The sequence below is a fragment of the Panicum virgatum genome, chromosome 5N, assembly GCF_016808335.1.
Source record: "Panicum virgatum strain AP13 chromosome 5N, P.virgatum_v5, whole genome shotgun sequence".
Lineage (NCBI taxonomy): Eukaryota > Viridiplantae > Streptophyta > Magnoliopsida > Poales > Poaceae > Panicum > Panicum virgatum.
Window position 1 is genome coordinate 42763398 of NC_053149.1, and position 69338 is coordinate 42832735.

Here is a 69338-nt window from a genome sequence, read left to right on the forward strand (position 1 = left end):
CCTTATAGGCATACAGTATTAAAATGCAATATGAAATTGTATTTTAAAAGTGATAGGTGATGTTCATGTTATACTTGCCTTCCTCAAACTGCTCCTGCTGCTCAAACTGCTCAGAAGGTGGTGGCTGCTCCGGGTACTGGTACTAGGGCTCCTCTGGTAGCTCAACGTCTACTCACGAACACATGGACTAGAAACAAGACAACAATATAAACATACATGCAAATAAGAGCAAACACTAAGAAACAGTACAACAATACATAAAAACAGCAAACAAAACTATGCTAAAACTATTCTACGCGTTACAATGATTGCGTGGACATAAAGAACACCTAAAACAGAGCTAGAACGCGAAAATTAGGCCTAAAACAAGATCCAGGGACTAAACTGTGAGAAAACTGAAAGTTCTAGGGGTTCTGTGCAAAAACCGAGGGCCTAAACATAATTAAAGGGTAGATCTAGGGTCTAACGCGCAAAAACACCAAGGCTGGACTGCGGAACCAAAAACTGGAAAGCTCAAGGGGGGTCCGTGCAAGATTCTGGGCCGATCTGTGAATATTTTTGAACACACCTGGACCGCGGGTTGTTTCAGGGAAAACCAGGGGCTCTTTAGCAAATATGCCAGAGCGAACCGGTATCTTTGGGTGTAGGCTGTTGGATCTTGATCTAGTGGCTCAGATCAGATTGGATCTGGATCTATTCTGATCCGTTGACCACGGATCGGACGGCTCTGGTCAGGCTGGTCGCGCGGGACGGCGACGCCGGTCGACGGCGACCCTTCTCCGCGGCGGCACGTGGGGAAAACTTGCCGGACTTGGCCAAGACCACCGCTCCAGGGTCAATTCGACCCGAGCTTGGGTCAGGGAGGTTCGTCACACCATGCGTGAACCACCTAGGGCATCAGCTGGGCTTGGCGGGGCTCTGGGCGGCGAGAGCGGTGGCGGCGGCGGGTCTGCACGGCAGAGATCGCTCGCGTGCTGTTATGGGCTCGGCTCTGGGTGCAAAGGAGTGCGGGTGTGTGCTATGGGCACGTGCAAGCCAAAATCGGGCTCGTGCGGGACTATGCGGGGCTCACCACGGCGAGCTCGTGGTGCGGCGGCGGCGCTGCACCAGCGTGCCGGCGTTCAGGGACCTAGGGCGCGCGTCAGGGCCTACAAGCTAGCACAGAAGGTAGAGTAAAATGTTCTGGTGCTCCCCGGGGTTTGGTTTGGGTCGGAGATGCCGCGTAGCGTGGTCGTCGGCGAGGTCCGGCGGCGGCGCTGGGCAGAGCTCGAGGAAGGGGCTGCTGCGGTGGTCCTCCGGGTCTGCTAATCCGTCGAGGAAGTCCGAGCGGGGCCTGTGGAGGTGTGCAGGGGGTTAGGGCGGCCTGAACAGCACCGGTGGCGAGGAATTGCGGTGAAATCGAGCTCACCTGCGCGGCGATTCCTGGCGCAATTCCGGCGCGGTCGTGGCGGAGCGAGGTGGATCTCGGGTGGCGGCTGCAGTGAGGCGACGTGGGGTGCAGTGGGGTGCGAGCGCCAATTTAAGAAGGGGCCGAGGATCTTGGGCACACGTGCCAGGCGGAGCTGTGGCGGGGATTGAGGGATCGACTCCGCGCGCGGTGAAAGCGGATCAGGCAACGGCCTGGCGTGATACGGATCGGGGTGAAGTTTCTAGAAGGGCTACGCAGGCTGACAGGTGGGTCATGGGGCGGAGGTTGGTCCGCGGCATAGAGGAGGGCGAGCGGGGCTCGGGCTGGGCGGAGCAGAGGCGCGGGCGTCACGGCGGGGAAGAAGGACCTGACCAGCGTGGCCGTGGCGTCAGCGGGTGCGTCGCGTGCAGCGCAGGAGAGCGGGGAGAGCTGGGCCGCGTGCGGGGCGCGAGGCGAGAGAGCTGACGCGGGCTGGAGAGAAAAGCGCTGGGTCGGGCCGAACGTGGGAGAGGGAGGGAGTGGGTGAGCCTGGGCCGTGCTGGCCGTGCGGGTTGCTGGGCCCGCGCAGAAGGAAAGGAAGTGGGCCGCCGGGTTGGTGCTGGACTGGGCCGCGTGCGCGGGATTGGTCTGGATTTTTTTTGGGTTGGGTCTTCCTTTTCTATTTCTTTTGCTTTTCTATTTCTAATACAAACCAAACTAAACCTATTTTTTAAAATTTGAATTTGAATTCAAACCACACTTAAACAAATAAAATAATGCACCAGTATGAATGCAACAACAAGTTTAACCTAAAAAAATTAATTACTTGTGAGAGAAAATTAATTTAAATGGAAGTCTAAGCATATAAAACCTTTGACGGAGCTGCTTAAGAAGGAAAAGAAGTTTGTTTGGACAAAGTCCTATGAAAGGAGCTCCCAAGAATTGAAGAGAAGGTTGACGACTGCCCCAGTGCTGACCCTACCGGATATCCATCGGGACTTCGTCGTCTATTGTGATGCATCCAGACAAGGTTTAGGGTGTGTCCTTATGCAAGATGGAAAGTGGTTGCATATGCTTCCCGCCAACTCAGGCCTCATGAGCAGAATTACCCAACACATGATTTGAAATTTGCAGCCGTAGTGCATGCCCTCAAAATCTGGAGACATTATCTAATCGGGAATAAGTGTGAGATCTACACTGACCATAAGAGTCTGAAGTACATTTCCACCCAAATAGATTTGAATTTAAGGTAAAGAAGGTGGCTGGAATTGGTTAAGGATTATAACCTGGAAATCCATTACCACCCCGGCAAAGCAAATGTGGTAGCTGATGCCTTAAGCCGGAAACCTCACAAGCAACTTAGGCCCAAGAATGCCCATTTACAGGAAGAAATGGCACAGCTGAATGTGCACATCATTCCTCAAGGATCTCACCGCAAGTTAAGTGTTCAGCCTACCTTGGAAGAAGAAATTAGAAAGGCCCAAGGTTCAGACCAGGATTTAATGAAAATCCGTAAGCACACGGGAGAAAATAAGGCCCCAGATTTTAGGGTGGATGACAAAGAAACCTTATGGTATAAGAATAGGATTTGTGTGCCTAGGGAAGGGAAATTCCGGAACATTATGATGGACGAAGCCCATAACTCGGCATATTCCATCCATCCCGGAGCTACCAAGATGTTTATGGATTTGAGGCAAAAATATTGGTGGAATGGAATGAAGGCGGACATCGCCCAGTTTGTCGCACATTGTGATATTTGCCAAAGGGTCAAAGCCGAGCATCAGAAGCTGGCTAGGTTATTGCAACCATTACCCATTCCGGTTTGGAAATGGGATGAGATTGGCATGGATTTTGTGGTTGGTTTACCTAGGACCCAGAAAGGAAATGACTCTATATGGGTGATAGTGGATCGACTTACCAAGGTCTCACACTACTTACCCGTACGAACCAATTATGGTGGAGAAAAATTGGCCCGACTCTATATAGACCACATAGTGAAATTGCATAGCAAAATCGTTTCGGATAGAGGGTCCCAATTTACCTCTAAGTTTTGGAAAAGCCTGCATAAAGCCATGGGCACAAAGTTAGATTTTAGTTCGGCCTATCACCCGCAGACTGATGGACAGACTGAAAGGGTAAACCAAATTTTGGAGGATATGTTAAGGGCATGTGTCCTTACCTATGGTAAAGATTAGGAACATAGTTTGCCCTATGCGGAGTTCTCATACAACAACAGTTATCAAGCAAGCGTAGGCATGTCACCAATTGAGGCCCTCTACGGAAGAAAGTGCCGGACCCCTTTGATGTGGTCAGAAGTAGGGGAACATACTTTAACTGGACCAGCTCTCATAAAAGAGGTAGAAGACCATGTGGCTGAGATTAGAGAGAAGCTAAAAGCAGCCCAATCACGGCAGAAGAGTTATGCAGACAAGCGAAGAAGAGAATTATGTTTTGAAGTTGGAGATTTTGTATACCTTAAGGTCTCTCCGATTCGAGGAACTCGAAGATTTCAAGTTCAAGGAAAATTAGCCCATCGGTATATCGGACCATACCAAGTAGTGAAAAGAGTTGGAGTAGTAGCATACCGTATTCAATTGCCTGAAGAAATGTCGGATATATATCCAGTATTTCATGTGTCTCAGCTCAGAAAGTGCTTGAGGGTACCTGAAGAAGAAATAGTACCAGTGGAAACAATTGATCTGCAAAAGGATCTTCGGTATCAAGAAGCGCCTGTCAAAATCTTAGACACTGTCACAAAAAGAACAAGGAGCTCAGAAGTACGGATTTACAGAGTGCAATGGAGCAGACATGGAGTAGAAGAAGCTACGTGGGAACGCGAAGATGCGTTAAAGAAAGAGTTTCCCCATCTCTTTAGGAACCAGCTGAATCTCGAGAAAGAGAATCATTTTAAGTGGGGTAGGTTTGTAACATCCCGAAAATCTACCAAGACAAATCACTCGCTAAAAATCGTTTTCAAAATCTTTTTCGTTATTAGGCTCAAATCGTTCTAAATCTTTTTCTATCAAAACTCCCAATGTCCCGAAATCTTTCCCGGCGATCTGCCGTTCCAACACCCGTACCAATCACCGTCTCATCTCGCTGTTCTTCCTCTTTCTGATTGCGTCGCTTCCCGCCGAAGCTGCCGCTGCTCGCGGCTGTCGTCGCGCTCCCGACCGACCGCTGCCGCGAATCCCACCGGCACCTCTCTCTCTCTCTCTTTCTCTCTCTCCCCCTTTTCCTTTTCTTTTTCTTTTTCTTTTTTCCCTTTTCTTTTTCTCTTTCTCCTTCTTCCTTCCTTCAACCTCCCTCTCTCCTTCTTTGCGTCGAGGCTCCCCTGCAGCCTACACGCCGCGCCTCTCCTGCACGCCGCACCTCCTTTGGATGCTGCCTCCCCCCACCAGCGCCCCTGCCCCGTCCCGTCCCCGCGGCACAGCCGTACCCACTTGCCGCCTCGACGCACGCGCACCAGCGGCGAGGGCCCTCGCGCTGCACGGCCGAGCGAAGCACAGCACACCGGTCGCCATGTGGCGCCCCGCCATTGGCCGCCGGCCACCCCGCTTGCACCGCCCCTCCCCCACTTGCGCGTCCTCTCTGCACGCCCGTCACCTTGCCGTCGCCTCCACGCCGCTTTACGATGCCACACCGGCCCCCACACCATTAAATTCGCTCCGCTGAGCTGCCTCCCGCTAGCCACCACCGCGCCCCCTCTCCCTTGCCTCGCCGCACCTATAAAAGGGCCCCTCCGCGCAGCTCCCCACCTCCACGAACTTGCCCCCCCCCCACCACGCGCCCCCTCCCCTGCGCAGCAGCGCCGCCGCCACAGCCACCGCCACCCACCGCCGTGGAGCCCCCTCCTCGCTGTGCCCCAGCCCAAGCCGAGGTGGGGAATAGGTCCCCCTCGTTCCCCTCCACCTTTTCCCCCTTTCCCTGGCCGCCGCCGAGTCCCAGGGCCACCGGAATCGCCGGTGCCCATGGCGCCGCCGCCTCCTTGCCCCCGCCTCTGTTTCCCGTGGAGGGAGGAGTAAGAAGGTGGCATTTTTTCCAAAAACCCCCTGACCTTTTCCCTTTTATATTAAGAACCACTCCCCTCTCTATGTCGTTTTCTAAAAGAAACCCCTCCTATTTTCCTTTTCGAAAATGAATCCTTCCACCACATAAAAGTAATTTCAACTAGGCCCCTGCACTTTTCTAGGGTGATCCTAATATTTTCTAAAATTCCAATCAAGTCCTTGCCATCCCAAAAATAATTACAAAGAAGCCCTCTCTTATTTCTTTTAATGAATAAGCCCCTCCACTATATAAAATATTTATGAGTAGGTCCCTGCCTAATTTCCAGAATAGCCCGAACCTTTTCCAAAATTCTATTCAAGTCCTATCACTCCCAGAAATAATTACAAATAGGCCCCCGGATCCTTACTTAGACCCTAAACCCCTATTCGGCCTATCATTTCATGCGCCAAAAATCCTCAATTTGCCCCCGAAACTTTACCACGCCATTTCTAATATAAATCCGGCTGTGCCATTAGAAAACCACCTAAAAATATTACTCCCATCTCCATATCTTAATTTCTTCTGATTCGAGCTCAACGATAAAATCTTTATTTCTTTTTCTTTATTGTGTGTTTGTTTGTGTGCACCGTAGATCACGGTGTGAACGAGGAAGAACCCATCGATGAGCAGTACCGCAAGCAGGTGTGCGAGGACCAGTACCGTGAGCCCGAACCCGAAGGACAGTACCTCAATCAGGACTTCCCGGAAGGCTTTGTGAACGGCAAGTTCAATCTCATCCTTTGATGCACATTTTGTCCCAATTTTTGAAATACAACCTACTGGCCTATTTTATAAAACTGCATATGCTTTTACTGCTAAAACATGGTTGGATAGCCACCCCTTGATTTGTTATAACTATTCCTTGACCACCTAGATTGATGTCTACATATGATTCGTTCTGTGTGGATGTTAATCACTGCTAGAATTGCTCAGGGCCTTATATTCGTCCTACTACACATCAAATGTGATTATTTATAAAAGAAAATGTGTGAGTGTGTGGGAAGGGAAAAAGGTGGATTTGTTGAAAATAAATGAAAGACGTGTCTCGATGAGATGGATGGCATTTCTGTGTGAATTGCCAGAAGGTGTGCTCGTACCTGTGTGGTTGAGCAAGGTTGGGGGATATCCATCTTGTCACCATTAAGGACCGAGTTGATGTGTTATCTCACCTAACTCAACTTATCGTACAACCACTCGACCGTTGTGTGTGGCAACGGCTTAGCATAAACCCCACTAGTTAGTCTGTTAGTCATCAGGAGAGCTGGTGAGCAGCGGGTGATCAAGGAGACGGGATAAGATCTTTGTGAATTATACCCCAGGTTGGTCCTCGTTGGCAGGTCAACGACCCCTTGGTGGATCCCGTGTTGGCTACTCAGGTCTAGCTAAGGTGGATAATGGCTTCGATGGGATCTGCACCGACACTAAGGTGATCGTGCTGTGGTACCCCGCTTGTGGGTAAAGTGTACACCTCTGCAGAGTTAAAAACTATTCGAATAGCCGTGCTCATGGTATTGAGTGGGTTATGGTTTGGTCACATAACTAGGGTTTCTTCTGGAATGGTTGGGATGGCGTGTGCTGTTTTGGTAAAGTGTCCGGCAGCTGTGTCGTGTGCTACGGTGGATGAGGAGTCCGGTAGCAATTTAAAACTTGGATCCTGTGTGGATCAACCCTACGAGTCAAGATAATTGCTTTGAAAATCATGTTCTTTCAAATAAACCTGTGCATAAAATTAGCTTTACCGCAAATTAACCGATAGCCTTATCCTTGATTAATCCTGTGCATATACTCTGTTTATACCCCCTCCGTGGGTGCGGTTGGACTTGCTGAGTACGTTTGTACTCACCCCGATATATGTTGTTGCTTCAGAGAAAGATCCGGACTTCGTGGTTGAAGACGTTGAGTAGAGGTTGCATCCTCACCCAACTCTGCATGTGGTGTTGGCCCTGTTCAGGATGCTTCCGCTGGCGTGATACTCTGAGCCCGAGCTGGATCCCATGTGGGTCGTGCTTTGGTGTATCACCATAGACTTTTTATTTCTTGTTATTATCTGTCTCAAGTGTCCACCTCCTCGGAGGATTGAACGGTGATGTACCATCTTATGTAATAAATGTGTATTACCCTCCTGGAACTGATATTTGTATCACATTTAAGTCACCTCTTATGAGGGGACGCTTCATCCACACTAGGAGAAAAGTTTGGAGTAGCTTTGCCATTCTAGAATTAATCGGGCACTTCTATTGTGTCATAGTGATTAAGCACTCAATGAGTTTGAGAAGAATGGAAAGTTATATACGAACCTCAAGATAAGAAAGATATGCAAGCGTGACTTGCTAAAGTACTAGTAATAAAGGACTCTGTTGAGTTCGTGAAGTGAAATGAGGAAAAAGTACTGCCATATCGAATAAAGGACTCTATTGAGTTCTCAAAGTAAAATGAATAAAAGGTACTCCCATACGAAGTAACAAATTACTTGATTCTGCATGTCGTAATCATATGGATGAAGTAAGTAATAAAAGTTTCCTCATTCACGAAAGTTGTGAATAGTTTTCAAAATTGTGGCAGAAAAGTTCATGCCACATTTCGAGAGGGAGAAATGTGAGACAGTTAGAAAGATACTCCCCTGTAATGTGCATTGAAAAGCAAGAGATGATCTATTAAAGAATGAATGTGACCATCAGGGGGAGTACAACGGTCACTATACTGTTACTCCTATGTAAAGAAATGGCTAAATTCCAGTATTTATGTTGGACGACCCTCAAAGATAGTAAGATGGTGCTTACGGAGCACATATAAAATTTTTAACAGATGGAAAATGGCTAAATTCTAGTATTTATGCTGGACGACCCTCAAAGATAGTAAGATGGTGCATATGGAGCACATATAAAGTTTTTAACAGATGGAACCCAAATAAAGAGATTTACTGATACGCCATATTTACAAAAGATGGCAAAATCTGGGGGAGTATGGTATGTAGAGACCTAAGACTTGAAGAGAAGTAGGAATGCATGTCCACTTCAATGATTCAAGAACAAAAGTTTCTCATGCCTACTGATGTTGCATACAACACCTGTTGTTAGCTGTCAAAGAAAATGAATAATATAAAGAAGGATCCTATTATGCAGGACCTTGTTAATCCATTGCCATTTGGCAAAAGGAGTAACAGCAGCCCTATACAAAGTAAGGAAAAACAAATGGTGGTTGTTCACGTCATTTGAGGAAGTCACAAAAATTCCACGGGTTAAGACCATGGAAAAAGAAATGATTCCTAAAAGAGCCATAACAGTAGGTTATAATGGACCTACAAAATGCAATGTGACTCCAGAGGGAATGTTGAAAGATATAAAGTAAGACTTGTGTCAAAAGATACAAACAGAAGAAAGTTTGGGTTTAAAGAGATTGAGGGCAATAGCTTTTAAGCAAAGTAAAAGAATGGGAAATCTGATTTCCACTTTTTAAATGAAGATAACATCATACTTTCTAGTGGTGGTGTTAATATACTGATAGATAAAGAATTCTTGTCCTCAAGTTTTGATCTTGGTGATGAGTTTTTCATTCTACGAATTGAGACTCATCGAGATAAAAGAAAGGGGTATTATGGTTACTGCAAATGCATACTCAGAAAAACTTCTAAAGAAATAAAGTATGCGAATGAGTAAACATACGCCTGTTCCTATCGTCAAGGGTAATATTTTTGGGAACCTTAGTGTTCCAGGAACCAATGTGAAATAGAAATAGTCACATATGCTTCAGCTGTTGGAAGCTTTATAAGCGCGCAAGTAAAGAACTTACCCTGACATAGTTTGTGTATCCGGGTTATTTTGGCAAAAGTAAAATCCAGAGATAGATCACTGGAATTGAAATTGAGAATGTTGGCCTTATGCTAATTTGTAAAGATCAAGTACTCTCAAAAAGGTTGTGAGTATAAAAGTAGAACTTGTGAAATGTGTAGCAAAATCTATAATTATTGCTAACTTTCACATTAGAAGGTTTTGTGTGGAAAAGCTCCAAAATAAAGCAATTATGATCAATGTGATGCAAAGATATAGTATAGCATGATACGAGGCCGAGGGACAGGCAAAATAGTTAAGGGAACCTGTACCCGGAGTTGATAATGGTTGACAGCAACAATAACCATTAAAGTAGTTTGCTCCTATGACAACGAGTCAAGTGTGGTGCCAAACACATTGACACAAAAGTTATAAGCTGTAAAGGAGGAAGTCCGGAATCATGATTGAAGTGCATTGTGAATATAAATGACAGACAAATGTTTGCGGATCCGCTCATTAAAGGCTTACTGCCCAGTGTGTACAGAGAACACACGGTCGACATGGGTTTATGGTATAGCCTATGTTTTCCGGATGATAAAGGGCCCAAAGTTAAAGTATCTATTTCAGAACCGAGAGGTGTGTTGTAGCTGTTAAGTCCATCGGCTATTGACCGTGACGATGAGGCATGCTCATATACACTAATCCATAATGGAGTTAGATAAAGAATCAAGAATGGAGAAAGTAAAGATTGAGACAAGTTGAAATACGAGATGAGATCAAGGGGGAGAATGTTAGTGTTGATCTCCACCGTTTGGGCCCAACGGACCACACGGGCCCTGACTCGCGCCCTGATCGGCGGCGCCCAGCCCGTGGAAGGCTGGTGAGCCCCCGTCGCGCAGCACACATATAAAAGGAAGAGGTGGGGGTCAGTGGCACGGGGTCCAAAGTTCGTCGCCCTGTTGCCCCCACCAACAGAAACCCTAGCCGATCGGGGATGTGCTGAAGCGGCGGGAAGCTCCACCACGGCCACATCATCGTCCTCTACGCCACCGGCACGGGCTACTGCACCACGCCGCCGTCATTCGCCTCTGCGTCGTCAACGCCTTCATGGAAGATGGTGGCTGGTATTAGCAATGTTTTTCCTCTGTTTAAGTTTATCCAAATCGATCTACTCCTAGGGATCCAAAAGTTGTTCTAACAAGTTTCTGTAGGCGTCAAGAGAACATGCATGCAGCATCGGAGGCATCGGCAGATCCTTTTGGAGGATGGTAGAGGCATTATGCTCAAGGCACTGGCACGCCCTTGTAAACAAATTGCCAGTCAGCTAAATTCCACTAAATGCTCTTGCTTAACTGGAAGTCTCCATCCTGACTTTTCACCCTTTTTTAGTAGAACTCTTCTTTCCTACCTTATCTGACTTGGATAGTGTTTGATTAGTGATTACTTTTTCTATAATCGCAAGGCATAATATTCAACGATAACACTTGGAGGTATGAAACTAGTTCATACTGCACAGGCTGTTATTAGACTTAAGAAGCAAGAAACTGTATGGCGAGCAGAATGAGGTCAGCAATGTCGTCATTTCAACACACAACATGGTCTATATATCATTCCTAGATGGTTGTGTAGTTAACGGGACACCGTGTTGTGGTTGCTATCTTGTTCACGTCACTACCTTCACCAGCTCTGCTACCTTTTTTCAGATCTAAAAGATCTGAGCATCCAGAGCACAGAAGAACGGAGGTTGGACAGTAGTCTGTTCCCCGGGGACCTGACCAGATGGCTGGCCTGTTCACCAAGCAGGCTGCTGTGTACGCTGCAGCGCGGCCAGCCTACCCGAAGGATCTTTTCACCAAGCTTGCAGCCTTCACTGCTCACCATCGCCTTGCCTGGGATGTCGGCACTGGAAATGGCCAGGCAGCCATCGGTGTAAGCATCTCAACTCCCTGCGACCCTGCTCTCCAGAGAGCGTGTTCATACATAAAGTGGCTTGGATCATGTGTCGTGCAGGTCGCCGAGCACTACGACAGCGTGCTGGCCACGGATGTGAGCGCGGAACAGCTACTACGTGCTGTACCACACCCAAAGGTCCAGTACCTCCACACCCCCGATGCCACGCCTGGGCAGGACCTCGTCACGACGCTCGGCGGCGAGGGCAGTGTTGACCTCATCACGGTGGCGGAGGCCGTGCACTGGTTCGACCTCCCGGCGTTCTACGGTGTCGCCCGCCGCGTCCTGCGGAGGCCCGGTGGGGTCATCGCGGTCTGGGGCTACAACTACCGCCTCAGCCCCGTGGAGGACATGATGGCGCGCTTCTTCAACACCACCCTGCCTTACCGGGACCCCCCAGCTCGGTACAACACTCTGAACACTGACCACCACTACATGCCTTGCAAGAGGACCAGAAAAGAAAAAATCTCGATCAGATGCATGACCCATCGTCCCTGTGTTTGCGCGTGGTAATATGCAGGTATTGCACTGAAGGGTACCGGGACCTGCCGTTCCCCTTCGACGACATCGGCCTCGGCAGGGAAGGCGAGCCGGCGAGCCTTGACATGGAGCACGAGATGTCGTTCGAGGGCCTGATAGGCATGCTGCGTTCGTGGTCGGCGGTGACCACGGCGAAGCAGCGGGGCGTGGACCTGTTGGGGGAGCGCGTGGTGAAGGAGCTGGAGGAGGAGTGGGCACTGGGGAGGGGCGTCGCTGGTGCGGAAGGTGACCTTCAAGGCCTTCCTGCTGGCAGGCACCCCCAGGGCCGATGATTGATGAGTGATGTGGCTCTTTCCTGGGATTGGATTAGGGAGTTAAAAACTGTATTTGCGTGTCATGAATAACGAAGCGTCTGTTCTACTCCTGTTTGCGTTGCAGTTTGTTCTTGCAGCAACGCTAATGTTGCCATCTTTATGATTATGACCCTTTCTCCTTGTTGAACCGCTCGGTGGTATAAATAATTCCAAATGCTCAAATGAAAAAGAAAGCCCTCTAAACTGGAAATTCAAAGGAAAAAACTTGCATCCCTCTATAATATAGGCATTTAACCAAGGAGAATGCGTAGAATGTTTCAATGGTGGTATATGAACTTTCAACTGCAATGACGCAATAAAGAAAAAACAAAAGGAAATAGAGCTCCAACATGACCTACAAAAAATGGGCACTTGTGCCATCTCTCAGTCAGTGGGAGGCGGCAAGGTGAGCCACGATGAGAGACTCATGGAAGATAAGATGAAGATTCCCATGTTCGAGAAATAAAAAAGATGAAGATTCCTCTCTTTTTATTTTCCTTATAATTTTTTCTGCGAGGGATAAGGAGCTGGAACGTTTTACTGGCGCGTAGTGTGACAACAAAGGTTGGCTACGATTCAATGGCAGGATACGGGGGGTGGTGGTGTGGTGGAGATCATTAATAAATACCGGTAGCTGTGGGCCAAGGACGATCACAATCGGCCACCGCGTCAAGCAAATGTCCGAATGAGGGACACTGAACGTACACGAATTACTTGCTGCTTTTAGTTTCAGTGCAGGGGCGTAGAAGGGGGTAGGGGCCTGCCCCTATGGCTTCCAAATTTACATTGAAAATTTAAATTTTGATTAAATTTTTATATAAATTAGCATGGTTAGCCCATTCTAATAATGAAAAAAACAAATTCTTTGCTCCGCGCCTGTTTCAGTGGTATTTATTTCTTGCCAGGACGTATGATTCTATATTTCCATCCACAACCAGATGGTGACAAGAAACATTTGCTGAACAAACAAAAACATTTCCTGTATCTTATGAACACTAATGTGGTGCAAATCGATGGCCTGACTTTTGTTGTTCTTTTTTACTACCAAGGTTCCAGTGACAAGCATTGTGCATGCATTTAGATGTAATTACTCCATCCCAAATTATTATCCAGATGCATAGCAAAAATTATACATATAAAAAGTTTAAAATAATTAATAATTTAGGATATATCATATAGCAAAACAATTAATAATTTAGGACAAAGTGAGTTGGATGAACTAAGATTCACCGATTGAAATCACTTCAATGCAAAAAAAAGGAGCATAGATGTAGTATTAGTTTAAATAAATACGAGATTGCACTTAAATATGTAGGGTTGTTACGCAGAGCATTTGTCCCGCTACAACAATTTGACAAGTAGTACTACCATGCTAATGTTAGGGGCGTCGAAATTTTGCCAAACAAGAAACAACCGACACCACCTTTGAGTTGTCCACACATGGCAGTTTGGCACATCGCATTTTCGTCAATGGACCCAAAACTTATCTTGATCCCTCCAAAACAGGAAAATGGAATTATGGAAACGCCACAGGGTTTTTCTTCCTAAAAAAAATAGATAAAACGCCACAAGGTGGAAAAGAAAGAAAAAAACAGGTCCCACACTCCTGCAGCAGAATCTAAGGAGGAGCCCACACTGCCAGTGGGCCCGGCCCACCTCCCCCTCCTCCCCAGTTTTTACATCTGGGGGAGAGAGCGAGGGCTGAGGCCTGAGGACAGAGAAGAAGAGGCTTCCTTCCAACGCTACGCCGAAGCCAATTAATAATCCCCCCTTCCCTTCATAACTTCGTCCTCCACCAAAGCCTAATGGCTTCCCCCTCGCCTCCTCATGCCGCCGCGCTGCCCTAGAACCCTCGGCCCCCCGCCGCTCCTCCTCGAATTCCCCTCTCGCTCCGATCGGCCCCGCTGACACGCCCGCGCCGGATCCCTACCCCGGAATTCCGGGCCGGATCGAAATCGAACTGCCTGCCCGCCCGCCTCCTCTCTCGATCAAATAAACGCACGCCTGAGGCGGTTGGATCCCCGGGCGGGGGTCGGTGGGGGGCGTCTCCTGATTTCGGTTTCTTCTCCCCCGTGCCCCGATGGGGGCGCCGAAGCAGCGCTGGACGCCCGAGGAGGAGGCCGCGCTCAAGGCCGGCGTCGCCAAGCACGGGCCCGGCAAGTGGCGCACCATCCTCAGGGACCCGGACTTCAGCACTCTCCTGCGCCTCCGCTCCAATGTTGACCTCAAGGTGACGCCCGGATCGCCGGGGAGGGTGGGCGGTCTCGTGAATTTGCGGCGGGGCGGGTTCTCTGGCGATCGGCCAGGGGGAATAGGAAAGAAATCTCGGGGGCCCTTCTGGGCTGAACTAAATTGTGGCTCTGGACGGCCCGTGGAGCGGGGCGTGCTTATTAGTTCTGCTTTAGATCGGGATTTCAGGTGGTTGTGCCAGCGATTGCCTGTGAAGATTTGTTCATGGCACAACCTAGTTACTATTTTGGGCAGATAGGCAAGAGTGATCTGGGACTACGATGATGGGAACTTCTTGCCATTATGATGCCCCAAAAGCCACCATCACACCCCTTTGTTTCATTCCATGTACAGATCTAGTTCACCGTGTTATGCCTTGATGATTGTTTGGGAGGCCATTACCTTGTAGAGATCTTGTTCTCGTAGACTAGGCTTCTTTTTGTAATATGTTTTTCCCTACACCATGTTTCAATGTATTGACATGTATTAACCATTCTTTGGTATGTCTGGTTGTGCAGGACAAGTGGCGCAACTTGAGTGTCACCGCGGGAGGTTATGGGTCTCGGGAGAAGGCAAGAATGGCGTTGAAGAAAGGCAAGCGTGTGGTGCCTAAGCTTACTGCTGAGCCAATGGATGTTGATGCGAATGGTTTGGGCAATGTTCATGATGTGGTCATCGATGCTGAGCCATTGGCAATGTCCGTGGAGCCCTTGGCACTCGAGGAAAGTCCGGAAAAATCAGTTGCTAGGTTAGTAGACTTGATGCATATATTTTACCAAAGTGGCTTCTTATTCTCTTTACAAGTAATCTATGTTTTCAGATCACCTGGTTTCATTTTGGTGAATATGTTTTATAAGGATATTGGGGGGGGGGGGGGTGCTACTAGATAGATGTGTTAATATTAATTGATTGGTGCTCGGCTTCTATAGTTGTTCAGGCCTGGTTAGACATAAGGTGATATTTGGTTGAGTCACTTTACTCTGCAATCAGATAACAATGTGATGTGATTATGTTTGTTTTTGTTTGGTTTGGGCGGACTGTAAACCGGCCACCATGAGCATGTCTCATCCGTTGTTCAGTCACCGCTTTACACCTCGCTGTCAATGGTCTCTAGAGCCTCGCTGCTTCATGATTTTGTAGCTTGTGCCTCGCTGTCAATGACCTCTCCGAGTTGTGTCCCTTCATGATTTAGCTGCAATCATGCCATCGTAAGTCCTCTGTGATTTGGCTGCGGTTCTGTGAGCGTCATTGCCACCGTCCTAATTGTTCTCCAATGCCACCGAGTTCTCTAGCTGCTTATGGCTGTTGGTACGATGCGAGAAGAAGCATTCTGCTAGATGAGAAAGGCAGAAAGGTTCAACAACATTTTCTCCGAACCAAGAAAATCCCATATTCTCTTGATTCTTTTTCCATTCCCGTTGTTTTCCGTTTCAATTACAGTTTAGCTTAAATTTTCTGAACCAAAAAGCACCTAAAGTTCAGAAATTGATCATCATGGAAATTCATTTTATACCATAGTAGGGTACTGAACTGTCTTTGTTGTAGTAGGGTACTGAACTGTCTTTGTGACAATTACTGTACAGATTTGTTTGCCATTGTATTTTCAACTGGGGTTCATGTTCATGATTATTTACACTAATTTTGCAACTTCAAAGGTCATTAGGGCAATACCAACCTTGGTAGTTTCCATACTTGCCATGTAACAAGGAGACATTATTCCCCATGGATAATGAATTCTCATACAATCTCCTGCTCTCTCCTTTTCTCTTCCATCCACTATCTCCCTTCCTAGGTTCTCGAGCTGACCTGGTTTCTTGCATGAGAAACAGTTTCCTTCTCTCTCCTTTAACTCTACTGCCATGTCATTGTTTGCTTACATGGCACACTAATTAAATGCTATAGACAAACATAAATGAATCATATAAAAATTTATCTTGCAGAAAATCAAATGCATGCCTATTCTATCGTATCTATAAGCATTCGTACATTTCCTTTGATACTCAGTTTGACTTTCTTGTCACTGCCTCATTGGTTTAGTTACATTTTTCTAGGAAAAGAAAGATAAATTGTTATTTACCTGAAGTTACCTTGCTATTGAATTATACAATTACGTGGTCATCACAATTGTAAAATTATATGAAGGACCTGGCATGAGAAGAAATAAAGTATATGGTCATCATGATAGAAAAGGAAAACTTTGCACATGCATATGTTAAACACCTGTGGTCAGCACGACCATGGTGGGTTATGTGCGCACATCCATTAAATCCATACAGAAAACATATTAATAAATGTTGACCTGACCAATATCTTACTAAAAATGTTGGATGGGCTTTCTATGTTTAAATACCATGTTAACAAAGATTAAATAAGCAACATATGTATCTTATTTGCTATGTGTAGTCTGCAATGCATGTCAGTTGATTGTGACATTATCAGATGTATGCTCATGTGGTAATGGCGCTGCATAGCTTCTTTAATATTTTCGCCCCCTATGATCTTCTTTATTGATATGTCTGGTAGTATTATTGTCCCTATGGTGTATGCCATACCTCTGGACTCGGGAGCACACCCATTCTGTTAGTTAACAAAAAAGGAAAACTGTTTGTTGTCAATTGGAATAAAGTTTGCACACATACATCCATCCTCGAGTTCTGCACATGTTGTGATGTTGTGGTCCTCCCAATGTTCAATTCCTTGCAGAGTTTCAGACTTCTACATGTCTTTCCATGAATGTTGATAGTTCTGTTTAACTTGTTTAGGTACATAATTGCGTATCACTTTTTTTTAACTGAGAACATATCTACTCAGCAGTTGACATCCGCATTGCTTATTTCATTTTACTTCAACTGTTTATTGTCCAACTCAATTATTCAGCGCACTGCTTTCTTGATGCTTGGTCATCTAATGTGATTTTTTTATGTATGTGATTAGGCTTGATGACCTCATATTAGAAGCTATAAAGAAGCTTAAGGAGCCTTCTGGGTCCAATAAGGCAGCCATTGCTGCATATATTGAGGTTAGTGGATAACATTTTTTTTCAATTCTCGCTTGTTTTACATTGTGTTTTGTTGAACTGTACATCAGCTGCCTTGCTCTTTCTTTTGTCTTTCTGACTACAGTCTGTATTAGGAATGTTTGTCGCATCCATTATATGAATATGTAGCATCCCTGCTGATATCTTTTGCAAACTGAGATAATCCTTTTCTATCTTTTATTTTGCGTATGATTTCAACCTAAATTGTCTATATAATTAGGAGCAATACTGGCCACCTGCTGATTTTCAACGGCTGCTGTCTACAAAATTGAAGGCATTGGTTAATGCTGGAAAATTGATGAAGGTCTCTCTCTCCCTCTCCCTCCCTCCCTCCCTACCTCTCTCTCTCTGAAATGAGGAGAGGTTTTTTAGGAATAAAAAGTGGCCAGACTTCAAGCTGGATACTATTTTAATCATGATTGTAGGTAAACCAAAAGTACAGAATTGCACCAAGTTCACCTTCCTTGGGTGGAATAAGCACCAAGGTGTACTCTGCTGAAGAGATGAATGGAGAGAATAATGCTAAACAGCTAACTAAGCCTCAAGTGGATGCTGATTTGGAGAAGATGAAAGGCATGACTAAGGAAGAGGCAGCTGCCTTTGCTGCCAAGGCAGTTGCTGAGGCAGAAGTAGCGATCGCAGAAGCTGAGGAAGCAGCTAGGATTGCGGAGGCTGCAGAAAATGATGCTGAAGCTGCCAAAGCTTTTCTTGAAGCTGTCACTTTGTCTATGAGGGACAGAAATGCTGCTTCCATGGTACTGTCAATCCATCCTTTGTCATGATATCCATGTGATAAGTGCTTTTAGAGGTACAACAACTGATAACATTTTGATGCATGCAGATGCTTCGAGCTTGCTGATCCTTTACCCATGCCAACATATTGTTTTGGTCAGCAGAGCAACAGTGTTCTGCTGCAAAGATTTTCCGGATAGACGAGTTTCTTGTATAGCCTTATAGATCATGATGCTTCAATGGGAGGGGTTTTCAACATCTCGCTGCTGGTCCCGACTGCTGTGCAGCCAATCGACAAATATAATGACAAGAACAATCGGGAAAGTAGTCTTCATTTTTTTCTTTTATTTTTCCCCCATTGTGTTGCTTTGTAATTAAACTCTAGCCTTTTCCCTTTTGTAGTTGAAGTGATGTTGTCAAATAGAACAACTGTAGTGGAAAGAAAATGTCAGAAAGCCGCTTAGTCCATGTTTTAAATAGTGGGCTATAGGATTTAGCGGCAGTGTCCTCAAAACGCTATTAGCGCCGCTATAGCGCGCTATTTTGTACTGCAGTGATCATAGCGGTAGCTCCGTGAAAACTGTTATAGCGCTGCTATAGCACCGCTATTTAAAACAATGCGCTTAGTTAATCCAAGTTGCTGTGATAAGATGTTTCTAGATAAGATTATTTGATAACAGCATCTAACATTATAGTAGGCTTTTATAGATGATTCACAGCTGCAGTGGATTATTGGCCGCTGCTGCTTCGTATCTAATTCCTGTATGTATATCCTTGGTTTGGTACATTTCTTTGCACCTGCCATGGTGTTCTGGTTCAGCTTAATTGTGCTTAGGGATATTCCCTTTTATTAAGCGTGTGCAATCAAACATTCAGAATTTTGGTTGTCAATGTCTTTTCCCATCAGTTTGAAAATTTGCACAATCGTATTTACTATTTGCCTTGAAAAGCACGTTTACAATGTAATTGTACTGCACGGCACAACAGAAATTATAGACGCGTACAAGGCATTGACCTATTATACTGCGTTTTTTATTTGTGTAATACAGAACTATAACCACAAAAATTATTTTTGAATTTGAATCTAAAATCATGTTTGTTTCATAAAAATGTTGGTCAAAGTTTTTGTATTAAAGAATAGGGGTGCCAATTGGTAACCATTAGGTGCTTTTCCAACCCTCTCTAGTTCAAAATTTTGTACTAATTCTCCAAAATCATATCTCAATTTGGAAAACTAATACAAAATTTTGAACTAAAGAGAGCCACCCATTTGCACCCTTATTAAAGAAACAAAATGAATAAAAACAGAGAGAACATTTGGAAAGAAATATTTAAGAATATTATCAAGAAAAACTCATAAATCTACCGCTGCACTGCCGTGTTCTTCCCCGTAGCCATTTCATGTTTCAACCCATATAATCCAGAAGGCCACAATGTTCTAGCCACGGTCAAGCTCCGCCTAGCACCTAGTACGTCGCCTAGCCTAGGCGATTGTGCCTTCTCTCTGGTGTGTGCTGAATTCGTACATAGTAGAATTCAAGCTCGTTCTGCATTCACTCACCATGGCACTGTTTCCAGCCTTCTTGCGGCGCATCTCTTGATGTTGTAAACGCTTTGCAAGTAGCAAGCTTTCAGCAGATTCTTCGCAGCCCACGGCTCAACAGTTACTGATGCAGTTTTGTGCAGGCATATTCGCTAAATGTTTACTCACTCATCATGGCAGGCCAAGCCTCAGGTTATCTTCCCCTATGCTCCAGCTTCCGTGCGTTCCATGTTTCAACTTTCAAGCTCACATCTATCTTGTTCTGCGCCGAGTCACCATGGCAGATTGCCAGGACTGTTGTTTCCGAACTTCTGGCCTATCTCTTGATGTTGCTGGACTCCATTCATGAGTCCAGGTCATGGTCAACTTGATGTTGGCGGACTCAACTCATGACATCATGGATTGCACAACCCCTTAGCAAAGCCTTGCTGAGTCTTGGCGGACCATAACTTTAACTTACTGAATACTGATGTAGCTTTGTTCAGGCATGAACTGAACGGACCTTGGATGTTCAGAAATTCAGGTGAGCCAGGTACACCCTGGCGTGTGATCAGCACTCTTCTCGTTTCCAATCAGTGTTTCATCAGCCATGCTGCTGCCCCCACAGCCCTGCACCAGCCACTCATAGTTCCCGCCGCCGCCGCCGGGCTGCAGCGCTCTCAGCTCCTGCACCGCAATGCTCCCCATGACGCTGTTCTTGTGGGCTAGGCAAGAATGCAGAAGAGTACGCCACGCCACAGCATTTGGCGCGAACGGCATCTTCCGGAGCAGGTCATACGCCTCTTCAAGCCTCCCTGCGCGGCCGAGGAGATCGATGACGCTGATGTAGTGGTCAAGCGTTGGTTCCACCCCATGTTTCTCGGCCATGCTGTCAAAGTAGCCCAGCCCCTCAGTGACTAGCCCCGAGTGGCTGCAGGATGTCAGGATGGCGATGAAGGTGTTGCTGTTGTACATCTTGAGTTCTAGTGCACGCTCCGCAAACGCCAGGGCTTGCCTCCCAAGACCGTTCTGGCCAAGCCCCTGTATCACAGAGTTCCATGATATCATGTCCCTGACCGTCATTTCCTCAAACACCTGCTCCAGATCAAGCATGGCGCCGCAGCTTGTGTACATGCTGAGCAGAGAATTGCTGACGGAGACGTTGCTCCGAGTCTGACCAATCCCGTCCTTGACACTGCGTGCATGGACTTGCCTCCCAAACGCAAGCAGCGCCAGCACTGAGCAAACGTGCAGAACTGTCGTGTATGTTGATGCATTCAGCTTGGCATTGCCACCGCGGTGGCCATCCAATCTGACCAGATCGATGAAGAGGCGGAGCGCATCTTCTCCAAGGCGGTTCTCCCCCAAGCAGGATATTATGATGTTCCATGTGAAGGCATCCTTTCTCCTTGTCATCCTGAAGAGATCAAGAGCCTTGTCGACGAGCTTATGCCGGGAATATCCATCCATCATGATGTTCCAAGAGCAAATGTCCCTATACTGCATCCCATAGAACACCTTCTCGGCATCTGACAGTGTGCCTAGCTTCGCATGGGCATCAATCAAGGCATTCCACACGAAACAATGTCTGCTCCCCTTGCCCACCAGCTTGACGATGACAGCATGGAGCTGCAACGCCATGGCCAGTGACCGGACACCCACACAGGCCTTGAGCAGTGAGCTGAACGTGTGCGCGTTGGGCAGCATCCCCCGCGCAAAGAACTCGCCGTAGAGAGCCACGAAGAGCTCCACCGCCTTACCAGGCTCGCTGTTCCGGACGTGGCACGACATCATGGCCGTCCAGGTGAAGACGTTGTGCTGATCAAGAGGGAGCTCCTCGAAGAGAACCCGCGCCCCGGCAGCGGCAGCTCCACCGGCGCGGGAGAGGCCCCCGATCATGGTGGTGTACGAGGTGGCGTTCCTCCTGGGCATCTCCCGGAAGAAGGAGAGCGCCCAGTCGGTGCGGCCGGCGTCGACGAGCGCGGCCAGAGCCGCGTTCCAGGCCACCTGATTCTTCACGGGCATTGCCTCGAACAGGTCGAGGGCCCTATCGGCCTGTCCGGCTCTGCCCGCCTCTGCAACCTCGATTGTCCTCAATGCCAGGCGAGAACGTCGCGGCAGATCTTGGACGGCCTTAACAAGCGTCCGCGACGCCATTTTCCGGCGCCGGCGGCGCGCGACTTCCGAGGCAGATCGGTTGATGTGCCTCCCAACTGCTCTCCCGCAGGATGAGCGCGAACAACTGCAATTTTATTAATTTCCCCAGATGATAGTTGAGAGGGCTCCCAACGACACCCTTTTCTAACGGCGAATCTGGGGTTACGCCGGCGTCAGAGGAATTTGAGCATGGAGTCAGCCAAGGACCCATGTGAAAGCGCCTTTGTTTAGTTGTCTTTAAAATTTCAAAACTTTACAAGATTTCCTATTACATCGAATCTTTGAACGCATGCATAAAATATTAAATATAACTAAATAAACTAACTAATTACACAGTTTGTCTATAATTTGCGAGACGAATCTTTTAAGCCTAGTTAAATCATGATCGGATAATAATTATCAAATACAAACGAAAGTGCTACAATACTTTACACCCAAAACTTTACGCATCTAAACAAGGGCTAAGCCGACAGTCAGTCAGAAGCGTTAAATTATATTTGTAGCATTTTCTATCTCATCATCCAGTCCAGCATCTTCTTCCTCCTGGAAATAGAAAAAAATCAAACATTTCAACCTCAATCAGTCATCATCCATCATCTTCATCAAACAAAACTTGTAAACTTTACAATGTGATGTCGGGGTGCGACATGAAAAAGATCAACATTTGAAACATCAAGAAAACAACATCTGCAATATTAACGTGGAAGATGCAATATGTGTCATGCTCCATTCATCATCGGCAACATTCATCATACAACAATTTTTTGCAACAATAAAGAACAATATATCTTACGCGATGAAACAATTGAAAATTCCAGTCACCTGAGATATAGAAGACGTGTCTTAGAATAGATTGAAACGTTGCCCAGTTAAGAACACCGCAATGTAGTAGTGTAAATTTGAACATTTGAAGTTGGCACCAACAGATTTATTTAAAGATTAAAAGTGTATTATGCAAATGCATACCCATAGTTAAAGATTAAAAGTGTCATTTCAATATTATACGATGTATAAAGCCATTTTTTTGTGATCAAAAGGACTATATCTCATGTGGGTTGAGCAGAGTCATCAAGAGAAATAAGAATCCAAGCACATCGTTTACAATAAAATTGCAGCATCAATTTTTTTTTTAAAAAAAAACACCACCGAACTTTACGTGGCTTATGAATAAAGAACACAAAGCCATTTCGATAGGAACAGACATCTCTCAGCGACTCAGCTCTCAGACAGGTGTCATCCAGGAAAACCTGAGTTTCAGAGATTTCAGACAACAATCCTCTCAAGGTTTTAGAAGTTTGCACAGAATAAGCCTCAAGTTTGATCGAGGTCTCATCAAGTCCTTGAAATGTCTCATTGCAGTTCGCAAAGTAGTTAATCAGAGTTTCAGGAAGTTTAGCCATCTTCCTATATAAGAATATATCACAATGCGATTTTCATTTATATTCACAGTCTCAAACTCAAGGAAACAGTGGGGGTGGGGGAGTGGGGATAAAGCAACAAAGTTACCAATAATAACTCAAGAAACTTGAATGTGCAGGTACATCACCACAGAAGGTGAGCTTTGGGGAAAATATCAAAGGGAAGGCAGAAAAAAAAACACAGACAACAGTGCTTACAGGTATGCAATGCTGCCTGATTGCAGACACATCTCACCACAAATCACTGGTAGAATTCATTCCCAGGGCTATCTGAAACCATGTCCATGGAAGTGTCATTGGAGCTTGCAGAGTTGGTCTCCCTATTTGCCCCTGCTGAGTTTGGTTCTGTGTTCCGGCCTCCATTGCCAGCACCTTGAGCCAAATGATAGTTCTGGAGACTCCTGCGCACCGGGCTCGATAGGGCATTAGAGAATATTGTATTCTTTGACTGGTCACTGAGGCTGGGTCTAGGAGCAAATCCAGCTGCTGTTTGCCCATATAAACCAGTTGCAGATGGAACAACTGAATTTGTGAATGGATTTGCAATCTGAGAATGCTGATGCACTCTTGGGGACGCATGTGCATCAGTACCTCCGTAGTCCATCTCATGCTGCAAAAGAAACAAGAGTATGTCAACACTACGCCTGCTTCACAAATTTAATGCGTGCAATAAAGATTACTACCCAATGGAACAGGTATGGTAGTAACAAGATATCCATCTGTAGTTCTTCCTAAAGTCACACTTAATAGCATTTACTAAACACAACATCCCACTCAAGCAATTATCAACATGACAATCCATTACCGAACATAGCTCCTCTACAGTATGAGGTGTATCTTGTATGTTTGGAAAAAAAACTGGTCCTCAAGAAGGAGATCCATATAGATATATCGAACACAAACAAAGAAGGAAACAAATATGGAACTAAATAGCTACCCATGCAGATGCACAGGAAAGATATGATTATGTAAACCAAATCAAGTGTTTCTTCTCCACAGAAAAAGTAATGCAAGTCACAGTCAAAGCACGTTCTCAGGAAAGAAGGCGGCACCATGCTTTACGAGGTTTCAAGGCTGGACCTGAATATGAGACATTATATCAGCTACTGTGAGCCTTGACTCTTCCTCATGCTTCCTCAAGATCCACTGGTAGAGCTTTTCCTGCACCATTAAGCTTGAATTTAGCATAAGAACTGGAAGGTCTTGTACTTGGCAAGTAAGACACCACAAGACCAAGTTTTAAATTATAAATGATAAGATGATCACAAACTAAAATTAAGATTCTTTCCCAACAAGAAATTTATCACTCTAAGAAAGATAAATGCTCAGAGGCAGGAATTAATTGAGGTAGCAAATCCTGTACCTTTCTCTATAACTGTAGACATGCAGTCATGCCTCATAATTGTTTCTCCAAAGACTAATGGAATAGATCTTCGTACTAAACTACTTCAAGTTTCAGTGGATACTATACTGTTGCACCATGATTACATCCATTGCAGGCATACTAAATAGGTGCACGAGCACCTACAGAGTCCTACACTGCACAATTACTCCCTGAATTGCTGTGAATTACCTAATGGTTTACCTACGATGACGCAACAGGCCGATAAGTGTGGCACTGCACAATAAACACTGAATCGAGATTTGAGACTGTACCAACCAGCACTTCTTCTTCTAACCCTGTGCCTGCAGAATCCTACACGTATACTGATGGATGGCTAAAATCCAAACTCTTCGCTCCTCCAATCAAAGATTGGAGAAAGAGAGTGCCCCTTGGGAACATTTGAATGGGAAGTTTTCCCGCATCTTAGCATATATATAAGTTTCGAATTGAAGACTTAGGTCGCGTCCTCCGTCAACCGCACTAGACGGAAAAAGCGATCGAATTTCCCTATTCCCCAACCGACAGACCCACAGACAGGAAGGCATGGCGCACGGTGGAACTTGGGAGAGAGGGAGAGATAGATGGGGGACATGGCGCGGGGAGGGTGTACGCACGTAGGCGTGGCCCTCGCCGGCCTGGAAGGAGAGCTTCTGCTGGGCCATGGCCTGGGTGTAGAGCTGGGAGAGGGAGTTGGCGGCGCCGCAGAAGGTGGAGTAGAGCGTGCGGTCGGCCTCGTCCAGCCGCGGCGCGGCATCCGTCTTCCTCTTCCGGGCCATCGCCGCCGCCGCCGCCGCCGGGGATGGAGCCGGGCGAATCGAGGAGGGGAACTGGCAAGAGGAGGGTTTGCAGATTGCTTGCGCCTCCAAATTTGTTTCCCCCTTTTTTCCCGGCCCTCTGGCGTCTGTCGTCTCTGGTATTCTATATCTACTCGTGGTTTGGGTTGGGTTCGAATCAGAGCGCCTTCAAATCAAATCAAAAATCCCGTCTCGGTCTCGAGTTTGTTTCTTTTTTGAAACGTGGTCTCGCGTTTTTTTGCTCACAAAGCCCAGCACCCCGACCAGCAGGAGAAACGGGCCGGGCCGGGCCAGGATACAAAAAATAAAAAAGTTTATTTTCGGGTCTCTCCGTGCAAGACCGGCCTTAAAATACTGCTGATACTTGCCAGAGGCAAAAACATCATTACCAAAACTATAGATGTCCATTTGGGCCGCCCTGCCCGGCCCGCGCCCGGGCCCAGTCACCTCCGGGACGTGCCTGGCCCGGCCCAACTCCTTAGCGGGCAGTGCCGTGCTAGCCCACGGGCTGCATCGACGGCCCAGGCACAAGCCCACGGGCCGGTTTCGGGCCGTGCCGGCCCAAAAAGCACATTGCCTTCCCCGTGCTCGTGCCGTCTACCGCCCGCACTTCCGAATCGAGCAACACTGTCGTGCCACCGCCCACGCCCGCCGGCCGACGCAGCCCCGCCTCCGGCCACGCCCGCCAGCCGACGCCGCCGCGGGCGCCCATCTCCATGCCCGCCGACGCCACGCCGAGCTTGGTGGCCATAGGCCACGGCGCCACGCCCGTCGACCGCGCCCACCGAGGCTGGCAGGGCCTGCGCAGACGCCACCACGCGCGGCGCGAGCCCTGCCCCTGTGACTGCCAGGCTAGATCTGTAGAGGAGCTCGGAGCTTGCCAGCTCGGTCGGGTGGAGTAGGAGCGGTCGAGCGGAGCGGGCGAGCGGCGTCGATGGTAGAGGAGAGGAGGGAGCGATGCGCAGGCGCTAGAGGTGGAGAGGGGAGCATCGCGGGCGGCGGTACAGGAGAGGGAGGAGACGAGGAGTTGAGCCGTTGAGGTAGCAGCCGCCGGGAGAGGGAGGAGTCACAATCACGGAAGACTCCGGAAAGGGGGCAGAAGGATGGGGCGAGGGGGTTATATGTGGGCTACTGGGCTTGGCTGCCTTCCTGTCTGTTGGGGCAGCGTGTCTTTATCGGGCCGGCCTGCTCCCCCTATGCCGGGCTGGGCCGCCCCATGTGCTAGGGTGGCGGCCCAAGCCCGGCACTATCATGCGGGCCGGGCTAGCCCGGGCACGGAATAGGACGGGTCGGGCCGGGCCGGGCTTGGGCCGGGCCAAAAATACGGGCTTTCGGGCGGGCTTTCGGGCGGCGGGTTTTTTGAACAACTATAACCAAAACCAAAAAGGCAAAAATTATGGAGAGGAAGAATGAACAAAATGATATTATACAAATATTAATATGGTAGTTTTATCCTTTCTCATTCGTATTGTTTATCAATCTATTTTATATCTTTTTTGGGCAGAAAGATTTTGTTATATACGAATTTATCATATATCTAGTAGCTAGTGCATAAGAAATGCTATGTATTTAGAAAAAGTTAAGATAATCTATAATTTAGAACGGAGGAGGGATTTAACAAAAGTTAGAGCCAGCGGCAGGCGGGACGAACGAAACGAGATTTCAGTGGCAATTTTGCAGTTAGTGTTTTTCTAATGGTGAGTTTTTTTAAAAAAAAAACTTTAAGGTCAAACCGTCAAGCGGTCAAAGTACTTAGCTAATATGCGATTTGCCCCCTTGAATTAAATCGCCGGGTAGCAAAAAGACTTTCTCTCCCTCGGTCCCTCTCCCCGAAGTCCCGGGGTTTTTTACATTTTTACCACTGTAACAAAGGACATTCGTTCGTTTAGCACTCTTAAAAGAGCTCATACATATTTAGCACTACTGTAGCTGCAGCTCTTACACTTTTACCACTTTAGCTAATGTGGCACACCACGACGATCTGACACGGTGGCGCTGAGTCAGCAAGCTCATGGGAAATGTCCTCGCTGCCCCCTGATCTCCTCCTCTCTTCTCTCTCCGACAGCTAGGTCCCGCAGCTCCTTTCACTACTAGGTAGGCCCCATTCGTCAGCTTCATCTTCCACCTCTGGCAGCGACACACGAGCCGCGGCCTGGTGCGCACGGACGCCAACATTCCTGGGCGGAGCGCGTGAGCTCGTCGCCCCCGCCGTGGCAAGCATCCCGTGCGTTGCGCCAGACGTCTTCTCCGACACGCCAGCCCCGGGGCCCCTGCTCCTCGCCGCAGCCGCTGTCTCGGCCACCATGATGGGGTGCGGGGGCGCGATGCGGACGCCGGCCTGCGCCGCGACGGCGAGCAGCTGCGTGGCGGACAGCACGAGCGCGGCAGAGGCAAAAACGAGGGGCATCAGACTCGAGCTCAAGATCCGCCTCCTCGGCCATCTCCTTGGGAAGCAGCCGCCTTTGGATCTCCTCGCAGCCGTGGGCATGGTGGTGGTGGTGCTCGTGGTTCGCGCCGCCACCGCAGCTGCGCCCGATCCCGTGGCCGTGGTCGTGCGGAGGCTCGCCGTGGTTGTGGAAGGGGCAGGAGGAGTTCGAGGGGCCGGCGGCGGGGGCGGGCTGCTAGGAGCAGCAGGAGGGCGCGCGAGGCTGCGGCGGCGCATTGCAGGGGCTCGCAGAGGTCGAGGAGGCCCGCGGTCGGGATCCATAGCCGCCGGGACGGCCTCGCCGGCGAGCTCGCGGGGGTGCCGCACAGGAGGGGCGGCGCCCGCGAGGTGCTCAAGGCCGGCGGCGGGGAGAGAGCAGGCCCTTGGGCGGCGCATCCGGGTCGGCCGCGGCCGTGGCTAGGCGCCGCGGGGAGCAGAGCCATCGTCATGTTCGTGGGAAGGGCATCAGGGTGGAAGACGAAGTTGACGAGTGGGGGCCACCTGTTAGTGAGAGAAGCTGTGGGACCCAGCTGTCGGAGAGGGACAAGAGAGGAGGAGATCAGGGGCAGCGAGGACATTTCGCATGATCTTGCTGACTCAGCGCCACCATGTCAGGTCGTCGTGGCGTGCCACATCAACCAAAGTGGTAAAAATATAAGAGCTGCCGCTATAGGAGTGCTAAATATATAGGAGAGTGCTAAACGAAAGAGTGCCCTTGAATTCAATGTAAAAAACCCGAAGTCCCGAACTATCCTCTCTGTCTGTCTTGCTCCCGCTCTCGTTCTCGATCCGATCCGTGGTTGCTTACGTGCCGTTTCCTCACCGGCGGCAGCGGCGCTGGGCGAGCGGATTCGCCGGCGACGATCGTCCACTAGGTACGCTGCTCTTTCCCTTCCCTACCATTCTCTTCCCTTCAGGCTGCGGAATCGAGCAGCCCAAGCTACGTGCATTCGGATCTGAGTATCTGACCCAATTACTAGTATATGCCTGTATCATACCTATTAGCTCCGATTTTTGGCAAAATTATTGGGTGCCCTATACTGCCCGCCCCTGGATCCGTCAAATGGGTTGCGCATTTGTTTGCTCCGCACTATTTTTTTTTTTGAAGAATTTGGAACGGTGAATATGATGCGAGTTTCCATTGCAGGACTCTTAGCTAGCTAATGGGGAGGCAATTTGTCCGGCTGGGCACAAGATCTTAGTTCATGGTGCCTGGATGAGCAGTGGAGATGCTACTGGCTGTGGAAGGAGGAGGGTTCTTCTCGTCTTCAGCTTCAGGGTACAGCCATGGCCTCGCCCTCTTGCTGCTTGGAAGGAAAGCGGAAGAGAAACCCGTCAAGGTCTCCCCGTGGAACCAGTACCGGCTAGTCGACCGGGGAAGTGAGCAGGTGTACCATCTGGTCTCCAGCAAGGATCAGGCGCCTGGGAAATGTGCTCCCTTCATCTGCTTCGGTTGCACTGCCAATGGCCTCGAGGTGGCGTGGCCTCCAAAAGTGGTATCGAGCAATGCATTGGATAGCGCACAGGAAGATGCATCTTGCTCAGCGAACAAGAAATTGACTTCTAGTGGTTCCATCACTGGGAATGAGAGACGAGGCTGTCTTAAGAGCAACTCCAAAAGGGATTCTTTGGAGCATATTATAGTTGTGAGTGAGGGTGAAGAACCGCGTGAGTCACTGGAAGAGGTGCAGACCTTGAGAGCTAGCATGGAGCGGAGGAAGGTTCAGTGGACAGATACATGCGGAAAGGATCTCTTTGAGATAAGGGAGTTTGAAACAAGGTATGGTCCAAAAGTTCTATTTTCCTTATACATTATTGTGCCTCCCAAAATATGTATCGTTTTCGTGTTTATTAATGTCAGAGTGGTCCATTGTCAATTATTATACATTTAAATGAATACAAATCTGTCTTCTACTAATTTTGAATCCAAATTTCAATAGAAGAGCTAAAAAAGCAACATATCATTCATATGTTTTGTATTTTTGTGCCATCTAGAACCGTCCTTGTGCTTGGCAAAATACATCGTCAAAGTTTGCAGTAAAAAAAGCACCATATCATTCTTGTTTTAAGATGTGGTCTCTACTATTAACCTAGAACTTAGTAGATTCTTGGTTATAGAGTCAAATATCCAGTAAAGACATGTACATATACTTTAAAAAGCAAAGACACTTCTACGTAATAAAATTTAAGTTAAATATATGTGCAGATGGCAGACAACACATATACTTACATTAGTTAAGTTTAATTTAAGAACTAGCTATAAATACGTGTAGATGGCAGTGTCTTTACTATGTAGAACACATATTTGTTTTTTTCTCAAAAATGCAGGAGAACACATATTTGTCAGTTGTTCTATATTGCAAACATGTTATAAAGCATGCAGCTTACTCCAGTTGTAGTTGATTGAAGAAGCAGTTGCATGTCAAATGATGTAAATATATATGTGTCTGTCCGGTGGGGGTTTAATACTTGTTAAGAAATAGCTGCATATTTGTTTGATCTGCACTCATTAATAGTAAGACAACTCCCTCCTTGATTATTAGCACTGATTCTTTATTTGCCTGTTGAAAGTGTTTGGCCGCTTCTGCTTTTTTCCAAACTATAAAGCCAGAAACCTTGTTAGTTTTAAGCTTGAGCCTTTATCTTAACATGGGTGCAGCGAATGCATACATGTCTTCTGTATTCCTGTGTTCTACAAGCTCTTTGTTGTACTGTAATATATTCTGATTACTGGGGTTTGTGATTTGGCAGTGATGAAGGGTTGTCAGATGATGATGCTGAAAATGAAGGTTTTAGGAAATGTGAGTGTGTGATTCAGTAGATTTCATGTCTTCAGAACAAGCTTGACAAACATTTCTTCATGTGAAGTGGTCAAACTGAAGAAATGCTGGGCAGGGTGTGTGCTGCACTCGTGACTTCTCAGCAACTGGAACGATCGATCATAGTCGAAACAAAACAAACAGGGATGATTGTTATCATGCTAAATTATTTTTTGGTTCAATGTGTTAGCTAGTCTGCAGCAGGTTTACAGTTTTGATGCCCACCTGTACAATATCGAGATTTGACTTTATTGTTTCTTTTTTTTCTTCATATTTATTTTCCTGGCGTTTCATTATGTTTTCATGCCCGTTGTGCCATATGACGCTGTCCTGTTGCTACCCGCTGTTCCTGTTTTTATTTAACTACTGACGTGTTGAGTGAAGGCTTGTTAACATTTTCTTTTTCTTTTTTGAAAATACACTTGTTAACATAATAGTTATTCCATGGGAGTTTGAGTGAAGGCTTGTTAACATTTTCTTTTTCTTTTTTTGAAAATACACTTGTTATCATAATAGTTATTCCATGGGAGGGCCATTTGGTTTGTTTTAATTCGTACTTGTTTTGACGTGGTGGTGAGATATGCCTTTCGACAGTTAAATCAATTTTGGATCGTCTGCCTTTGTTTAGCACTTTATTCTTGGAAATGTATTTAAAACTCAAGTAATCAACAAGAATTCATGCAGAAAGATTGCTTTTTTTTCTCTCCCAAGAATGAACTCTGCAGTCATAGATAAACATTCATCCAAAAACTTGTTCTGGTGGGCTATGGTCTTGTAATTTAATTTCTGCAGCACAAATTCTGTGATGTACGTACTATAAAACACCAGCGCTACAAACGGCCCAAGTGACACCGACAGGGACAATTGCGGCAGGTCAAGAGAATGTCTGAATGCACTGCGCCCATGTTGAGTCCCTGCAAACCTCACAAACTGTTAAGGTGTTCGCAGACGGAAACTTGGCACCACACACTCTTATCCACAGCGAGAGCGTGGGTGTGTGTCCCGGCCTTCTCCACGCGTTCCCTCCCTCTTCTCCTTCCCTCTCCCAAGAAACAAAAGAACCAGCCGGCCTGCTCTTGCAGAGCTCAAGCGACGCGGCAATGTCTTTGGCTCCTTCCATCCCTTCCATCAAGGTGAAGGTGGGGGGCGTCTCGGTGGCGCCCCCGCACTGCTCATACCGGTCGTCGTTCGCGGTGATCAGGAACTCCAAGGCGGAGGGGCCCATCCGAAGACCCGCGGCGCCTCCGCTGTCGCCACCGCCGCCGATGCCTCCCAAGACGCCGACTCTGTCCACACCTCCGACCTTGTCGCAGCCCCCGACGCCCGTGAAGCCGGCTGCTCCTCCGACGTCGTCGGAGCAGCCACCGTCACCTCCTGAACAGAAGCCGGTTGAGGCCGCAGCCACAGCGGCAGCTGTGCAGAAGCCGGTGGCTGGGGTTGTCACGCTGGAGTACCAGAGGAAGGTGGCCAAGGACCTGCAGGAATATTTCAAGCAGAAGAAGCTGGAGGAGGCCGACCAGGGGCCCTTCTTCGGCTTCTTGCCAAAGAATGAGATTTCCAATGGAAGGTACGTTTGCCCCCCTGCAAGACAAATAAAATTTATTGAGGCAGAAGGTTGTTTGAACTATGAAAGCAAGATCAGTGCTATTTTCCTTATTAGCTTTTTTTAAGGAACTGCAAATTTATGAGTGAAAAGGAAATGATCTGGTCTAAGCTTGTAACAAACAGCATGCTTCTTAACAATCATTGAATCAGACAAACATCGAACTTTAGATCACTTATTACTCTCTTTGAGGAATGACGTGTTCCAAAGTCAATTAGGAACAAGACCTAGAGAAGTTACTACAAACCATTATTTTCAGATTCACCATGTTTCTGAATTGGTTAGCTTATCTCATGCGCTAATTTAACTTGTTACAAATCCTCCAGATGGGCTATGTTTGGGTTTGCAGTAGGGATGCTAACAGAGTATGCAACAGGCTCAGATTTTGTTCAGCAAATGAAGATCCTTCTCTCGAATTTTGGAATTGTGGACTTGGATTAAAGGCGGATGTTTGGTGTTGTCGGTCTGTATAAGCCTTTTAAATGTAATGTACCTTACTTGATATGGCATATAGAAAGTTCAACCTTGCACATTGTTTAACTTATAACTTGGTTTCATTTGTGCTGTCCTGTGAATTTGGATGAACATAAAGTCAATTTCCAGTTTTCTTCTTTGCTTAGCAACCTGGATTTACTCATGGCGAAAGGCAACATGGTGGTTCAATTAGGATTAACTGGGTTGCGATGCATGCTGCATGCAAAAAGGATAAAACTTCTCTAATGCTAATGTACGATTACAAGGTGCCAAATTTCAACCAAAGTATATGTTTTCAGCTGGTAACAGGCTAACAGCTCATGTAGCTTGAGTTCAAACTTACACGAGTCCACTATATATGTTAATAAGCTAGATGAACCAGGATAGTACAGTAACATATGCACATTATCAGCCTTATTCCGAGGTGAGCATCAAGAACTCACCAAAGAACACTAGAACACAGTAGACTTTTACTGCTACAATGCTTGCAGCTTCTATCGGTTTTTCCCCCACTATATATAGCTGATAAAGGACTAAAATATGGAAGTGATGGGCTCCTTCAATGCATGATTTTCCTCCCTGTGATCAGCACATAATCTTCTTTAACTACTTGCTGAAATATAGCTAATTACTGATGTCTCTGAACCTGAACACTAATTCACATGAGATTATTTCCAAATTCCATCACACATCATAATGTCCTGAACACATATCAGGCATGCAAAGTGGTTCCTTGGGAATAATATTAAACATACTGCACTTGTTCATATAGGCATAAGGGAAAAAAGGAGCTATTCAGAAGATTATGGATGCATTGCAAATATTATTTTACCTAATGCAGTGCATGCAATCCATGCTGTCGTGAAAAGATAACACCTATAAATAAGCAAATGTTCTAGGCTTCCAGCTCATCATTTCTAAATAACTCTAAAGCTCCATATTAGTCTACACATCACAGCAAACTGCATCAACAAATTCAACTTTCATGTTAGAAGCTAGAATGGTAAGCTTTAAGCATTTGACAGATGCAGTGATTGCTTTACAAATTTCTTAGTATAGGGGAAATGGAATAATATTTACCAAGAGTTTGGTATCAAATGGTAAATTCATGCATCCCCTCCCTCCCTCGATGCTAACTGTAACTATATATTTAAACACAAATATTTGACTCAAATCTGAGAAAGTTAAGTAATCTGTACCTGGCAGTGTGGCACTATGACCTGATGAGAAATTAAAAACTGGTATTGGAACCAGACTTACAAATCAGTTACCAGTAATCCCCACAAGAACACTTCCCATCATCAAAATGATGAAATCGGATAGAATCCCTTAAAATGATTTGCCGACCAACGATCTGAGAAATGTATCTAAAGGCTGTGTGACAATCTCCGCAAACCCGAAGGTTCTTCATTATTCTTATTGGGCCACCTGAGGAGGAACGAGTTAGAACAAAGGCAACAGCTAGCTTTTCACTATGATAGCTCAACAACTCCTCTTTGTTTTCTTCTTCAAGATCATACAAGGCATACTCTGTCAGGGGAACATAACCAGCATTCCTTATATTTTGTATCAAAAATTCAGCTTTTCATATATTTCCTTGGTGTTTGGATGTGATCTATCTCCAGCAATGAAAGTATGGACTCCATCGTTCAGCGTTACCCAACTGCGACCAGCCTCTTTTTTCACTGTTGCTTGCCTCATTGCAGCTCGGGCTTTGGCTGTATCTTCCCACATTCCTGTAGCTGCATGAAAGTTAGATGCAAGAACATAGTTTACAGGATTTTGAGGCTCTATTTCCAAAAGCTTCCTTGAAGCTTCTCTCCCCAAATCAACCTTAGCCCCATCTTTTGACTGTCGGCAAGCAACTAAAACAGTCCTCCATATTAAAGCATTTGGTTTCATTGGCATTCTTTGTATGTACTCTTTTATCTTGTCAAGCTTACCAGCTCGTCCGAGAAGGTCTATGACACAAGAATAATGTTCAATCTGAGGTAGAATACCATGATCCCTCATCATTTCAAAGTATTCTAAACCTCTTTCCACTAATCCAGCATGACTACATGCAGATAGTATGCTAACAAAGGTGACATGGTCTGGAATTTCTCTGCTGCGCTGCATTTCCTCAAATATCTCAAGGGCTTTCCTTCCAAGACCATGTCTTGCATAACCAGAAATCATAGAGTTCCATGAGAACTCATTTCTCAAAGTCATGGAATTGAAAACCTTTGAGGCATAATCCACCCTTCCACACTTGGAGTACATATCCACAAGAGCACTCTCGACCACAACATCTGATTCCAAGTGTGACTTAATGCCAAAAGCATGCATCTCCATACCACGCTCCAATGCTGCCACAGAGGCACATGCATTTAGTATAATGGAGAAAGTGCAGCAATCCATCATTTGACCAGTGTGTACCATAAGCCAAACACAGTCCATAGCCTCCTGCAGATGGCCATTGTAAATGTACCCTGAAATCATAGAATTCCATGAGACGGCGTCCCTTCTGCTAGACATCTTTGAGAAGAGATGCTCACAGGAATCCATCTCTCCAGATTTCGCATAGCATGATATGAGTGCATTATCTATGGCATTATCTTCTGTAACTCCATGCTTCAGCACTAAAGCATGAACCTGCTTCCCCAATTCAAGAACAGACAACGGAGACAAAGCAGACAGTAAGTTTACAAATGTAACTTTATTTGGGATCAAACCACCCCTCATCATATTGGAGAAAACTTCCACAGTTTCAGAAACAGGTGATTGTGAACTTGCCATTACCCCCAAAATAGAGTTCCAAGAAACTTCATCATGTTCAGTCATAGAGTTGAAAATCTTCCAGCACTCTGACATAGCTCCACACTCTCCATACATTTTAACCAGTGCATTTGAAACAGAAGTATCTAAATCTAGGCCCCACTTAACAGTATCACAATGCACTTGCTGACCTGCAGCTAAAAGTCTCAAACTTGCACAGGAACTCAAGCCACTAATGGCTGCAAAGTTTGATGGGCTTATGCAACCTCGTCTCATCAGACAGTAATGCATTATTGCTTCTTCACAATTATTGTTCTGATCAAGAGCTGAGATGATGGTGTTCCATGAAATCCTATCCCGCGTTTCCATTAGCTGAAATACTTTTGAGGCATCATCGATGGCACCACATTTGGCATACATATTAACCAAACCATTACTAACAGCAATTTTCATGTCAGTAATACCAGTTCTAAGCATATGCCCATGGACTTCCCTACCTCTCCTCAACCCTTCTTCTGATACAGAATATTCAGCTATGGCACTGAGTAGCACAACATATGTATCCACGTTAACAGCAACTGAATCCCTTGTCCCCACGAAAATAGCTACTGATTCTTCACCACAGTGTTGCTTCACCAAACCCACCATTAAACCATTCAAAGTAATTGCATTTCTTTCTTTCAAACTGAGGAAAATATCCTTGGCGTCATCAAGCAAGCCATGTCTTGCGAATGCACTAACCAGAGCACTACCCACGTAGAGGTCACTAGAACAACCAGATTTGAGCACCATCACGAATACTTGGTCAAGCACACTAGAGCTGCACCAAGACAGAGATGTCGCGGTGATCAAACTACCAAAGGTATGCTCTGTTGGCCACAGCTGAATACTGGAATCATCTCGCTGCATATCCGTGAACAGCGTGAACGTTGAAATCACATCCCTTTTCTTAGCATACACAGACATCATGGCGTTCCATGTGATCAAGTCCCTGACTGGCGTGCCATCAAAGACCCGCTGCGCTAGGATCGGCGGACCAACAGCGCAGCTACCATACATCGAGATCAGGGCATTGCACACAGTGGTGTTGGACGCATACTCTGTCTTCGACACCAACCCGTGGACTTGTGTCGCAAAGCCCAGCCGGTCGGGTCCCCCATCCTGGCACGCCCGGAGCACAGTCCCGAAGGTGAAGGACGTGGGCCTGCAGCCGGGATCCACCTCTCGAAGCATGGCACGGAACACCTGGAAGGCCTCGTCGGCGAGACCCTGAAGCACGTACCCGGAGACGAGGCAAGTCCAGGAGACGGCGTTACGATCGGGCATTTCGTCGAACACCAGGCGCGCCGCGGCCAGGCGCGCGCCCTTAGCGTAGGAGTTGACGAGGTGGTTAGCGAGGAAGAGGTCATCGTAGAGGCCCCGCTTGACGAGATCGACGTGGAGGCGCTCCGGGGAGGTAGCGTCGCCGCGGCGGCGGAGCAGGAGGAGGATGTCGGCGTGAGGGTGCGGGGCCGGAGGCGAGGGCGGACGGGGAGGCGGGAGCCGGTGGGCGAGGAGGTCGCGGAGTGGGACCGGAGGAGGGAGGCGGCTAGGTGGTGGCGAGCAAGCGGAGGCGGCGGCTGAGGAGGAGGCGGAGCGGAGTGTGAGGTGAGTTAATGGCGGGAGCTTGCGGTGCATGGGTGGGAACGAAAGAGAAGTGCAGAATGGGTAGGAAGACGTATTGGACGAAAATACTAAAAGCACGTGTGCTTAGCGCGCACCTTAAAGTGCTTTCATTTTTATCACACACACACGCGCCCTAGGCCCTACACACAGGTGAGCAACTCACCCACACAGCTGTAGACCTGTAGTCGAAGACGCCTTTCACGTTGGGCCAAGCTAGTTTGCTGTCGACAGTAAGCAGGAGCGGAGACAGAGGGGGCGCGCAGGGGTCTTGTCCCCTAATAAGACACGGCAAGACTATTGCCCCCCTCCTCCTCAATCACTGCTTGGCCCCGCTCCCCAATGATCAAAATCCTGGAATCCGCCCTCGATCGTAGGGAGGGTTTCTTACGGTCGATTTTCCGACCGTGCCTTTCTTTCCACTTTTAGTAAGTTTTTTGATGTTTTTATGGTGAAAAAATTTAGAAAAAAAATTCAAAGAAAAATTTGGAGCAGCAGAAATTTTTGAAGGAAAAATGGAACGCAGAATTTTTTCAAGAAAAAAATTGGAGAGCAGAAATTCTTTTTCAAGAAAAAATTAGGGGAGAGGGAACCTTCAAGAAAAAAATTGAAAAAAGTTGTACGAAATAAATTTAAAAAAATCAAGAGAAAAATTTTTACATAAAAAAATAAAAAATCTCAAGTAAAAAAATAAATAAATAAAGAAAAAGAAAACGGAGATGCCGGTGGCGGGGCGGCCGCGCTGCCCCGTCGTCCTCCCCGTCGGCGAGTGGAGTGCGCGGCCCAGGGTGGCGGCGGCGGCGGCACCCCGGGAGGCGGATCGGGCGGCGATGGCGCGCCGGGGAGCGGGCGGCGGTGGCGGGAAGCAGATCCGGCGGCGCGTGCGCGGCGGCCCAGGGACCGCGGATCCGGCGGCGGCGGCGGTCAGGGAGGCGGCGGCAGGGAGCGGTCTTCAGGGGGAGGTGCCGAAGGGCCGGCACGTGCGGCTCGGATCCCCATCGCCGGAGGAAGGTGATAGAAGGCTGAGGAAGGGGAAAAGAGGAGTGGGGAAAGAGAAGGAAGGGCGCGCACGGTCGGTTGTAAAACCAACATTGGTTTTCACGTTTCCCCTCTTCATCACATGGCGCGTGACAGACACCTACCGACTCACTTAAGTTACTGGATGCACTAAGAGTGAGGTTAATAGTTTCGCCGGCAGCGGACGCATCGCGAGCGGTAAGAAACGCCAGCTCATTTGCTGGGAGAGTAGTGGAGGTTAGTTTGATCATCATTTAATGTTGGGAGCAGCTGGAACAACAACATGCAACCATTAGCAACCAAGGAGCTAGCGTTGTGCCACGTCATAACCGCCTGTGTTGCATCAGTGACTCATCAGTCGACCGCTTTCCTCTCTCTTCTGCTTCCTCTCTCTCCCATATCAGACTGTGATGACGTGTTCTGTCCATTCGCCAGCTGATCTGGCCTTATAATATTTGCTCTAATTGTAATATGTAAAGGGGAAATTGTCTGGAAGTAATCTCACCTAGACTAGAATCGTAGGCTCTTCATTGTGGTTATCACACGCTAGTTGAGGATGATGCTCCGCGTTTTTCGAATCTCCTTGAAGGCGACTCTGAAGCTAATTGTTCCCCGATCGATCTAGGATACCGCATCGGCATTCTAGGTCTGCTGCCAATGGTGATCACGTGATCCCGGCATCTACCCCCCACCTACCGATTCCCAGTCAGCGGCGGCTGCCGCAAATCGACAGTTAGCTAGTCTGGCGTCATCAACTAGTTTTCTTCCAGCTAGGGGTGCTGCCGCTTAGGAACCATAGTCTTCGGGATCATCCTGGTGTTGCCGGATCAGCACACAACATCTATTTGCTATCCTCTTTGATCTACTTATATGGCAGGGATTGGAGATGAAAAATCTGATCTGCCGGACTCATCTTTTGCTGATATGCTGAAAAACCTAAATCTGACCGTGGAGGAGGAGGCAGTGGCTACATTCAGCGATGAGGAGGAGGAGGATGCTAGCCCGTTGATAGAATGGACACTGGTCAGTAAGGTGTTATTATAACCGTCGGTGGTGCACGCTAATGCGATCTATGGTGCAATGAAGTTGACATGGGGTAATTCGGCTAGTCTGAAGATACATTCAAGCGGTGCGAAGGGGGACAAGCTCTTTGTGGCAGAGTTCGGCTTCGAGCAAGACATGGAGCAGGCACTGGGGGTGGGGGGGGGGCTCGCCATGGGTGGTTGGGAAACATGCAGTGATACTGCGTGAGTATGATGAGACTCTCAAACCCTCAGAGATCACTTTCGACCGCATGGATGTTTGGGTTAGGAGTATGATGAGACTCTCAAACCCTCAGAGATCACTTTCGACCGCATGGATGTTTGGGTTAGGATTCTGGATCTTTCGTTGAGTTGGATGAATAAGCACCGAGGTGAAAGGCTCATGGGGCTCATTGGAGAGGTGAAGAAAATGGATGTTGATAAAGATAGAAATGCTAGTGGTCCTTTCTTACGTGCTTGTGTGGCAATTGAGGTTTCGAAACCAGTACAACGGGGTGTGCTATTGAAGATGAAGAAGGTGAGGCACCAGTGTGGTTTGATCTATAGTATGATAAGCTACCCTTTTTCTGTTCATCATATGGAGTTATGGGGCACTCACATTTGGAGTGCAACAAACCTCTCATTTGAAATGAAGATGGGAAATTGCCATATGATATCAAACTTAGGGTGTTTGAACCAAAAAAGAAAAATATGCGGAGCTTTTCGAAGGTTGCAGCGGAAACTTATGGTAGTGGATCATCGTCTACCTCAAAACACTCGCGCGGGGCGGCGAGTCTATCTGGCGATCACTGCTCTACAAAGGGTAGAGGCAAATTGGCTTAGTATGAGGACGAGGAGATCACCTGACCTCTGAAAGCAAACGAATCGAATGATGCACAGGATACTGTAAAGGAAAACACAAGTGCAAGGCGGAAGTTGTTCCAAACCATAAAGGAAGAAAGTCGTACGGTGCCAAGGAAGAGGAAATCAAAGGTTCCTAGTCCTACTTCCAGGATCTCAACTTACCGGCTAATGGGTGCTTGAATGTAGTCCCGATGGGATTAGTGTCCTCAAGAGTGAACCGACTCGATGGAGATGTAGATGGTCTGTGTGATCCTGCTGCTTCGGATGAGTTGATGAAGAAGCAGAAAAGAAACAATACTCAATCAAATGCATGATCGGTGGCGGCTGCGAGTGTCAGCTGTAGGGATATGGGGTAGCAAAAACAAAATTTTTCTACCGCATAAACCAGGATTACTGCAGTTATAGATCACGGGATTACCACTAGACGCGCGGTTGCAGAACTTCTGTAGCGTGTCGGTGTAGTGCAGATGGAAGCCGGCAGTGCAGTTGCGAAAACCACCTCACGAACGGGTCGTCTTTGTGCATCAAGCGCAACACCTCCACGAAGTCCACACGTATGGGAAGAAGCATCGCACACCGGATTGCTAGATCCGCGAGAACAACTAGAGCTTGATGCACAGAAGGAAGGCGCCAGCAGGGGCGGCGACCAACAAGGGGCAAGAGGGGCGGCTAGCAGGAAGCTAGGGTTCAGAGGATGGCGCCCCCTTGCTTATATAGGCCGGGGGCGCCCCCTTAGGTGGGCTGTCCTGAGCCCCACTTGAGGTCCAACCCTATGGGCCTAATGAGGCCCATTAGTGCATCTAAACCTAGTCTAATTTGGATCTCATCCTCATTAAGCTTCTAGTCCTTAAGTGTGTGACCCTATGGGCTCACGTGTGAATAGACATGGCCGAGTACTCCTACTCGTCAATAGTTGATAGCGGTCTCTAGCAAGACGTGTCGACTCCTATGCGTGCGCGAATCATATCTATCGAACTGTCACAATCTTATACATGTTGTTCCCTTTGCCTCACAATATTTGGTCTAGCTTTAAGCCGACCACTCTTTCTCGATCCTGTGATTCAGAATCCTTGGTTAACTCTTAACCCCAGCATGGCCATGCATTTCCTTATCTGAATCACTCGAGGGGCCCAGAGATATCTCTCTCTTGCAGAGAGGGGCAAATCTCATCTTGACCGACTCTCACAACATGCTTCTTGACACACCTGAAAACCACCTTTATAACTACCCAGTTATGATGTAGCGTTTGATGGCTCCTAAGTAAGTCGGCTCACATCTTGAGTTCATACGACGATCTCAGGTCTTAGGACACAGCATACATATTGTGTAATGAGAAGTCATCATCTCGTGTTGGGTCAATTCAGTCTCATGTCTCACATGAGCCCACATTATTAGTTTGACATCCCCATGTCCATGACTTATGAAATGTAGTCAATCAACTAATACATGTGGTAGTCTAATATTCATGTGTGTCCTCACATGAACTCCGACTATTAACGTTTTAGAATATTCATACAAGTAAAGAGTTTCACAAATACTTCACATAAGCATTAATCAATACAAGTTGTCATCCATGGATATTCAAGGAACACTTTATTAATCATGAATACAAAGAAATATGATTGCCTTTAGGGCATATTTCCAACAGTCTCCCACTTGCACTAGAGTCAATCTAGAATGTATCTAATACCCATTTCTCTTGTGTGCCTCTCATGCTTGGGCTGTGGAAGGGGTTTTGTCAATGGATCTGAAATGTTCAGGTCCGTGTGTATTTTGAAAATCTTGATCTCACCCCGATTGATGAACTCTCGAATGAGATGAAATCGCCGCATAACGTGTTTGCTCTTCTGGTGATTCCTTGGCTCCTTAGCTTGCGCAATAGCTCCATTGTTGTCGTAGTAGAGATCCAGCGGGCTAGAGGCATTAGGGAACACACCAAGCTCAATAAGGAACTTCCTTATCCAAACACCTTCATTCGCAGCTTTCAAAGTTGCGATGTACTCGGCTTCTGTTGTAGAATCACCCACCATCTCCTGCTTGGAACTCTTCCAGCTAACCGCACCACCATTTACTTTGAACACAAAACCATACTGAGACTTTGAATCATCTTTGTCGGTTTGGAAGCTAGCATCAGTGTAACCGGTTACAACGAGCTCCTCCTCACCTCCATAGACTAGGAACAAATCCTTAGTTCTTCTCAAGTACTTGAGGATGTTTTTCACAACTGTCCAGTGACTCTCACCTGGACCTGACTGGTACCTGCTCGTAACACTTAGAGCATAAGAAACATCTGGGCGTGTACTTATCATTGCATACATGATAGATCCAGTTGCCGAGGCATATGGAACTTTGCTGATGCACTCTCGCTCATCAGTCGTCGTAGGACACTGAGTCTTGCTAAGATGTATGCCATGTGACATAGGCAAGAACCCTTTCTTTGCCTCTTCCATGTTGAACCGCTTCAACAATTTGTTAATGTAAGTATCTTGGCTTAATCCTATAAACCTCTTTGATCTATCTCTATAGATCTTGATGCCCAGTATGTATGCTGCTTCTCCTAAATCCTTCACTGAAAAACTATTTTTCAGTGAAGTCTTTACGAACTCAAGCATAGGAATATCATTTCCAATCAGTAGTATGTCATATACATACAGAATTAGAAATGCAACAGAGCTCCCACTTTCCTTCTTGTAAACACAAGCTTCTTCTTCGTTCTTAATGAAGCCAAACCCTTTGACTACTTTATCAAAACGAATATTCCAACTCCAAAATGCTTGCTTTAATCCATAAATGGATTTTTGAAGCTTGCATATCTTTCCAGTGTTGGTCGGATTGACAAAACCCTCGGGCTGCATCATATCCACGTGCTCGGTCAGATTTCCATTAAGGAAAGCTGATTTGACATCCATCTGCCATATTTCATGATCGAAATATGCAGCAATAGCTAGAATAATCCGAACAGATTTAAGCATCGCTATGGGTGAGAAGGTCTCATCGTAGTCAACTCCTTGAACTTGTCGAAAACCTTTTGCGACAAGTCGAGCTTTATAGATGTGAACATTTTTATCCATATCTTTCTTCTTCTTATAGATACATTTTCATTCTATGGTTCTCACACCATCAGGTGGGTCTACCAAGTTCGAAACTTGATTTTCCTTCATGGATTCTATTTCGGATTTCATGACATCTTGCCATTTATCGGAGTCAGGGTCTGCCATTGCCTCTGCATATGTCGTAGGCTCATCATTGTCTAACAATAATAATTCTTGCGCTACGCGGAGCCTTGCTGACCTTCGTGGTTGCGGAGGTGCTTCTGTTGCCATAAGCATCTCAACTTGTTCAGCTGCATTAGTGTCACTTGTAGAGTCTTGTCCTATTGGCTCATCTCGAACTTCTTCGAGTTGCACCATTTTTCCACTTTTCTCTTCTTTGAGAAACTCTTTCTCTAGAAAAACTCCGTTCTGAGCGACAAACACTTTGCCCTCAGATCGATTGTAGAAGTAATACCCTAAGGTCTCCTTTGGGTATCTCACGAATATGCACTTATCTGATTTGGGTGCAAACTTGTCAGACTGGAGTCATTTGACAATGGTAGGTCCGATTGGCTCATCATTGATCGAATCATGTCTAACAGAGTTCGATTATGTCGCTCGGAAATCCCGTTCCTTTGAGGTGTTCCAGCCGGCGTAAGTTGTGGAACAATTCCGCAACTCTTCAAATGATCGCTAAATTCGTGACTCAGATATTCTCCCCCACGATCAGATCGCAAGGCTTTAATCTTCTTGCCACGCTAATTTTCAACTTCATTCTGAAATTCCTTGAACTTTTCAAAGGTTTCAGACTTATGCTTCATCAAGTAGACATAACCATATCTACTCAAATCATCAGTAAAAGCTATGAAGTATTGAAATCCTCCTCTAGCAGTCAAGATTATTAGTCCACATATATCCATATGTATGAGTTCCAGCAAGTCCGACGCTCTTTCTAGAAAACCTGTGAAAGGTGTCTTGGTCATCTTGCCCAGCAAACAAGTTTCACATGTCTCGTATGATTCAAAATCAAACGAACTTAGAAGTCCATTCTCATGGAGCTTCTTCATGCGTTTCTCGCTTATATGACCGAGACGACAATGCCATATGTAGGTAGGATTCAAATTATTTAGCCGAGGCCTTTTAACACTTATATTACAGACAGGAGAATCATCAAAATTTAAAATAAATAGCCCATTCTTAATGGACGCCAAAGCCACAAACATATTATTCTTAGATATCACACAACCATTGTTTTCACTCACAAAAGAATAACCATCCTTCATTAAACATGAAGGAGACACAATGTTTCGACTCAAACTAGGAACAAAATAACAATTATTAAGCTCCAAGACAAATCCTGACGGTAGGTGTAGTTGCATCGTTCCGACGGCCAAAGCAGCAACTGTTGCATTATTGCTGACGCGGAAGTCAACTTCTCCTCTTTCAATGCTTCTACTCTTTGTCATTCCCTGCATCGAATTGCATATATGAGCAACCGATCCGGTATCAAATACCCAAGAATGAGCATAGGAGTCAGCGAGAAATATTTCTGTAATATGAACAACAAGCGTACCTGAGGTGGAAGAACGATTCTTCAACGCGGCTAGGTATAGCTTGCAGTTCCTCTTCCAGTGTCCTGGCTGCTGACAATGAAAGCACTCCTTGTCTGCAGCTGGTCCAGGTTTGGCCTTGGGTGTAGGGTTTGGCTTGGGGTTCGCAACCTTAGCCTTGCCGTTTTTCTTCCAAGAGGAGCCTTTCTTCTTGAAAGGAGGCTAGATACAGCTTGTAGTTCCTCTTCCAGTGTCCTGGCTGCTGACAATGAAAGCACTCCTTATCTGCAGTTGGTCTAGGTTTGGCCTTGGGTGTAGGGTTTGGCTTGGGGTTTGCAACCTTAGCCTTGCTGCCCTTCTTCCAAGAGGAGCCTTTCTTCTTGAAAGTAGGCTTATTCTGGACAACCATCACATGGCTGCCGCCTGTGCTTTTCTTAATGTCACTTTCTGCCGTCTTGAGCATGCCGCACAGCTCATTCAAACCCCTCTCAGCCCTGTGCATGTGGTAGTTCGAGATGTGCAAGGCTAAGTGTAAGGATCGGGTGCTCTAGCCTAAGAGGGGGAGGGGTGAATTAGGCACTAATAAAAACTTTGACCTATGGCTCCAACTAGTTTACACAAAACTTAAACTAAACGTGCTATCTAGATGTGCAACTAGGTTGTTCTAGTGTGAAACCCCTATCCCAAAGAGTTTAGCAACCTATAGCCTTTCCTATCAAGAAACTATTCTATGAAAATAAAGGCACACAAATTGCTAGTATAAAACGCGGAAGCTTAATGAGCGGGATAGGAGATAGCAAACTCTTGACGCGGGTGTTTATCCCTTGGTTCGGTTAGCCACAAAGGCACACCTACATCCACGTTGTTGTAGCACTTACTTAGAGTATTGCTACTCGGCTCCACAAAGGATGGAGGTCTCCACGTCCCCCGCACAAAGATGTCGTCGCCGCTCCACACCAAGTCGGAGGGTCGATGACGTTGCCGGCGAGCTTCACGCTCCAAGTGCCGGTGCACCAAGCTTTTGTTTTGGTTCGCTAATGAACCACAGCACAAAGGCTTGAAGCCTTGCAATCTCACTCACTAAGAGCTAATCCTTTACACAACACTCTCAAAGTGTGCTAGGGCTAAGTATATGATCTTGATGCTCTTGTATGGCTTGGAGATGTTCTTGAGTATGTGTGGGAAGTCTAGTAACTCCAGCAATCTTCAAATGGTCGGGGTGAGGCGTATATATAGGCCACCAAGTCTTATAGCCGTTGCTTCAACGGTCAGCAGAAAATCTGCGTATCATCGGATGACCGATGGCAGGGGTAGCCGTCGGTTTATCCCGGTCACTCTAAGCAACTGAAGTAGCCGTTGGCTTCTCTGACACAGTTGCAGCGATTCCAGGGACCATCGGTTAAACCGATGCTTATGGCGTCGGTTCAACCGGTCTCTCACAGCAACTTGTTGGGCTCTTCTCTTCTGCTGACGTCAATGCACCGACGCAATACTCCGATGCACCGTCGGTTGAACCGGTGCTGAAGAAACTTCTCCTGGGCACTTGACATCGTCTTTGGTACACAGTACGCCCAATGCACCGATGCCCTTTCTTGGACCGTCGGTTCAACCGGTGCCTATAGGCTGACTTGGCTTCGATTCCCTTCTGCACCAAATATCATAGCGTCGGTTCTTCCGACAAGCGTCGGAACCCCCGTAGGGGCGGCCCTTCGGGCCTAGCTACGCCTATCTTCTCTTATCTTTATCATCACTTGAACCTAAACGCATGAGAATGGTCATCTTAACAATCATATTAGTCCAAGTGTTGTGTTGTCATTCGATCACCAAAATCACTCGAAATGGTATAAATGGTGCCATGTTCGTTTCACTAAGGTGTGGGGCACCCTGAGGCAGTTTGTGAGATCTGTAGCGTGTGTGAGCTACATCGTATGATGTGGTGTTCTTATAAAAAATGTGACTGTTCTCTGATAATGTGGATGGTTTGAAACGGTCCCTTGGTTTCCTCATGGTCTAGGAGTAGGCAGCTATGGAAAAGGTGGTGGTCTTACAACTTCTCTGGACTAGGGAGGTTGGGGTCAAGCTTGGTAGCTATGATAAACTCCATATGGATGTTGTGATTCTGGACTAGGCATCCCAAGAGGAGAGATGGCGTTTTACAGGGTTCTTTGGCGAATCAAAGAAAGAGCTGAGATAGAGGAGTCGGATTGTCTCAAATTTCAGAATTGCCACCGTGACATACCCTGGCTGTGTGCAGGGGATTTTAATGAAGTTCTTGAAGCTCATGAGCAGATTGGGGGTTCGGTGAGACCAAAGCATCAGATGCATGGTTTTCGGGAGGCGGTGAGCGTCTGCAACTTCACCGATCTGGGTTTTATTAGCCTCCCGTATACATGGGATAATAGGTAGCAAGGAGACTGTAACATAAAGGTTAGGATTGATAGATGTTTTGCTAATGCAGCCGTTCTGGACTTGTACAATGAAATAAAAGTCTGGCATGTGCAAACGGTTGAATCTGATCATTATTGTCTAGTGGTGGAGTGTAACAATCGGAACCAACAAGCTAGGTGAAGGAAGAAGCAGTTTTGGTATGAGAATATGTGGCGTAGGGACCAGTCCTATATGGATGTTATACGAAACACATGGGACAGTATTGGAGAAGCAAGCTCGTTGGATCAAGTGTAGGCCTAGTTGGGGTACGTACAATGTTCTCTACAGCAATGGGAGATAGGTGTATTTGGGTCCGTGCATAAAATTCTTGCAGCGCTGCAGAAAGGAGCTTGAACAGGTACACATGGCTAATGTCCGAACAGGTCCAACAAGGAGAGAGCATTAAATTATGGTGCACATTTTGGAACTGCTGACAAGAGAAGAGGTGATGGAAAAGTAAAAATCCAGAATCGACTAGCTTCGAGATGGCGATCGCAACACAAGCCTGTTTCAAGCTAAGTTGAGGGAGAGAGGAAAACGTAACAAGATTGTGTCCCTTAAAAAAGAAGACGGCACGCTGGCATAGAGCCATGAGGAGATTGAAAATGTAGCCACTGACTTCTACAAGGGACTCTTTTCAGCTCATGAGGATATTGAGCAGGATGCTGTGTTAACTCATGTACAGAACAAGGTGACTGGGTATGAATTCAGAGCTCACGAAACCTTACACAACTAATGAGGTGAATGGGAGCTTTTCATGATGGGTGCAAATAAAGCTCCTGAGCCGGATGGTTGCAAAGCTGTTTTTTTTCCAGTACCATTGGGACACTTTGGCGTTGAGTGTTACAACTACAGTTCTTGATTTTCTAAATGGGGGAACAATGCCAGCAACTGTCAATCAAACAACCATTGTCCTCATTCCAAAGGCCAAGAATCCGCAACATATTAAATAGTTCAGGCCGGTATCATTATGTGATGTTATTTATAAACTCTGCTCGAAGGTGTTGGCGAACAGGCTAAGGGGCGGGCTTCCTAGATGATGTCATTGCGGAAGAGCAGAGTGCCTTTGTGCCTGGATGGTTGATCATGAACAATGTTCTAATTGCGTACGAATGCACACATTACCTGAAAAGGAAGAATGGTGCCTGTGCAATTAAACTTGATATGGCTAAAGTGTATGATCGGGTGGAATGGGCTTATCTTGAAGGAATGATGCTATGGTTGAGTTTTTGTGAATCTTTCGTCATGTTGATCATGAGGTGCGTGACTTCAGTTTCTTTCTCTATCCGTATCAATGGTGTGTTATCAAAAACTTTCAGGCCGACTAGAGGGATCAGCAAGGCGACCCAATTTCACCTTACCTATTTCTATTATGTTCATAGGGTCTCTCAACACTGCTTAAGTCGATTGGTCCAGTGCATCAATCTAGGGGTGTTAGAGTGGGTGTGCACTCCCCCTTGATGTTGCACCTTCTCTTCGCGGATGATTGCATTTTGTTTTCTGAAGCATCACAAAGGGGGGCGGATCGACTTCGTAGCATCATGGAGATAAACAGTAAAGGTTCAGGCCAGATGGTGAATCGAGATAAGTCAGCAGTTTTCTTTAGCAGCAACTGTACTGATTAGTTGAAGGAAGAAATCAAACTTGGTCTTGATATTCAGAGTGAAGCCCTTGCTGAAAAGTATTTGGGATTGCCTATGGCTGTTGGGCGTTCGATGAAGGAATCCTTTGAGTATATAATGTTGACGCGAAACGATCACACACCAAGCTCGAGAGCCCTGTACGCCAAGCTCGGACTGCACTTGATTCAAACCAAGACGTGTCAGTCAATTTGACCTGTAAATTGACAAGAAAACAACAACCGTCAAATACGAGAGAGTATCGGCTGGATTTCCGAATAACTCTCACACGCCGTATCAGCAAGGCTCTGCCGATACAGAAAACGACAACAGATCGGGTATGATAAGTGTGTATTAAAAGCGATCTGAAGGGAATCAGCAAGAAGCTGCCGATATCGGTGTGCAACAGACGGCTAGATCTAAAGCCGACACGTGCTAGGAAACGATACGCAAACCCACGAATATATGGATATGAACAAAGCTAAGCTTACAACCAATCTAATCAGCTTTTCCAAGGTCTAACGTTGCGACAAGGGAACTGATAGCCGATTAAACAGATTGCTAAGCTAGATAAATTGTGAATAAATCTAAATGAGAAAACAGCGATGCGCCCGAGATCAAAGCTTAGATAAATTCAATAACTTTGAATAGATCTGAACGAAACCATAGCGATACGCCCAGAAGCTAAAGCTCTGATTTACTTGGTAAACAAAAACTTACCAGCAAACCAAGTCGCTTGAGTGTGAGGCGTCCTTCATCGGCTTGAAAGGAACTCGCAAAAAAGAAAAAAGCGAAGTGTCGACGAAAAAGTAAATTGCAGGAGAAGTAAAGTTTTGTTTAGTGGATGTGTATCAATCTTCTACAATGACCACGGGTTCATATTTATACCTCACGCTAACAAAGTCCTAGCTAATTAGGCGATTACGGCAAAGTACAATTTCTGACTAAAAAAACTATTTCCGATAAATAAAGATATCGCCTTCCAAACCGACGCCGTCCAAGATATGACCAATCCAATCTTTTCGCCAACCGCCGGGACTTCGAATCGGTAACAAATCATAGCTGATCTTTCTCGCCATGCACCACCGCAGTTCCTCAAACTAGCATTTCCTTCCTTTTATTATTTTTCTTGACGCGTGCCAAAAAACGACGTTAACACATACCAGCTAAGGTAAAAGGAGCAATTGGTAGTTGGAGTGATCGGGAAGTTAGCTGTGCAGGAAGGAAAATCCTTCTCAAAACAATTGCCCAAGCTATTCCGACATATTCTATGAGTTGTTTCCAACTACGGGTGATACATGTGACAAAATGGGGTATGAGGGTGGAACTAGACATCCGAATTCTCAGAACAAATTTGATATTTTAAAATAGATATGCTTGAAATTTTATGCTAATCTTTTTTTATATTATCAAGTATATTATTACACATAAGAATAAAATTTTGTATAGATTTTTTATGCATTATTTGCTCCCTACAATTAAAAAGGTGAAAAAACATCTGAATCCGTATCCGATCCGTATTCGAATTTTTATATCTATTATTTGAGAATATATATGATAAATTTGAGGTTTAGTTTTTATGAATATTTACAATGTCAATGTTAAATACAAGGCTATGAATTTACATAGTAAATTCTATATCTTATTTGTCCATAATCAAAGAAAAATAACCAAAAATCTGACATTCGAATAAATATCCGTTTCCACCCTGATTGCCAACTATTGGTGGGGTAGGTGGAAGGATAATCACCATATACATTGGATGTGATGGGACCGTCTAACTGACCCCAAGTGAAAGGGTGGCATGGGTTTTCGAAACCTACAACAATTCAATGTGGCTATGCTAGGAAAACAGGGATGGAGGCTAATGTCCAAGCCGGAATCGCTTTGTGCCCGTGTTTTTAAAGGATGATATTTTCATGATTCAGACTTTATGGAATGCACAAAAAAGAAACATGTCGACCACATTTGGAGAGCAATTTTGGTTGGGCGGGAAGTTCTTGGCCAGGGACTTATCAAGCGGATTGGTGATGGAAGTCTGACGAATATTTGGCGTGATAGGTGGATACCACAACACTTTAAAGGTCGTTCAATCACTCCTGGAACTGTTCAGAATGTCACTCAAGTTGCAGACCTGATCAATGCAAGCGGACAATGGGATGAGGTGCTTATTCGTCAGGTTTTTTTTCCAGGTGGATGCTGAGGCTATTATGAGAATTCCCATCAAAGGACGTGGCAACGACATCTGGGCCAGGAACCAGAGAAGCATGGGATGTATACAGTTCGATTAGCATACAGACTACTAGATAATCACCAATTGAACAAAGGTGCAGTACAACCAAGCTCCTCATCTGATGATTTATGGAAGAAGATTTGGAAGCTCGATGTTCCACCGAAGGTGCAAGTATTTTGGTAGAGCGTAATACATGGTTTTCTCCCGACCAAACTAATACTCTATCGGAGGCATGTTGAGCCTATACCACACTGCGAGGTATGTGGAGCTGAGGAGGAATCAATCAGACATGTACTAATTGACTGTACAATTGCCAAGGAGTTCTGGGAGCAGGTGAAAGAACTGATCGGGATCAAATTACCACAGTTACATCCACAGACATGGGCCGGTGATCTCCTACTTGATATCTATCCAAAGAAGGAGAGCGCCATTATCAATTGTGGGATGTGGTCTTTGTGGACTTCAAGGAACAAAAGATGACATGGTAAGGCACCGATGCCGATACGCAAGACTGTGGAATGGATCAAGGATACTGCCTTTGATCTCTGGCATATCCTCCATCCTAGCAAACGGGATAAAAAACCAAAGAAACAAGTGCAATGGAAGGTGCCAGCGGAGATGTGGGTATAATGCAATGTTGATGGTAGCTTTTACGAACTGTCCAGACAGGGACGAACGGGAGTGGTGATCAGGGATCATACTGGTACTTTGATTGGGGCGCAAGCTCAATGGCATGAGAACTGTGTTGATGCTCTTATGATGGAAGCTTTTGCGTGCAAAGAAGGACTGGAGTTTGCCAAGCAGTTTGGGGTGCAGAAAGTCCATCTTGAAACTGATTGCTTGAAGTTTGTCAAGCTATGGAAGCTGGAGGAAATGTAGAGATCGATAATCTTGCCAGTGCTGCAAGAAATGAAGGAAATTAGCTGGTCCTTTCAGGATTTCGCATGTTGGTAGAGAATGTAATAGGGTAGAAAAAGAGGTTGCTAGACAAGTTTCTGGTACAATAAGGTTTGGAGTGTGGCACCATGAAACTCCAACTGTTGTACAAGAACTGCTTGAGCAGGACTGTAATATAATAGTTGATGAATGAAGCTCCCCTACCCTAGAAAAATGTTCTTTTATTTTATCTTTACCTATTTCTAAAAAGAGAACCATTTCTGCGTTATATTAACTTTTGGTCCATCATCTCTCGGTGACATGTGGGCCCTCTATTCATCCTCTGCCTTTCCCTCTATCAGAAGGACAATCCGGTGTCGTGTGCACCGTATCTTCATCGGTCTAAGAGCATCTTCAGCAGACTACCAATAACACATCCCTAAAACATTCATATAGGGTGATCTTCTATTATAGGTATTGGTATTTTTGCTCATCTACTTCAGCAGATTACCTACATCTCATTACTCATATTTTGTAACTACACCACACCACCTCCAAAGCAGCCCCTATGCAGCCTATTTCTCTATTTTCTCTCTTGCTACCCTGAGTCCATCTGCAATTCCACTCTGCTCCCTTTTTCTTCACGAGCACAGTTCAAATGGATCACTAGTTCATCCCACCTCCATCCATGCCAACAAATCACTAGTTCACTAGTTTACGAACACACCTTGGAGGAATTTTGTCGAGCAGGTGGTGGGCATCGTCCATGTCAATATCACCAGTTGCTCGCCTTCATGCTCGAGTGTGCCCTACACAGTGCAAATGTGGATCCTGAGGCCCCTCCATGAATGGCAGCAAGGTTTCAGGATGGCTACTCCGTTGCGCAGAGGTGGAGCTGTTGCACCTCCATGAGCTACGGGATGAGGCACTCAAAGAGCGTAGGCCTCTGGAGGAGCATCGGCTCCCATGGCCGCGACGGGATGCTGTCCTTGGCAGCATCGCGGAGGAGCCAAAGAAAGATCGGGAAGGAATAGACGGAGGCAGCGTGGGTCGTGCAGCTTCATTGTGCGGCGGCAGAGGGGATTGAGGCCAGGCAACGACGTCGAGGTCGAGGGAGGAGGAGCAGTGGTGCATGGACAGAACGAGGCTTTGTGGCGCGAGATGTGGATATGGGAGAGGTTGTATCCCCCTACGTCTAGAGGAAAGGAGGTGAGTTTCAGCCATTGCAAAAAAAAAAGAAATTGGAGATATGATTGGTAGTTTATTGGAGCACCTAAATTCCTTAAAATAATATTTTGAGTTTTGCTCCGGTAGTCCTTTCCATGAAGTTTGCACGAATCTTAAAACACCTGGAATTTAATTAATTTTTATTTCTGAATGGGTTTAGTCTGGGCCCAGCCCTACCCTAGTGAAGCCCGATCCAAGCCCTCACTCTGTCCGCTGCTCCATTTTTCTTGCGCGAGTGGAGGTCGGACGACCGCCGCCGGCGGCGGCAGCGGTGGCGACCTCTCTCCATCGCGCCGTGGCCCACTAACCCCCGCCCGCACCCCACCATGTCTGCTGCTGGCCATATTTGTCGCGCGAGGGAGGTCGGACGGCCGGCGGCTGCGGCCGCGGCGGCCTCTCTCCATCGCGCCGTGCCCCACCCCCACCTCCACCCCATGCTGTTCGCTACGTTTGCTGGCCGTTCATCTCACGCCGAGTGAGGTCGGACAGCCGGCGGCGACAACCTCATGCGTCGATCCGTTTTCATCTGGGTGCGGTGGCGGCAACCTCTCGATTCGATCTGCATCGCTTCACAGAACGAAGGAGGCGAGGTAAGCCACCTAGACTGAGGATTAAAAATTGCGTCTGCATCATCCGCCTAGGATTGGGATCGTCAAATTGGCTTATTGTAATGGTATCTCTTGATGATGAGATGAACAGACCAAACAATTGGGATGTGATTGCTTTGGCAGGTAAGCAATTGGGATGTGATTGCTTTGGCAGGTACAGATAGTCAGATAATTGCAATCACATTTTAGTAAATTGTTGTTGAGCTATATTTGTTTGTGGAATCGCACGCCTATCTCCGAGAATCAGCGCCTTGCTCGGTGCTAATTCCATCGCGTTTCTTATATTTATTCACAGTAAAGTAAGGTAGTTGGCAAACATGTAGATATTTTGGGCAAAGTTCTGCAATACTAGCATTATTACTTCTAAAAGGTTCTCCACTAGCATATATTGTTGTTCCCTGATTATGTAATAAAGATATTGATTAGGGCAAACGACATGTAGCTTTGTGGCTCTTGACGCCTTTTTCATTTTGATGAGTGAAACTGCATCCATTGGTTATCTAATTAAGATTCTGAATTAAGGAAAACGATATGTAGCTTTGTGGCTCTTGATGGTTTTTTTCAATTTGATGAGTGAGACACAAATAAGGAACTAGCTATAAATATCTCCACATGCCATAGCATACAGGAATTATTGGCTGTATGTGTCTGTTGAACTTATTCTGAAAGGGAATATTCCCTTGCTTATAGTGTGTAAAATGTTTGTCTCCTGCCACTTCACCAATTGCAAGCTGGCCGCGACGTGCCCGCTCAAGCTGCAGCTCGCGCCGCCCGGGACGCTGGCCGTCGTGTTCCATAAGGTCAAGTGCAAGCTCGCCAAGCCCGACAAGAACTGCTATTATATACCTTTGTTTTTTTATCAGTGCAAGAATGACACAGAGGTTGTTACTTCAGTACTGACTCCATCTATATACCTTTTGCTTGGTTTTGCTGATTGATTGCTGTGTGAAGGCTACAATTGAGAGGTACAAGAAGGCACATGTTGTTGGATCATCATCTGGGGCCCCACTCTTAGAGCTTAATGCCTAGGTAATAATACTATTAAATTCATGCACGGTTATACCTCAAACCATTTTTACAGTTAAATAAATATGATGTTTATTTTATAATTCATACACTGAAGTCAATGCAACCACATGTACTATCAATTGAGAGTTCAATTCTTCAGATAGTACTTGTTTTTTTTTTCAGATGATTTTGTTTAAATAATTCTTTAAAATCTGATGTAACTGTGACCGCTATGTTATCGTCGATTATGATCGCCAAATTCTTGTGTCAAAGTGACCTGCTGTCTGCAGATATCAATTACATGGTCAAAAGGGTAAGGGACAAAGGAATGGGATAAATGAAAATAAGGTTAGTCCGCTCTGAATACTGGTTGGCTAGCTCAAATAAATTGGTAACTTATTGACGAAAATTTGCTCGTGGAACTCCTGACCAATTTAAATGCTTTCTTTCTAATTTATTTTCTGCAACAGTGGAAGGCAGGATGCTTTAGTTGGCTGAAACCAGGAGGAAGGGTCAATGGCGCAGCAGGCAACAATGGCCAAGTCTCTGTCTAGTCGTTATTGTCAACCACTTGTAGAATTGTAAAGAAAATGACCCCATTAGGCTATTGCTTTGTGATTTTGGTGATTGATTAACAATGCAATTAATAGTACTAATGTGTTTGTCAAGTAAACATTAATAGATCCCAGAGATAAAACAAAAACGCCAAGCAAAGCAAAATACGAAGAAAGAACTCAAAGAAACGCTGAATTGGATGAGTTCTGCAGAAACAGTGGCACTGGATGCACCAGTGACACTGCACCAGTCTAACCGGTCGGCATCGGATACACCGGTGCTATATCACCGGTGTAATGGGCCGAGCAATGCCCAGTCCAGGGGAGAAGTCCAAAGTAGCACCGGTTACACGGTGGTACTAATTTAAGGCATCGGTGCAAGCATCATGCTACGTACCAGAGAGCATGTCAAGCAGTCGAGAAGTTTCTTCAGTACCGGTTACACCGGTGGTCACCGGAGCAAGGCACCGGTGCAATGCCGCGATAGTTGCAAGAGAGAGAAGCAGCACTGGTTGAACCAGAGACCAGGCACCGGTCTAACCGGTGACAGCCACGTCAGATGTCAGAAGGCCAACAGATAGTGCAGAGCTGTGAGTGACCGGATACACTGGGGCCCTACCACTTGTCTATCCGGTGCTCTCGCAGAAAAGTGGCCAACGGCTCTTATCGGCTCTATGGACTTGGAGGCCTATATATATGTGATCCCCCGGTCATTTAAATATTACTGGAGTTGCTACAAGTCTCAAACACACCCAAGAACATCTTCAAGCCATCCAAGAGCTTAGTGATCATATCTTTAGTCCTTAGCACACATTTGAGAGTGTTTAGTGCTAGGTTAGCTTTTGAGAGTGAGAGAGCAAGGTCTTGAGCCTTTGTGCTGTGGTTCTTTAGTGAACCAACAAGATATCTTGGTGTGCCGACTCCTTGGAGTTTTGAGGCTCGCCAGCAACATCAACAACCCTCCGACTTGGTGTGGAGCGGCGTGGACGACCTTGTGCGGGGGACGTGGAGACCCCCATCCTTTGTGGAGAAGCTCCTTAGTGGAAATCAGGATCAATGTGAGTGTGGTTGAGTCTGCGGAAGAGACTTGATTTCCGAGAAGCAATACTCTTAGTGAGTGCTTCAACAACGTAGATGTAGGTGTGACTTTGTGGCTAACCGAATCACGGGATAAACACCTGCGTCGAGAGTTTGCAACAAAAGAAGAGGTTCAAGAAGAAGCAACAAAAGAAGGAGAAGAAGCCCAAGCATGAGTCATTTGTCATTTTTGGTGAATGAGTTAGCGGTGGTGAAGAATCAAGCGGAAGCTCAAGTGATAAATCAAATAAAAAATTCACCACCTGTACCAACACGGGATTATCATCAAACACTTGCTTTATGGCTCAAGGTATGGAAAGCGATGTAACTGATGATGACTCCGATTCTCCTTTATATGATGAGTTTCTTGATCTAGTTCATGAGCACCAAAAAGTAATTAATAAACAATCTCAAAAATGTAATGCACTCAATGATCTTAATACTACTCTTGCCACAAATTATGATAATTTATTGTGCAAATTCCAATTGCTTGGCAAGGAGCATGAAGAGCTCAAATTAAAAATTGAGAGCATTACAAAAATTAATAAATCTTTGGAAACTAAACTTTCAACTTCTTGCATTGACTCAATTGATGAATCTAACCCTTGCAATGAGAAATGATTTGAGGATGTTGTTGTAGAATCATGTGATGATCTCATTGTCAAGGAAAATAATGAACTCAAGCAAGAAGTACAAAGGCTCATGAAAGACTTGGCTAGACTAAAAATAAAGGGCATAGAAATCAATGTCCAACCTTCTCAAGATAACCGTGATGACATAGTGAAGAAGCTTGAGAAGGGGTCCATCGAGACTTGCTTTAAGTGTCATCAAGAAGGCCACAAGTCCAACAAGTGCCCTCAACCAAAGAAGAAGTTTTCGGATGAGAAAAACAAGAAGAAACTTACAATCAAGAGTTCTCTCATCTACACCAAGCCCAACAGGAGGAAAAAAAATCAATAGCACCTCCTATGTAATCAAAAAGAAAACCAATGGCAAAGTAGTTGCTCACAAGGTTGGGAAGCAAGAAAGGAGTTGAAATCACTCCATTTGGGTGCTCAAAAATGTCATCACCAATATGAAAGGGCCTCAAATGTTGTGGGTTCCAAAGGAGATTTGAAGCCCAAGAATGGCTGCAGGGGATTTGGAGACTTGGCTAACAAGAAGATGCGACGATTCAAGCCAAAGAAGCCAAGCTCACTCCTTGGATATTTTTTGCCCAAGTGCCCCATAAGATAATGGTAACTAGATTTCAATTCAATCATCATATAGCTCCATTACGCTTGCTAAGTTATTTGCATTGCATCGCCTAGTGCTACATATGGTGGGTTGCTTGTGTCATGATCTAACCCATGAGCAACATATATGGTTTGATAAGTGTGTAGAAAGCTACACAAGGTCACCCTTCATGGTACATGGACTTCATTAGGTATGTATTTCATTTATGTACCATGAGCACAAGCTATAGGGTAAACTTTCCATTGTTGTCAAAAACAATGTGCATACAATTTGATTAGTGATTCAAACACTAAATGCACACATTTAGGGGGAGTTCATCATATGATTTGTGATTTTGAGACTAACATATTTTCAAACTTATCTTTTTTAGTCTTATGTTGACCATGATCTATTGAACAAAATATCCATATCTAAGTTCATAGACTGTGCTCATGCTTTTGCTCACCTTCGTGTACCAAGTGTGTTTGACCTCAAGACTTTCAATTGGTATTTAATTTCAATTGGTATCATTTGGCACAAGTCTATTTCAATTTGGTACATGCAAGATAACTAACACCCCCGGAGGTATGCATGGTCTATAACTCCTCCAATTGGTATCTTTGTCATTTCTTTGTTTTTATAGAGCTACCTCCGTGCATGATATGATCTAAGCTTTCTCTTTCAAATATCTAGTTGTGCATGTGATTTTCACATTATCATTTTGTTCACACACTTTGTGGAAAGCTTAGCTCATGTCATGTAAGTTTCATGATTTTGTGATCCACCTTAGTAATTGCTCAATTGGTATGTTCATTGATATCATACAATTGGATCAAGATTCATGGAACTAACTCCCTAGGCTACTAACTTTTTCCTTTGAGCTATATTGTGTTTGCAAAGTCTTTTTAGGTGATTTGATTCCAAAGGGAGAGAAGTTTCGATCAAAGCAAGAAGAAAATGAATATCTCTCAAAGGGGGAGCAACTTTGATTCCAAAGAGGGAGAAAAAAAGGGAAATGATGAATTTAGGGGGAGGCCAAGTCAACATTGGATGATGTTAAGCATCCAAGCAAGTGTAAGTGGTTCAATTTCTCAATTTTTGCTAAATTTATACTTGCTTTGATTGTGTTGTCATCAATCATCAAAAATGGGGAGATTGTAAGGAAAATGACCCAATTAGGCTATTGCTTTGTGATTTTGGTGATTGAGTAACAACGCAATCAATAGGACTAATGTGTTTGTCAAGTGATCATTAATAGATCCCAGAGATGAAGCAAAAAGGCCAAGCAAAACAAAACACGAAGAAAGAACTCAAAGAAACGCTGAATTGGACGAGTTCTGCAGGAACAGTGGCACCGTATGCACCGGTGACACTGCGCCGGTCTAACCGGTCGGCATCGGATACACTGGTACTATATCACCGATGTAATGGGCCGAGCAATGCCCAGTCCAGGGGAGAAGTCTAAAGTAGCACCAGTTACACCAGTAGTACTAATTTAAGGCATCGGTACAAGCACCATGCTACGTACAAGAGAACATGTCAAGCAGCCGAGAAGAAGTTTCTTTAGCACCGGTTACACCGGTGGTCACCGAAGCAAGGCACTGGTGCAATACCGCGACAGTTGCAAGGGAGAGAAGCAGCACCGGTTGAACCGGAGACAGGCACTGGTCTAACCGGTGACAGCCACGTCAGCTGTCAGAAGGCCAACGGATAGTGCAGAGCTGTGAGTGACCGGATACACCAGTGTCCTACCACCGGTCTATCCGGTGCCCTCGCAGAAAAGTGGCCAACGGCTCTTACCGGCTCTATGGACTTGGAGGCCTATATATATGTGATCCCCCGGTCATTTGAAGATTGTTGGAGTTGCTACAAGTCTTAAACACAACCAAGAACATCTCCAAGCCATCCAAGATCTTAGTGATCATATCTTTAGTCCTTAGCACATATTTGAGAGTGCTTAGTGCTAGATTAACTCTTTAGAGAGTGAGAGAGCAAGGCCTTGAGCCTTTGTGCTGTGGTTCTTTAGTGAACCAATAAGATATTTTGGTGTGCCGATTCCTTGGAGTTTTGAGGCTCGCCGGCAACATCAACGACCCTCCGACTTGGTGTGGAGCGGCGTGGACGACCTTGTGCGGGGGACGTGGAGACCCCATCCTTTGTGGAGAAGCTCCTTAGTGGAAATCAGGATCAATGTGACTGTGGTTGAGTCCGCGGAAGAGACTTGATTTCTGAGAAGCAATACTCTTAGTGAGTGCTTCAACAACGTAGATGTAGGTGTGACTTTGTGGCTAACCGAACCACGAGATAAACACCCGCGTCGAGAGTTTGCTTCCTCCTATCCCGCTCTTTATGTTTCCGCATTTTATACTAGCAATTCTTGCATGCCTTTACTTTCATAGAGTAATATCTTGATAGGAAAGACTATATATTGTTAAACTCTTTTTGGAATAGGGGTTTCACACTAGAAGAATCTTAGTTGCTCATATAGATAGCATGTTTTAGTTTAATATTGTGCAATTTAGTTGAAACATTAGGTCTAGATTTTAAATTGTCTAATTTACCCTCTTTCTCTCTTAAGCTAGAGCTCGGTCCGATCACTTCAAGAACGCTTAAACAAAGCTCTTTGATACGCACTGCTGCTCGTCATTTATTGTCAGCAACATATAGTACAATCCTTTTGCAGCGTGGTGATTTGGTATTTAGTAACTACTAGTATTTACTTGGTGGTTTGGTGTTTTCTCAAACCTTGAAGACAGTATCTTCTGATATGCCTAACACAGTCCCTTATAGCCTTTTGGTTTTAGCAGTACCTCGAAAATTGGTTGCTGAATTCTCACTCTGAGGAACACACCCAAATTAATCCTATCTAATTGAGTTGCCATCCGTAGTACTGATGATGGTCTTCTTCGTTTGTGTACCTGCATAAATGTGTGCTGTCCTGTCAGTACCAGGAACGCACTAGTGCTGTGTGGTAAATATGTGCTATCGAACTGTGATTTTCATCAATAAAAAGTTCAATTTTAGCAGGGCGTGTTACACTGGAATCAATTTTTTTTGAGTCACTCTGGAACCAAAATGTCTGGCCGGATGACTACGCCAAAAATGATGGAGAGAAACTTGTTTCTCAGAGAATCTTTCAGTCATACTGTGCAAAAAACTAGAATCGCCAAACTTGCACTTTCATGCAAGGTGGACATCATAGGCTTGAAATCCTGAACTACACAAATGATCGGATAAGCAAGATTACACCAACTGCAGACTAGCAATCTCTGGATTCAGGCAATCTTTTGTATGCACGGGGAATGACCAATGACCAATCTCCTAAAGTTCAGAACCTCTAGTAACCAGAACTGAATTCAGTGCAATGGGCAGAACAGGTCCTCATATGACGCTCCGACTTCAGCATCGTCCCACTCCAGCCCATCCCACCATTCCCTTGAGCATTGTACACATTGAGCCCTCCAGCAGAAAGTTATTTATGGTACATTTTCTCATCTTCTTGCAAATGCAGGTCATGTTATTTATGGTACATGATTGAATAAATAATGGAATCACTGCCACAAGAAGTCATGCTGCTTGAATAGAAACTTGAAGGTCTTCTTTAGGTAAACCACCACCTCTTAATTACTGTAACTGACCTCCCTAACCCAGTCTGGAACAATGACGTGGGAGGAGGAGGAGATGAACCTAGGTGGGTCCTGGACTTGCGGTGCCGCCGGGACTGAGCCGCCGCCCCCGCCGGGGCACCACACGGGAGCAGGGAAGACTAAGCCGCCACCGCCGGCACACCCCGATGAAAACGAATCGACGCGCGAGGTTGCCGCCGCCGCAGCCGATGAAATCGGATCGAAGCGCGAGGTTGCCGCCGGCGGCCGTCCGACCTCACTCGGCGCGAGGAAAACGCAGCGGACGGCGTGGGATGGGGGCGGGGGTTAGTGGGGCACGGCGCGATGGAGAGAGGTCGCCGCCGCCGCCGGCGGGTGTCCGACCTCCCTCGCGCAAGAAAAATGGAGCAGTGAGCGGACAGAGGGGTGGGGGATGGGGGGCACGATGACTTTAGTTTTTGGGCTTGGATTTGGACTTGACAGGGCTTCACTAGGGTAGGGCCGGGCCCAGACTAAACCCATTTGGAAAAAATTAATTAAAACGTTAATTGCTTTAAGATTCGTGCAAACTTCATGGAAGAGACCACCAAAGCAAAACTCTAATATTTTTTAGTATTAAAGGTCAGATAGATAGTCTGTGGCTAAATCCCACCTGCATACGTGACTCCTCTCCTGGCACCTCCATAAAGGCTGCTACGCGACGTGCCTCGTGCAGTCTTGGTCGAGTAAAAAAGTTTTGAAAAAAAAAGAAAACTGTGTTGACGTAGTTCTGGTCAACACACAAGTGCTAGAACGCACAAATCGAAATGATCAGATCACCAGCGATGATCCCCGGCGACTGGTCAGACCGGTGCGATCGGTCGCACCAACCGGTCAGACCGGTCGGACGTAGAAAAGCGCCGCGAAGTTAAAACCCCAAGCTCGGGAGGGACCCCGTCGGAGCTTAGAGATCTAGAGTTGTCTTGAGGTCGGCAGGCCACTCAAGACGTCATTGAATGCCGTCGAGACGAGCAAAGAACAGCACGAGGGTTGGAAAAGCTAGGGTTTGGAGAAAAACAGGAAAATTATAAATTGATTGATTCGATTGGGTAGAAAGACCTCAATCGGCCGTGACCTTTATATTTATAGGCTGGGGAGGACGTACCCCTTCCAAACCGGGTTACAAACGGACTTTATAACTCAGATCTAATCTGATTTGGATTACACAAGACCAGACCGGTCTGACCGGTCGGCCTTCAGCAGTGTCAATTTTGGCTGCCAATATATGCCCTCTGCTTTTTAGTGAGCTTTGCAAACTAAAAAGCAAGTACCAGTAGCTAGCCTAATAACAGAGATTTACACAGAATATACAAGGCTAAAAATAATGCTAAGGACGATACTCTATACCGGCCGTCTTCGTCTTCAAACGTCTTGCCACACGCTAGGGTAGTATTTCTTCAAGTATCTTCCATTAAGAGTCCTTGGAAGACGTTTTCCTTGCATCGTCTCCACTATATAAAAATTCCCGAAGATAACTTTGATGATCTTGTACGGTCCTTCCCAACTTGGTGACCACTTGCCGAACTTGTTATTCTTTGTCCCAAGAGGCAATATTGTCTTGCAAATCAGCTCACCAACCTGAAAAGATTTTGCTCTTACCTTCTTGTTGTAAGTTCTAGCCATCCGAAGTTTGTCTTTCTCAATTTCCTTCAAACTTGCAACCGCTTGTCACTTACTTCATCAATATTGTCCATCATCAAGTCATAGTAATCAACAGCGAAAAGATCATTTTGTTTAGCCAATCTATAAGCGTGCAGATTCACCTCAACGGGCAAAACGGCATCTTGACCATAAACAAGCTCAAAAGGAGTAACTTTAGTAGTACCATGTCTAGATATGTGATGAGCCCACAACGCTTCAGATAATACCTCATGCCTGACCATTGCCCTGACCATCTTCTTTTTTATGAGTTTTATCAAGATCTTATTACTAGACTCGGCCTAACCGTTGGCCTGAGCATACTTCATCAATAATATGATTCGGCAAAATCACGTACCTCCTTTGAAATAAAAGATGAAACATGATCCGTTGTTAAAGTTTGAGGAATACTGAATCTATGAATAATATGCTCTGTAATAAACTCAATTACCTTCCGGTGTGTCATATTCTTCAAAGGAACCGCTTCGGTCCACTTAGTAAAGTAATCCGTAGCAACCAATACGAAGCGATGTCCCTTTGAAGAAGGGGTATTAATCTGACAAATGAAATCCAACCCCCAACCTCTAAACGGCCATGGCTTGATAATAGGATGTAATAACGCAGCAGGCACTAACTGAACATTACCAAATCGTTGACATTCTTCACATCCTTTATAATATCTGAAATAATCTGGAATCATAGTTGGCCAATAAAATCCGGCTCTCCTAAGCAACCACTTTATTTTAGAAGCCGATTGATGTGTACCACAAATGTCTTCATGAACTTCTCCCATAGCAACACGGGCCTGATTAGAATCTAAGCACTTTAGAAGTACATCTTCGGCGGTTCGACGATAAAACTCATCGTCGATCAAAACATATTTAAATGCCAAACGCCGAATATTCCTCTCCGCACCATGACCAGGATCCTTTAAATATGTTACAATAGGCACCCTCCAATCAGCAACCTCAGCCTTCCCTTTGGAATTGGAAGTGGCGGCCGACTTGTTGTTTTCAGCAGTCTGACCGATCAGACCGGTCTGGACGGTCAGACCGGTTGGGGCATCCGGTCTGACCGGTTCGTCCAGAACCAGTAACTCGGCTGTTGCTCACATCGGCTTTCTCATGTTAAAATATTTTTTAGTAACATCATAGCCAGATGCTTACTGAGACAGAGCATTTGTGTTCTTATTACTATCTCTTGGAATATGTCGGATTACAAATTCATTAAAGAAATAGATAATATCAAGGCATCTATCAAGATATGCATTTAAAGAACCGTTATAGCATTGTCATACCTTGAATACTTGTTGCACCACTAGATGCGAATCACCATAAGCTTCCACATGTTTAACGCCCATTGATTCCAAGAACTCCAAGACAAATAGAAGTGCTTCATACCCAACTTGGTTATTCGTGCGCTCTTCTTCTAATCGATTTGAGAATTCAAAAATAGTACCATTTGGAGAAATTAGAACGGCACCAATCCTTTATCCATCATCACAAGCCGATCCATCAAAGAACAACTTCCATGGTGTGCAAGTAACATAGCCGACTTCCAAATCATGCTCATTATTAATCCGATGTTCAACAATGAAATCCGCCACAATTTGGCCTCTAACAGCTCTCAAAGACTCATAGGCCAAATCATATTCAACAAGCGCATAAGCCCACTTTCCGATTCTACCACTCAAAATCGGCTTTTGTAACATATGCTTAATAACATCGGCTTGACAAGTAACTATGTAAGTACTTGATAAAAGATAATGCCTCAACTTGGTACAAGCATAATATAATGATAAGCATAATTTCTCAATAAATGTATACCTCGTTTCCGCATCAATAAGTCGTCGGCCAACATATGTAATGACATACTCCTTCCCTTCGGTTTTTTGAGTCAAAACAGCACCAATAACCTTGTCTTCCGCAGCCACATAAAGCCTAAAAGGAATACCTCTCTTGGGCGCCTTAAGAACTGGTGGTGAAGACAAATACTTCTTGATCTTCTCAAAAGCCTCTTGCTGTTCTGCCCCCCAAATAAATTCAGCTTCGTTCTTCAACCGAAGAATAGGAGTAAAAGCATCTATCTTCCCGGATAAATTAGATATAAATCTTCTCAAGTAATTCATCTTGCCCAGAAACTTTTGCAAGTCTTTCTTGCAAGCAGGAGCTTCCACTTTCTTCATGGCTTCAATTCTTTTTGGATCAATCTCTATGCCCTTCTCATGAATAATGAAGCACAAGAACTTTCCAGCCGATACACCAAAAGCGCACTTGAGTGGGTTCATCTTCAATCCATACTGACGCATCCTCTCAAGAGCAAGCCTTAAATCAACCAAATGATGACTCAAGCCAGCTGATTTAATCATAATATCATAAATATAAACTTCCAATATAATACCAATCAAATCATGGAAGATAAAATTCATAGCCCTTTGATAAGTAGCACCAGCATTCTTCAAACCAAAAGTCATGACAACCCACTCAAATAAACCAACGAAACCAGGACATCTAAAGGCCGTTTTAGACGCATCTTCTTCGGCCATAAAGATTTAATTATAACCCGCATTACCATCAAGAAAACTGATAACACAATGTCCAGAAGCCTCGTTGATCAACATATCGGCTATAGGCATAGGATATTCATCTTTAGGAATAGCTTTATTAAGATCTCTAAAATCAATGCATACTCTAATCTTGCCCGAATCTTTCTTCTCAACGGGCACAATATTAGAGATCCACTTCGCATAACGACAAGATCGAATAAATCCATCATCTAATAAGCGATTGATTTCTTCTTTTATTCGGTCATACATAATAGGATTAAAACGCCTAAAAGGTTGTTTATAAGGTCTAAAACCGGCCTTAATCGGCAGCCGATGCTCAACAAAGTCACGACTCAAACCGGACATCTCAGAATATTCCCATGCAAAGCAATCAACATATTCTTTCAATAATTTTATTAAATCGGCTTTACAATCAACCAATAAGTTTGCATTTACAAAAGTCGGCCTAGGAATAGAACCATCTCCAATATCTACCTTTTCTAATGGATCAGCCGACGTAAAACCTTGGCCTAACTTATCTAAGCCACCCTTGGCCTAACTTATCTAAGCCACCCAAGTCTTCAATAGCCTCGTACATATCGTTCGCCTTGTCCTAATAGTGCTCAATCCGCTGCTGCAGCCAGTCTGCGCTGGATCGGTCTGACACACTGGTCTGACCGGTCGGCCGGTCTGACCAGTCAGAGGTAGCGGTCTGACCGGTCGGCTCTGCGTTGTTGCCCTGCTGCATCATAGAAGTAACTATAGCCGATTCTCCATCAGCTTTAGGACTGCAGATACAAAACCCTCCTTGGTACAGCTGATGAAGTCATAATCGGTCAAGTCCAGGCCCGATAAGCACTTGATGTGATCATGTGCACCAATGAGCTCGAAATCGGCGGTTCCAATGAAAGAAGAGATATCACTATGCACAACCTCAACTTCATCGCCGATCCACTGAATAAGAAACTGATGCAAGGAAGATGGTACATACTGATTGGCATGAATCCAATCATGTCCAAGTATAAGATTGAAGTTACCTTGCACCTCGGAGACGAAGAACGCCATCGCAACCGTCTTGCTTCCAACGGTCAACTCCATCGAAGCAACCCCCTAGGCCAATGGGATCACCTCCTCCAATGCCGATGACCGTCATGTTCGTCTTGATCAACTCTTCGTCTATCCTGCCGAGCTTCATGTAAAGTGAATAGGGCATCAAGTTCATAATTGCCCCACTATCCACAAGCATACATGAAACTGGCTTCCCATTGATGTGCCCCCTCACATAGAGAGCCTTCAAATGATTATCTGAATCCTTGGGCTTCTGAAATATAGCTTCGCGGGGCTCAAAGTCCAGATGTCCAGCCTCCTCCCCAGAAATCGCCCAATAGTCATCAGAAAAATGCAAAACATTAATCTCCTTGTTTGAGCGTTCCAGAGAAGCCTCATAATCCACCAACTTCTTGTTCTCTGTTGCTGAAGGAATTGCTGGAACCTTTGATGCGCCAGGAGCCAAAGTAGGAACCACTTCTTCGGCTTTCTGCACAGGCTCAGGGTCGACCGGTCTGACCGGTTGCTCCGAGCGGTCATACCGATCCGGGACACTGGTCAGACCGGTCGGCTAGAGCGGTCCGACCGGTCCTGTAGGCTGATCAGCTGCCTTGACCTGTCACACCTTGCCTTGAGGTACTCTTGGTCTGTACTTGTCGAACTGCTCATCCTGTCAGACCCGGGGCAACGGGACTGCTTATAGACATAGAATGTTCTAGAGTAAGGGATAGCTCATGGATGTACCTTACCTCTTTTGTAACTATTCGAATAGGCATAGAATTAACTGCAGTACTAAGGAAACTACCCGATTATGTTGTAGTAGGATTCCAACTATACTCGGCTAGGACTTTCCATGTAACTCTATCCCCCCGGATATATAAGGGCGGGCAGGGACCCCCGCCAAAAAAAACATCAACACCTAAGGTAATACAAACCACACAGGACGTAGGGCATTACGCAAACTCGCGGCCCGAACCTGTCTAAATCTTTGTGTTCCTTGCACCATCGAGTTCTAGAGCAGTCGATCCCTACCTACAAACCCTACTGCTAAGGGTATCCCTGAGAAGGCTTGGCGGTAAACACCGACAGCTGGCGCGCCAGATAGGGGATTCAGTGAGTTCACCAACGAATTCGATGGCCGGATCAAGGGACGCCAACAACGTACCGGAAGGCGCAACCCTCGTTTTCAGTTCTTGGGCATGTATGGCTGACGGAACGGGAGGCTTCTCCAGTCACCTTGTCATGCCTAACTCACCTAAATCGAAAACCCGCTCCCAACTCGCCGACACCTGCGAGTCCGCGGATCTCGACGAGAAAAGAGTTCCACCCGAACTCGACTCAAACAATCCGGAAAACGTGACAACTCAAAACTGAATTCTTGGTTTGGTCGAGTTCGACACAAATTCTGATTCCGAAAAGCCTCACTTTTCCAGAATTCTTGGAAAATACCTGGCTCATCTCAAGACAATCAAATGCCCTAAGATCAAAAACTCAGAACTACTCACTGGAGTGGATCAAGTTTCACGATCGATAGAGGGCTACATCAAACTTGCAGAAACCGCTCTCAGCCCATCTGCGCCACAGGAGAACCCTATAGCACTAAACCCACCGCAGTAGAGGTCGGGCGATATGCTCTCAGGATTCGATCGGGTAAATTCGAAGCTTGCCGACTGCATCAAGGTGGCTGAAAGCACTATGCAAAACAAAGAGCAGAAATCGAGAGGAGGAATCTGCGGGGGAGCTGGTGAGACAAACCCCCAGCTTGTTCGGATGGGACCGTCTATCTCCAGGATACCTCAGAGCCCTTCACCGAAACCTGCTCACACTCGGACTCCCGAACCAGCCGAGTCCAAATTCGATCAGGACTTTGATCGCTTCATGAACGGCCTCGAGAACTTTGAACCGTTCGACGATCATGAAGAGTGGTCAGACAACGTCGAGCTGTTCATGGACGCGATGGCCAAACCAACCGAGCATGCTGACGCTCTTTGGGAACTGGCCAAGCTTGAAAAAGGAAAAGCCAAGGCTCCAGAACAACTCAGTGATTCAATCTATGATAAAACCTGGATCAAGGGGCCTGAGGGGCTGACTCCTACTCAATCATGGCTACACTGGATGAACGAGAACGCCCTTCATGTAGAGATGGGCATACCACTTCTCGCTCACCCAAAGCATACATACTCCAAAATCAGTGGGCTAACCGACTCCGAATATGAGTACTCCTCTTGCTCGGAGGACGAGCTAGATGACCTAATCCAGTACAATAAACAAGTCGAATCAAACTCGGCTAAGAAATTCAAGTCCGATCAGGACTCCCTCTCTAACCTGATTATATATGCAACGCCGCAAGGACGGATGGTGCACCTCAGAAAGGCACAAGATCCCAATGCCTCCGGCTCACAGCAAGCGGATCTGCCTTACCAACAGAGCACTCCTTTAGACCCGTCCTCAAGCAAACAAGACCAAGAAGTTCAAGACCTTTGTCGTGAAATCCTCATGGTTCGTATCGCCGAAGAACCTGAGGGTGATTCCACTAAGCGTCTCAATCTCGATGACTACAATTCTGATGACTTCAACTAGTACCTTTCCGATAATATGGAAACTACTCCTCCTACAATCACTGAAGCCCAAGCCACCACCAAGGAGGATCTACCTGCTCCTCCTCCTCCAGTGGTGACAGTCACCGTCCAACTACACGAGCAGAATTCAGCAGAAAACCTCTACGAACGTCGCCGCCAGCTTAACCAGAAGAGGTCGTTCAGGCGTCAGCGCCTCACTAACACCCTACAAGAACAACAAGGCGACAACTACGACTACTCTAACTGCGACCTCCGCAGTGTGATCAATGTTGGGTGTGATGCGCACAACATCATCATCTCAAGGAGAAAGGAATGGGAGAAAGTTGAGGCATACAGCCCTTCTTCCAACTACCGCATCCCGCCAAAGGCTTCTGCATCTTTCAAGAAGCACAAGCCGGCATCCACCAGTACCTGTCCTCAGGGTAAACCACGCATCCCGCACCAGGGTGAATCATCTCAAGGCGGAAACAGGATCAACAAAGTACGACTTCACAAGTGCTTGATCCACCCAAAGAGCTCTCACACGATCTTTTAGTGTGACTCACTCCGCAAAGCC

General features: G+C 46.0%; 7 protein-coding genes and 2 long non-coding RNA genes across 13 annotated transcripts; 5 read left to right on the forward strand and 4 right to left on the reverse strand.

The window, feature by feature from the left end:
- Nucleotides 1–10856: 10856 nt before the first annotated feature.
- On the forward strand, nucleotides 10857–12111 carry LOC120675983 (putative methyltransferase DDB_G0268948). Its single transcript, XM_039957185.1, has 3 exons — nucleotides 10857–11133; nucleotides 11215–11558; nucleotides 11675–12111. Exons 1-3 carry the CDS (start codon nucleotides 10984–10986, stop codon nucleotides 11964–11966), a joined length of 786 nt encoding a protein of 261 aa, XP_039813119.1. The 5' UTR covers nucleotides 10857–10983; the 3' UTR covers nucleotides 11967–12111.
- Nucleotides 12112–13695: 1584 nt separating this feature from the next.
- Nucleotides 13696–18804, forward strand: LOC120673892 (single myb histone 1-like). 2 transcript variants are annotated; one of them, XM_039954933.1, is made up of 7 exons: nucleotides 13708–13995; nucleotides 14027–14217; nucleotides 14735–14964; nucleotides 17151–17235; nucleotides 17474–17557; nucleotides 17679–18008; nucleotides 18095–18557. In XM_039954933.1, the coding sequence occupies exons 2-7, from the start codon at nucleotides 14068–14070 to the stop codon at nucleotides 18110–18112; spliced, it is 897 nt and encodes a 298-aa protein (XP_039810867.1). In that variant the 5' UTR covers nucleotides 13708–13995; nucleotides 14027–14067; the 3' UTR covers nucleotides 18113–18557. The 2 variants fall into 2 exon arrangements, with proteins under 2 accessions (XP_039810866.1, XP_039810867.1); XM_039954932.1 differs by having other exon boundaries at nucleotides 13696–14217; nucleotides 18095–18804.
- A 304-nt stretch (nucleotides 18805–19108) lies between these two features.
- Nucleotides 19109–21807, reverse strand: LOC120671915 (pentatricopeptide repeat-containing protein At4g16835, mitochondrial-like). The gene has a single exon (XM_039952172.1). The coding sequence runs from the start codon at nucleotides 21662–21664 to the stop codon at nucleotides 20048–20050; it is 1617 nt and encodes a 538-aa protein (XP_039808106.1). The 5' UTR covers nucleotides 21665–21807; the 3' UTR covers nucleotides 19109–20047.
- Nucleotides 21808–23073: 1266 nt separating this feature from the next.
- Nucleotides 23074–25401, reverse strand: LOC120674230. Its single transcript, XM_039955373.1, has 3 exons — nucleotides 25081–25401; nucleotides 24163–24243; nucleotides 23074–23692 (listed from the first exon to the last, which is right to left on the reverse strand). Exons 1-3 carry the CDS (start codon nucleotides 25240–25242, stop codon nucleotides 23324–23326), a joined length of 612 nt encoding a protein of 203 aa, XP_039811307.1. The 5' UTR covers nucleotides 25243–25401; the 3' UTR covers nucleotides 23074–23323.
- Nucleotides 25402–28399: 2998 nt separating this feature from the next.
- Nucleotides 28400–30887, forward strand: LOC120675981. Its single transcript, XM_039957180.1, has 3 exons — nucleotides 28400–28560; nucleotides 28833–29465; nucleotides 30437–30887. Exons 2-3 carry the CDS (start codon nucleotides 28915–28917, stop codon nucleotides 30504–30506), a joined length of 621 nt encoding a protein of 206 aa, XP_039813114.1. The 5' UTR covers nucleotides 28400–28560; nucleotides 28833–28914; the 3' UTR covers nucleotides 30507–30887.
- A 580-nt stretch (nucleotides 30888–31467) lies between these two features.
- On the forward strand, nucleotides 31468–32682 carry LOC120673266 (light-harvesting complex-like protein OHP2, chloroplastic). The gene is made up of 2 exons (XM_039954027.1): nucleotides 31468–32071; nucleotides 32434–32682. The coding sequence occupies exons 1-2, from the start codon at nucleotides 31605–31607 to the stop codon at nucleotides 32546–32548; spliced, it is 582 nt and encodes a 193-aa protein (XP_039809961.1). The 5' UTR covers nucleotides 31468–31604; the 3' UTR covers nucleotides 32549–32682.
- A 1451-nt stretch (nucleotides 32683–34133) lies between these two features.
- LOC120673264 (putative pentatricopeptide repeat-containing protein At5g09950) lies at nucleotides 34134–37087 on the reverse strand. Its single transcript, XM_039954026.1, has one exon. It carries the CDS (start codon nucleotides 37013–37015, stop codon nucleotides 34151–34153), a length of 2865 nt encoding a protein of 954 aa, XP_039809960.1. The 5' UTR covers nucleotides 37016–37087; the 3' UTR covers nucleotides 34134–34150.
- A 15985-nt stretch (nucleotides 37088–53072) lies between these two features.
- Nucleotides 53073–55139, forward strand: LOC120672047. 4 transcript variants are annotated; one of them, XR_005673944.1, is made up of 4 exons: nucleotides 53073–53457; nucleotides 53567–54504; nucleotides 54774–54831; nucleotides 54954–55139. It is a non-coding gene; the product is annotated as an uncharacterized LOC120672047 (long non-coding RNA). The 4 variants fall into 4 exon arrangements; XR_005673946.1 differs by having other exon boundaries at nucleotides 53075–54356; nucleotides 54427–54504; XR_005673945.1 differs by having other exon boundaries at nucleotides 53077–54275; nucleotides 54427–54504.
- Nucleotides 55140–59938: 4799 nt separating this feature from the next.
- On the reverse strand, nucleotides 59939–61360 carry LOC120677005. The gene is made up of 2 exons (XR_005676079.1): nucleotides 61017–61360; nucleotides 59939–60247 (listed from the first exon to the last, which is right to left on the reverse strand). It is a non-coding gene; the product is annotated as an uncharacterized LOC120677005 (long non-coding RNA).
- Nucleotides 61361–69338: the final 7978 nt, after the last annotated feature.

Coding starts and splice junctions, on each gene's coding strand:
- LOC120673264 (XM_039954026.1), bottom strand. CDS start 37,015: ATGCACCGCAAGCTCCCGCCATTAACTCACCTCACACTCCGCTCCGCC.
- LOC120675981 (XM_039957180.1), top strand. CDS start 28,915: ATGCTACTGGCTGTGGAAGGAGGAGGGTTCTTCTCGTCTTCAGCTTCA. Junction 29,466..30,436: donor ATAAGGGAGTTTGAAACAAG/GTATGGTCCAAA, acceptor GTGATTTGGCAG/TGATGAAGGGTTGTCAGATG.
- LOC120674230 (XM_039955373.1), bottom strand. CDS start 25,242: ATGGCCCGGAAGAGGAAGACGGATGCCGCGCCGCGGCTGGACGAGGCC. Junction 24,244..25,080: donor CCGGCGAGGGCCACGCCTAC/GTGCGTACACCC, acceptor TTAATGGTGCAG/GAAAAGCTCTACCAGTGGAT. Junction 23,693..24,162: donor ATATAATGTCTCATATTCAG/GTCCAGCCTTGA, acceptor TTTCTTTTGCAG/CATGAGATGGACTACGGAGG.
- LOC120673892 (XM_039954932.1), top strand. CDS start 14,068: ATGGGGGCGCCGAAGCAGCGCTGGACGCCCGAGGAGGAGGCCGCGCTC. Junction 14,218..14,734: donor GCTCCAATGTTGACCTCAAG/GTGACGCCCGGA, acceptor CTGGTTGTGCAG/GACAAGTGGCGCAACTTGAG. Junction 17,236..17,473: donor CCATTGCTGCATATATTGAG/GTTAGTGGATAA, acceptor CTATATAATTAG/GAGCAATACTGGCCACCTGC.
- LOC120673266 (XM_039954027.1), top strand. CDS start 31,605: ATGTCTTTGGCTCCTTCCATCCCTTCCATCAAGGTGAAGGTGGGGGGC. Junction 32,072..32,433: donor AATGAGATTTCCAATGGAAG/GTACGTTTGCCC, acceptor CAAATCCTCCAG/ATGGGCTATGTTTGGGTTTG.
- LOC120671915 (XM_039952172.1), bottom strand. CDS start 21,664: ATGGCGTCGCGGACGCTTGTTAAGGCCGTCCAAGATCTGCCGCGACGT.
- LOC120675983 (XM_039957185.1), top strand. CDS start 10,984: ATGGCTGGCCTGTTCACCAAGCAGGCTGCTGTGTACGCTGCAGCGCGG. Junction 11,134..11,214: donor ATGGCCAGGCAGCCATCGGT/GTAAGCATCTCA, acceptor TGTGTCGTGCAG/GTCGCCGAGCACTACGACAG. Junction 11,559..11,674: donor TACCGGGACCCCCCAGCTCG/GTACAACACTCT, acceptor GGTAATATGCAG/GTATTGCACTGAAGGGTACC.